Source organism: Xyrauchen texanus, chromosome 18, assembly GCF_025860055.1.
Source record: "Xyrauchen texanus isolate HMW12.3.18 chromosome 18, RBS_HiC_50CHRs, whole genome shotgun sequence".
In the NCBI taxonomy this organism is placed as follows: domain Eukaryota; kingdom Metazoa; phylum Chordata; class Actinopteri; order Cypriniformes; family Catostomidae; genus Xyrauchen; species Xyrauchen texanus.
In genome coordinates, this window is record NC_068293.1 from 30,244,444 (window position 1) to 30,316,532 (window position 72,089).

The 72,089-nt window shown below is 38.9% G+C and overlaps 3 protein-coding genes across 4 annotated transcripts in view; all 3 read right to left on the reverse strand.

Annotated features, from left to right (window-relative positions):
• Positions 1 to 583: 583 nt before the first annotated feature.
• LOC127659170 (DNA excision repair protein ERCC-1-like) lies at positions 584 to 18,680 on the reverse strand. Its single transcript, XM_052148842.1, has 5 exons — positions 18,590 to 18,680; positions 13,356 to 13,973; positions 12,717 to 12,820; positions 7,992 to 8,091; positions 584 to 901 (listed from the first exon to the last, which is right to left on the reverse strand). Exons 2-5 carry the CDS (start codon positions 13,437 to 13,439, stop codon positions 875 to 877), a joined length of 315 nt encoding a protein of 104 aa, XP_052004802.1. The 5' UTR covers positions 13,440 to 13,973; positions 18,590 to 18,680; the 3' UTR covers positions 584 to 874.
• Positions 18,681 to 44,633: 25,953 nt separating this feature from the next.
• On the reverse strand, positions 44,634 to 46,313 carry olig1 (oligodendrocyte transcription factor 1). Its single transcript, XM_052149058.1, has 2 exons — positions 46,099 to 46,313; positions 44,634 to 45,961 (listed from the first exon to the last, which is right to left on the reverse strand). Exon 2 carries the CDS (start codon positions 45,958 to 45,960, stop codon positions 45,244 to 45,246), a length of 717 nt encoding a protein of 238 aa, XP_052005018.1. The 5' UTR covers position 45,961; positions 46,099 to 46,313; the 3' UTR covers positions 44,634 to 45,243.
• Positions 46,314 to 57,469: 11,156 nt separating this feature from the next.
• Positions 57,470 to 72,089, reverse strand: part of LOC127659070 (oligodendrocyte transcription factor 2-like) — a 22,789-nt gene continuing 8,169 nt past the window's right edge. The window contains exons 3-6 of one of the 2 annotated variants that reach the window (XM_052148702.1): positions 64,761 to 64,905; positions 63,250 to 63,366; positions 59,551 to 59,753; positions 57,470 to 59,128 (exon numbers count right to left, since the gene is read on the reverse strand). In XM_052148702.1, coding sequence (XP_052004662.1) covers positions 58,266 to 59,087 — 822 coding nt within the window. In that variant the 5' untranslated portion in view covers positions 59,088 to 59,128; positions 59,551 to 59,753; positions 63,250 to 63,366; positions 64,761 to 64,905 and the 3' untranslated portion in view covers positions 57,470 to 58,265. Of the gene's footprint in view, positions 59,129 to 59,550; positions 63,367 to 64,760; positions 64,906 to 72,089 lie in introns of both variants that reach the window. The other variant, XM_052148701.1, reaches the window with a different exon arrangement.

Below are 72,089 nucleotides of genomic sequence, written 5' to 3' on the forward strand. Positions count from 1 at the left end.
GAGGAAAGAAATAATAAGAGAAAATTTACACTTCTACTTATTCAAGTGCTATCACATAGGATTTTAAATCATATAATTAGTCATGGACAGGTAAAAATCAACCACAGAATACATCTGGAACATATGTTTAACATTCTCCCTGCCCCCTCTCATCACAGCTAAGCTTATCCCCAAAGGACCTTCAGACTACGGGCAGGACAGAGAGAGAGAGACTCTCTGGAATGTTCCTTAAAAGACACTAGTTAACATTCCAACACACATAAGATTCAAAGTATATTTCAGTTATGCATAAGAAAATAGAATTGATTATGTGATCATGCATATAGTTAATTCATCATTTTATTACGTTTAAGCAACAGAATATAGATAGATATTGATATGAAAGGATATATATATATATGTATTGATATATCTGAAGAGACAAGGGATTTCGACCCTCACCCTTCATTAAACAAATGACAATTTTACAAACATTAAAAACATGTGTGTGTGTGTGTTAGAGAGAGAGAGAGAGAGAGAAAGAGAGACAGACAGACATCTTAATTGTAAAGGAATTTTGCCCTTCTGTCCTTCTGAGTGGCAAACTTCTCATTGACCCTATTATTGAAGTCAGGAATGCTTTTGATATTTTTTTTCCATGGAGAGCATAGCCATTGCATTCAGCATTTCACACAGTCAATTATATTTGATAAAATATGCCTATTCTTATCCACCTTGTCATTGTGCTTTCTTACCCAGATTCTGTGGCCTTCGTCCAGTTGCGTAGCTATGATGACTCTGCCAAGGATTGCTAGCTTGACACTATTGTCCATATGTGCTCTTGTATACTCATGTTTCTTTATCCTTTCTGATTAATGTTTTAGGTCCCTTAATCCTAAAACAGCCCATGTTCCATCTGTCCCTGTCATTTTAAAAAGTAAACATAGAAAGCAAAATAAGGCATTTGCATGACTACATCCAGCTAGCCAAGCTTTACTGATGTACCAAGTATGGCTCTTTTCACTAGACTGTTGTTTGAGTTTGAAGTCAGGTTGATCTAGGCGTAGCTCTTATACGCATAGTTTCTCCACCAAAGTTCTCCTCTCAGACAATTACTTTAAAAAATTTTATTTAAAAAAACACACAGACACAGTCACACACACACACACACACACACACTTTCCACCAGGTGGGGAGGTGCCCCAGTGCAACCTATGGACCAGCCGCCACTGATTCGAATGAAACCATTATTCGTTTTAAAATCATTATTCGTGGCTTTCCTAATTAGGTATTCGGCTTCGGGCACATCCCTAACACATAGTTAAAATAAAAACACAGTTAACAGCAGTTTAGGAACAAAACAACAGCTCAAAACAAGTGGAGGAGTTGCGCAATAAGAGATAATACAGCTATATGTTTTCATGCTTGTTTTATTTTCAGTAAGAAACCAATTTGACATCCCAGTCAGCACATACTTTATGCAGTGGGCTAAAATCATTACAAAACTATCTTTAAATCAGCATTTCTCCACAGTGAGTGCATCTATGTTACACTGTGTGGTTGCAAGGGTCTGGAGTAAAGGCCTTTTCACGCCAAATGCGAACCTTCGAAGCAATTTCTCGGCGCAATTACATTTTTTGCAGAAACAATGGATTCCTAATGGGCTCTTCACACCAGGACTGAACGTTCACACCAAATCACCTTGCCTTGCAAGGTGATTTAAAAAGCTCTCTGATTTTACATGGATTGTCTTCATATATAGCTGTATTTTTTTCCCTTTACAATTAATCTTACGTGTGTTCTCTTATATCTCAACAACTGTATGAATATTAAGGGTTTTTATTCACCAAATATTAATAACATTAATGCTGTGACTTGCAGTGCACTGTATGTAAGGCTTGAATCATTAAATACGATTTTTTTATATAAAATGTATATACCCAGTCCTCACACGTATACAAAATGTGCTCAAACTCCACACATGCAATCCATATGTATCCTTCAAAAATGATCCACAAACACTCAATTTTAACATACATTCTGAACACATATTAAATGCAATTTATAAGCATTTTGTGTCAAATTTGATGTACAAAAGCGAGAGTTCTCTTGTGGGGAACAATTTGGTTTCTTCTTTATTGGTTTTAACACTGATGAATAGAATAAGAAGATACAAACAAATTTTCTGTTGACTATTTAATTTTCTATTTAAAAATGAATAGAGAAAGGGGAAAATGGCTTAGTTTTCGTTTTATTTCATTGTTTAAAACATTTATTTACAGCTTGAAAATGTTATATGCACATGTAAGTTGCCCTGAAACGTCCCTTTTATCTGATTGGTCAACATGCCCCGTCTTCAGTACTGCCTTAATCCTATCAATCAGAATTAGAGTTGGTATTGCTCTGCAAATTTGTCTAAAATGTCATTTAATATTGTCCCGACCCAAACCACCACTAACTGTAACCTATGCATGCGAAATGTATTGGAATCTTGCTGCTTGGCACATCATGGTGTTGTTGCCTCTTAATGGACAATGTGTGAGAGATCACAAGCCACATCACTTGACCACTGGAAGTTTGCTGACTGGAAGTTGGTCTATTATATATTATTTTTATTTTTAATAACATTGTATGATTTAGTAGTACCTGTGTATTACTGTACCATTGACAAATGTAATTAAAAAAGAATTCTGTTGCTTTGGATAAGAGCGTATGCTAAATTAATGTTCAGGCATCATGAACATGGATTGGAGTGGACATACAATTCTAATAGTTAAGATTCAGACACAAGGCATCCCAACTGGTCTGTCAGGACATGGGACACGGCTTGTAAAATCAGGACTGTGCTTGTTATCAGGATTCCAATGTGGTATGATGAAGCCGAAAGTCTGAGAAAGTGTTTTGGTGCCTTTTTGTGTTGGTACAACAAGGCAATGCTCCTTAGCCGACCGCAGGCTTCTAGTGGGCGCTCTGCAGAAATTATTGTAATGGTATGCTGGAGCAGACCCAGTGACTGTTCTGTATGCCAGCATCAGAGCCTTGAACTTGATGCGTGCATCAACCGGCAGTCAGTGAAGAGAGACAAGGAGTGGTGTAACATGCGCTCTCTTTGGTTGATTAAAGACCAGACATGCTGCTGCATTCTGGATCATTTGCAGGGGTCTAATTGTACATGCAGGGAGACCTGCATTGAGAGCATTACAGTTGTCCAGTCTAACTATGACAAGTGACTGAACAAGCAGTTGTGTAGAATGTTAAGAGAGGAAGGGTCTTATCTTCCTGATATTGTAGTGTGTAAATCTACATGATCTTGCGGTCTTTGAGATGTGGTCTGTGAAATTTAGTTTGTTATCGATGGTTGCCCTGAGATTTCTGACTGTTTTGTGCACCCAGCTGCACGGTGATGTTGTGTTCAAAAGCAGGGTTGGCTGGAAAGACAAGGAGTTCGGTCTTGTCTGGGTTAAGCTGCAGGTGGTGTTTCTTCATCCTGACCGATATGTATTCCAGGCAGGCAGAGCTTCGAGCAGTCACTATGGTATCATTGGGCTGGAAAGACAAGTAGAGTTGAGTCATCAGCATAGAGTGGTAAGAGAAACCATCTGCCTGAATGATGGTTCCCAGTGATGGTGTGTATATAGAGAAGACAAGTGGCCCAAGCACTGAACCCTGAGGTACCCCAGTAAGTTGCTGATGTGGCTTGGACACCTCACCTCTCCAGGCTACCTTGAAGGACCTTCCTGAGAGATAGTAATTCAACCAGTCAAGTGATGCCCAGCGAAGAGAGTGTGGAGAGTAAAATCTAATGGTTGACTGTGTTGAAGGCTGCAGAAAGGTCCAGCAGAATCAGGACGGATGATCTGGATTCAGCTTTTGCCTGTCTCAGCGACTCGGTGACAGACAGCACTTTTGAAGCCTGACTTGATTGTCATCCAGCAGCTTGTTCTGTGAGATTTGATTGTAAACTGCTTGTTCAAGTTTTTTTTGCCATGAATGGGATGAGAGAGACTGGTCTGTAGTGTTCTATTTATGTGGGGTTAAGTGCTGGTTTCCTCAGCAGCAGGGTTACTCAAGCCTGCTTAAATGTAGTGGGAAATGTGCCTGTAAGTAGAGATGTGTTTATTATGTGTGTGGGTGCAGGATGGGCTGAGAGATGGCCTGGAGAAGGTGAGAAGTAATGGGGTCAAGGGAACAGGTGGTGGAGTGGTTGGAGAGGAGGATTTTAGAGACCTCAGTGTCAGTCAGAGGAGAGAACATAGAGACAGAGGAGTTGCATACAGGAGATGGCTTTTTGACAGGGTGAGGTGCTGAGAATGTATTGCTGATGGTTGTAACAATATTAGTAAAAAATGTGGCAAAGACATCTGCTGTCAGTGATGTATCAGGTGGTGGAGGGGGAGGGCAAAGAAGTGTGTTGAATGTTCTAAACAAGCTGCGAGTGTCTGTGGTGCTGTTGATCTTGTTGTGGTAGTAGGACGTTTTTGCAGATTTATCATTATCTGAAAAAGTTGCAAGCAGAGACTGATACTTAACTAGATCTGCTGGATCTTTAGATTTCCCCCATCTCCTCTCAGCTGCCCTGAGGTCAGTCCAATGTTCACGAAGGACGTCAGAGAGTCAAGGGCTGGGTGGTGTAGTATGTGCTGGCCTATACAGGTTGTTAAAGTAGAGCTTAGTGTGTCTGTGGCAGTGTGTACATCAAGGGTGGAAAATACATTTTGTGTGGGAAGAGAGGTAGAGACAGCAGTGGAAAGGTGAGAGGGTGAAAGAGAACGGAGGTTACGGTGAACGGAAACCAAATGTGAAGACAGTTTTAATGTAGATGGGAGAGTCATGTTGAATTGAACAAAGTAGTGATCAGTGACATGTAAAGGAGTAAAAAGAATATTTGAGTTGTGTATAGTTACGTGTATAAATGAGGTCCAGCTGGTTGCCCGATCTGTGGGTTACTGTGGGGCTTAGTCTTTCCAAGTCAAATGAGGCCAGAAGAGCATTCAGTTCAGTGGTCTGGGGCTTGTCTTGGTGTATGTTGAAATCACCAAGAACCACAAGTGGCTTACCTTCCTCCGGGAAGGAGGACAGCAGGACATCCAACTCCTCGAGAAAGTTTGTCAGCTGAGCTGGAGGGCTATAAATGACAATAACATGTATTTTTGTGGGTTGCATTGTAGCAATAGCATGGAATTCAAAAGTATTGTTACATAAGAGTGTGGTGATAAAGGCCAGTTATGAATGAGCAAACCTGTTCCCCCACCCCCAATAGTGTTTTGAGGGGTGTAAGAGAAGCTGTTGGAAAGAGCAGCAGACTGTGTGGCAAAGGTGTTACGACTGGTGTGGAAGCAGGACAAGACAGACGAGAGGTGCGGATCCAAACGCGGTTTTATTGTTAAGCACAAAATAATCAGACTCTGGAACAAAGAAAAGTCCACGATGGGAGAAACTAAACTAATACACAGGTGAACATGGGTTGGGAAACATCCACGAAGGGCAACAAACATGAATGACACAGCAGACAAAGGCCAGGGAAGCAACGACATGAAACGTGAACATTAAACGATCGACAAGGAAAGGAAAACAAACAGGGTTTAAATACACAAGGTGATGGAACTAAACGATAAGCAGGTGAAAACAATGAGTGAGTGCTGGCAGGTGGTGAGGGCAAGGAAAGATGGGAAGTGTAGTTTTCTTAGACAAGGACTGGTGAATACACGGGCCGGACCACAAGGAACGTGACATGGAGTGTGACGTGCTGAGTGAAACAGAAAACACGGGGCAGACAACAAGAGATCGTGACAAAAGGCTGGAATGAAGTCAGCTTTGTTCACAGCTGTCTGGCAGTTCCAGAGTCCAACTAAGAAGCTGAGCGGAGCAGGTGCTGAAGTGCAAAGTGGCTGTAGATTGTGCGGGTTGCGTGTTGTCTTGCATTTATATCGTGTAAACGGTCTTTAACAGATTACAGGGATGTGATTGAAGGCATATGCTATTCGTGAAGTAGAAAATAATTTAGGCTGTTATATTGGCTGCCACATCATCAAGCAATGTCGAAGGCTGTCCCAATCATGAGGACACTTGGAAGGCAGCCTAGTTTCACAGACTTCGTTCGCCTAATTTTGGAGGATGCATCAAGATGGGCATTGGTGGAATTGTAAAGTGCATTTGGCCATTTAGATGCGTAACCAAATTAGCACTCAAACATAATTTCATCTAGATCAATCAACCAGTGGTGTTCTTGCTATCGTGATCGTTATAATGCACACCCTGTTCTAGATTTATAACATAGGCTAAATATATATTTAAAAAAATACTCAAAATTTTGATCGAGGACATCTCTCTTTTTTCCGATAAACATCTAGATCATTTTATGGATAGTTAAATTACAGGCTACGTTATAGACAAACAGAATAAACAGAAATATGAAATGTAATTATACTATTACTTAATGTTTATTATCACTATACATATTAAACTAATATTATATATATATATATTTCTTTGTCTCTATTTTTCTCCCTTCTTATTCACTATAGGGTGATTCAGGAAGTCCTCTTTTCTGCAATAACAAACCACAAATAACAATAACAAATACACATGAGAGTCCAATTCTCTCTTTCTCTCCCTCTCTCTCTCTCTCTTCATGATGTTTCCTCTCATAGTGGCCTGGCTGCTATGTTGAGATCACATGACTGAATTTTATTCACTTTATCTCAGTATCCCCCTATCTTACATTTTAAATTAATCTGTGAACAGGGTATTTCTGCAATGTCATCTTTACTTAAACAGCTTCTGTCAATTTAAACATTCACTTTTACTTGCTTTAAATGTCAGAACCTCTGTATATGTGGTTAGCCATAATAAGATTATTAATAAACTGGTGGTGATGTTGTGAAGTATTAATGCGTTGCCTTAAAAAGACAAATATTTTGATTAAAATTAATTAATTGCAGTTGATTTACTTTTTTTTGGCAGTTTATGTTGGTGTTGTTAATAGCTTTAAAATGCTTTTAAATTTGCCAAACTGAACAAAATATACTGCTTTCACAGACAGTTTATTATAACTATTATTCTTCATGAATGTTCAGTGAAGTTGCCCAATGTGCCCAATGTGTTTCCACACCTCTTTGCTCCATGAGTAACATTGTGAAAAGTCACCCTATGAAGCCCCTGTGTTTGCAACTTTGCATGCAACTGTGTGGTGAGAGGTATGAAAACAGCTGAAGGCAGGAGGTGTGTTTGAGCCAACGTTTTTTCTCTCTGGTAGAGATGACAAGAATTCATTGGTGTTTGTACAAAGTAAAATTGGCAAAGCAGAACTTCTTTGGGGGTAATGTCCTTTAAATATTATGATTTTAATATGCACAAACAGCATCTCATCTAATAGCATCTTGTCTGATTTAAAAAATAAGCAACATATAGTATGAATATCATTTAAAACAGCAGAGCAACTGATTTAAATTCCCAAGCCTCACTCCAGACCCTACATTGCTACAGTGTGTGGACGAATGCTGATTTCAATATAATTATGTACTGATTTAAGCCAATTGTATGGACTATGTGCTAATTGGGATGTCAAAATAATTTTTGTACATTAAAACAAGCATGAATAATAAAAAACATATCTCTGTGATCATTCTTATTGTGGGACTCAGCTTGTTTTGAGTGTTTGTTAGTTCTAAAACTCAAACATTAGATCATAAAGAAATAATTACAGTTTAGATTTTGTGGCTGCTAGAATATATAGTATAAAGAATATAAGCGTACAGAGAAAAAGGAATGAAAACTCAATAAAAGCTTACCATGTTTCAAGTATGTATGTACATGCATAATATACTGTAGCTTGCCAATATATCAAAGCAACAGCAAGATCATGAGTTTGATTACCAGGAAATACACAAACTAATTAAAATGTATACCTTGAAAACACAAAGTCACTTTGGATAAAATAGTATGCCAAATTGATAAATGTAAATCTATGAGTCACCCTTCATAGTACAAAGAACACAGTGAGACAAACTCACCACGTCAACTTGGATGAGCAACACTCGGAGAGCAAAACTCTGTCCCAGCTCTTTCAGGCGCTCATGGATGTAGTTTGGGTTCAGATTATGGTTGCTCACACTGAGGTCATGGAGAGACCGAGAGCGAGAAACAAACAAAAAAATATTTACAGATTCAATATTCAGACCCTAAAACAAAACTATCATTTTACGTACAAAACCAACACATAAAACGTGTTCAATAGGTAGGAGATTTCTTATGCACAAAGCTCATAGCTGTTTTTTTTTTGTTTTTTTTGGACACTTTATGAAGTTCATTGCATTAAATAATAAAATATTAAACTAAGCAGCATCTGCAAACAAATGATGATATGCTTTTTCTCAGAACTAACTTTTGTTAGCCACTTTTGAAAATACTTCAGCCAACTGGTCCCAAAGTGATTTTAGTCCATGTGCTGTATAAAGTCAGTTACCCTCAAGTTCACACAGGTGCCCTACTAGAGTAACCACAGAGTTCATCACATTGAGCACATTTACAGTCACAAACAGATTATGCTTAATAACCTGACAATGTATAAGGCCATGTAAATGCCTTTAACCCTGTTGTTTTATTGGGGAAAGGTCACAAACTGTTCAAGCAAAAGCGATCGGCACACATAGACTTTTGCACTTCACCCCAATTTCAATCTGCATTTAAACACCTTTATTTGTGTTCTGGTGGTTTATCTAATGTGCATATGTGTTGTGAAAAAAAGTACTTTTGACATAATAACAGTATATTTATTTACACTGCAAACAAAACATGAGTATGAGTGCGAGTGCGAATGTGTGTGTGAATGGGTGAATGGGACACAGTGTAAAGCGCTTTGGTAACCTCTAAGGTTAAAAAAAGCGCTACATATGTTACGAATGGGCAGCGAAGGCAGACGAGGAGATGCGGATCCAAGTGCAGTTCAACTTTATTTAGGAACAAACAAGGCAGGTACACGGAAAACACGGGAACAAAGGAAAACCCTCAATGGGGAAATAAACACAAGACTGACAAAACGGGCAGGGAACACATACCAGGCTAACAACATTCAATGATAGACACCGATTGAACAAACAGACAGGGTTTAAATACACTGACAAGGGAAGACAGGAACCAATGAACAACAGAACTCAAAACAAGATAACAAGGTGAATAAACAGAAACCAATGATAGACTAATGAGGACAGGTGAAAACAATGAGAGAGAACACGAACGCTAACAGGGAGACTGTGGAACTAAACAAGGGACAAAAGTGAAAACTACGGAATACAAAAGTGACAAAAATGATAACCAAAGGGTAACAGTGAGAACAAGACGAGGTAACCCTAACAGAGCTCCCCCTCAAGGAGCGGATTCCAGACGCTCAAAAGTGACATAACAAAAAACAGGAAGAACAAATGTCCATTGACTGGGGGGGGAGCTTGTGGTGGGCAGACAGACCAAGGGGAGCAACGAAGGGCAGACAGGCAGTCCAGGGGGCAACGAGGGGCAGACAGACAGTCCAGGGGGCAACGAGGGGCAGACAGGCAGTCCAGGGGGCAACAAGGGGCAGACAAGGAAAAGGGACCGGTTCGGTGGGCCTGGAAGGTGGTCACAGGACAGGGACAGGTCGAGGAGGCCTGGGAGACGGCCACAAGACGGGGACAGGTCGAGGAGGCCTGGGAGGCGGCCTTCGGACAGGGACAGGTCTAGGTGGTCTGGGAGATGGCCGCAGAGCAGGGGCCGGCCCAGGGGACCTGGGAGGAGGCCATCGGACAGGGACAGGTCCCGGAGGCGGAGCCGTAGGAGGCTCGGGAGGCGGAGCCATAGGAGGCTCGGGAGGCGGAGCCTCAGGAGGCGGAGCCGTTGGAAGCTCGGGAGGCAGAGCCCTAGAAGGCTCGGGAGGCTCTGGGAGCAGAGCCGTAGGAGGCTCTGGGGGAGGCTCTGGAGGTGGAGCCGTAGGAGGCTCTGGAGGTGGAGCCGTAGGAGGCTCGGGGAGAAGGGCCGTGGAAGACTCAAGAGGCTTGAGAGGCGGAGCCCTGGGAGGCTCGAGAGGCGGAGCCGTAGGAGGCTGAGCCATAGGAGGCGGAGCTCTGGAAAGCTCGAGAGGAGCCCTGGAAGACTCGGTAGGCGAAGCTCTGGGAAGCTCGGAAGGCGGAGCTCTGGGAAGCTCGGGAGGCGGAGCTCTGGAAAGCTCGGAAGGCGGAGCTCTGGAAAGCTCAAGAGAAGAACCTGGAAGACTCAGTAGGCGAAGCTCTGGGAAGCTCGGAAGGCGGAGCTCTGGAAAGCTCGGAAGGCGGAGCTCTGGAAAGCTCGGAAGGTGGAGCTCTGGAAAGCTCGGGTGACGTTGGTTCTGGGACGGTCATGGCTAATGGCGCTGGCTCTTGGACGGTCATGGCTACTGGCTCTGGCTCTTGGACGGTCATGGCTACTGGTGCTGGCTCTTGGACGGTCATGGCTACTGGCTCTGGCTCTTGGACAGTCATGGCTACAGGCGCTGGCTTAGGGATGGTCGAGGCTACAGGCGCTGGCTCAGGGACAGTCGAGGCTACAGGCGCTGGCTCGGGGACGGTCGAGGCTACAGGCGCTGGCTCGGGGACGGTCGAGGCTACAGGCGCTGGCTCGGGGACGGTCGAGGCTACAGGCGCTGGCTCGGGGACGGTCGAGGCTACAGGCGCTGGCTCGGGGACGGTCGAGGCTACAGGCGCTGGCTCGGGGACGGTCGAGGCTACAGGCACTGGCTCACTGACTTCTGAGGCGACAGGCTCGCTCACAGTGACATGCGTAGGCGCAGGCTCGCTCACAGTGACATGCGTAGGCGCAGGCTCGCTCGCTCACAGTGACATGCGTAGGCGCTGGCTCGCTCACCGTGGAAGGCGTGGGCACAGGCTCGCTGACCGTGGAAGGCGTGGGCACAGGCTCGCTGACCGTGGAAGGCGTGGGCACAGGCTCGAAGACCGGGGCAGGCGTGGGCCGGGAGGCGGAAGCCCGTCTTCTCTCCCTCCTCCGGGCAGACGAAGAGGTCCGAGTTGGCTCGTGGAAGGCAACTGACGTGAGGGTGTCCTCGTTGACAGGTGGAGTTGATGTTACAGGGGGTGGCCGGGGGTGGCCGGGGGTGGCTGAAGAGACTCCACTGTGGACGGTGAGGTGAGTCGCACACCCGTAGGGTCGCCACCAGGAAGTCGCGGAGGGTCCAGTCAGGCGTCGCCGGTGGTAGCCGCTCCTTCAGTGCGGGGTGCAGATTGCTCCTGAAGAAGACCACTAGAGAGGAGTCCGGGAAATCTGAAATACTCGCCAGCTTAAGGAAGTCGCGGATGTGGTCCTCTACAGGGCGGTCTTCTTGTTTCAGGCAGAGCAGGTGGAAGTTTGCCCGCTGAACCGCTGGATCCATAGTTGGTCTATCGTTCTGTTACGAATGGGCAGCGAAGGCAGACGAGGAGATGTGGATCCAAGTGCAGTTCAACTTTATTGAGGAAAAAACAAGGCAGGTACACGGAAAACACAGGAACAAAGGAAAACCCTCAATGGGGAAATAAACACAAGACTGAGAAAACGGGCAGGGAACACATACCAGGCTAAAAACATTCAATGATAGACACCGACTGAACAAACAGACAGGGTTTAAATACACTGACAAGGGAAGACAGGAACCAATGAACAACAGAACTCAAAACAAGATAACAAGGTGAATAAACAGAAACCAATTGTAGACTAATGAGGACAGGTGAAAACAATGACAGAACACTAACGCTAACATGGAGACTGTGGAACTAATCAAGGGACAAAAGTGAAAACTACGGAATACAAAAGTGACAAAAATGACAACCAAAGGGTAACAGTGAGAACAAGACGAGGTAACCCTAACAATATAAGTGCAGACCATTTACCATTTTACCATTTACCAAAACAAATTTATTTTTGAAAAAAGTGTGATTGAGCTAACTTTCTTTAAAATAAATGCCCCATATTTATTTTGATCATATATTTGGTATATGTATATATAATATTTAATATATTTGATCATATATTGATAATATATTTTATGTATGCACTCCTTCCTAGTACATTCTGGGACCACACAATATGCTTAAAATTTAGGTATTAAAATGTAAATTATTAATTACAGTATTTCTCAAATAAAATATATTTTGACATCCATCGCTTGGGTAAATAAAAACAAGTACATTTCATTGTCTAAGGGTCCAGCGAATTCTGCAAAAAACCATATATTGAAAACAAAGCAACATCTTTCCATATAAGTATATTCAAGTTTTTTTTTTGTTTGCTGCATTGCATTCTGACTCACTTTCTTAGCAAAGACTAGTAGAGGATGATGTGGTTTCACACTTAAAATGAGAAAATTCCATTCCTAAGTAAACCACACAGACACGCACACATGCAAACACACTTACGAAATCTGTTAAAAGTGCACAGAGCTACACTCAACACTTCTTATTTTATTAAATAATACACATCATAGAAAATGATAACAAGAGAATGTCAGACAACACTGATGTGGGCAACAATTTAACATCACATATTTATAGGCACATTTCCAGCCTCTAGAGGTGTATCGTGGAAGATGAGCTCTATGCAGACATCCTGTCATTGAAAGTTCGATGAATTGAAAATCTAACCCTGCACTAGCTGAGCACTGCCACTGAGATGAACAGGATGCTGATACATAGCTCTCTCCAGGTATTTTAGAGCTCATTGGTGCATACCCACAAACCAACCTGAGAAAGAAAGCACATGTTGTCCACCCCAATACATAGTCTGGCACCACTTCTCCAAAATCCCAAGGAACATTTCTCACAAACTTCAGGATGGGGTTGCCTCTCTGCAGAGATATGAAAACACAATTTACCAAACATGTATTGCAACACCTACACAAACACAGAAATGTCAAATTACTTTTTTACTTTATACATTTGCATTCAAATTAAAGATGCACACAGTACACTTTATAAGTATCTATGTATGCAAGTATGTTTAGCTGTCTCTATGGTGGTTTTGAACTTATTTTACATGACACATCTGTTAAATGATGACCGTTTTATCTTTTGTTACATTATTATCTATTGTTTTAAAGGTATGTCTTTAGTCTCATACTTCATACACCAATAAAATGGACATTGCACCAGTCTGCTGCAGGCTCTCTCCCTGTCTGCAGTGTGCATGCGGCTGCAAGCTGATCTTGTGATCTCAACTCAAAGACATTTAAATAGCTTTTTTAAAGGTGACTGTCTTTATTTAATTTGCATTAGATATTTGTCAAAAGTACTAATCATGTCTTTATGCTTAAATAAATATTAATGAGGAAAATATTACGGAGTGCACCTTTAATGATAAATATAAACATAGACTATACAGACCTGTCGAGGACTGACTATAATACTGTTTCCTAATCCTATAAGGTGAGGAGAAATGACACAACTCTTCGAACGAACACTACCCATCCTCGTTTGACTGATCCATTGTTGGTACCTCAAATGGTTCCTGCTGCTTGTTGTTAGGTATTCCAGAGTCTTAGGATGACTTACTTACTGACCCGGTTCCAACAGTGTTTCCACTACTTTGCACTGCAGCACAATTCCTGCTTTCAGCAGCAGATGTTTGTTTTACTGGTCCATGTTGCAACCTGTTGCCCCGTTTTTTGGTCTGAACGATGAACTCGGCATAGGACAGTGGTTGGCCTGGAGCTGGCGGAGCACTCTGAGCAGATGACCAGAGGCCTCTATCTGGCCATCTTTGTCCTTGAACAATGTCATGTCAGGATGAGCCTGCAGGAAGCTTACCACATGAGGGAGGAGGATGTCTTCCCTGTAACGCACAGCATTGAGATCGCATGCGATGACAACAAGCTCAGTTCAATGGTGCTGTCACACATCGACCGTGATGGCCCTCCACCTCCAAATCAATCCCACTCCAGAGTACAGGCCTCTGTGTAATGCTCATTCCTTTGATGATAAACGAGAGTCTGACCATCACCCCTGGTGAGACAAAACCATGACTCGTCAATGAAGAGCACATTTTGCCAGTCCGTCTGTAAGCTGTTAGTGTCTTAACGACCGTTCCACGGGTGCATGTTCATTAATTGTTTATGGTTCATTGAACAATTATGGAAAACATTGTTTAAACCCTTTATCCTTTATAAAGATCTGTAAAGTTATTTGGATTTTTACAAAATTATCTTTAAAATACAGTGTCCTGAAAAAGGGATTAGCTAATCTCTTATGTGAAGTTCATGAGGCATACTTCAGGGAAGCAAAGTTGTTATATGTCATATGTCATATGATCACTTTTGTCGGCACTCTTAACCCTGTGGACATTTAGAAATGAAATATTTTTAGTCGTAAAAAAATATGTGAAAATGTATTTAAACTAGGGCTGTCAATTTAACGCGTTAATTCAGTGCGATTAATTTTTCAAAAAACAACGTGTTAAAAAAAATGATGCAATTAATCGCATGCCCACGGACCATAATAAGGAAGATTCCTGAGAAATGCAAGCTTGTAGTACCACCTGTTTACTCCAGAGGGCAGTAAGTGAAATTTCAGCTGTATGAGCAACGCACAGTTTAAACAGTGAAGAAAACACTTTAGTAGGCAGAACAACACAAACATGCGTTACATTCTTGCATTCAAAACATTTGAAGGAGCGCAAATGCGATCCAAGGGATCTCAAGATGTGTTTAAAGATTGAGTATTAAACTATATTTAACTTGACACAGTAACCTAAACATTTTATGTTTATGACGCAACACACCCGTCTCGTCTCGTCTGACATAGGTGTAAATTGACGGGTCCTTAAACAAGCCCTCATAATAAATCTCATAAAAAACTGATTGACAAATTCACTTGTGAAATGGATTGCTGTGAACTGTGTGTCAATGACTGGATTATGATTAATAATATGGTAGTAAACAATACATTGTATTCTAAAGCTGCTTTTTGTATGGCCTTATCAATGATTAACTCTACTAATTAAGCATTTTTATTATCTGAATATTTTATTTATATATATATATATATATATATATATATATATATATATATATATATATATATATATATATATATATATATATATATATATATATATATATATATATATATATATATATATATATAATTTGTAAATATTTAAAGATAACTATGTATAATTATATATTGATATAAATATTTATAATCATTATATATTGAATTATTGTTATATGAGGGGGCTTTCTTAGCCAATATTTGTATATGCGATTAATCGCAATTAATTAATCGGGACACCATGTAATTCGATTAAAAAATGTCATCGATTGACAGCCCTAATTTAAACATTTTCACACAAAACATATTGAAACGGTTTATGATTTTACTCTTTGTTTGGATATCATAGCTTTTAAAATGTAATGATGCTTTATATATTTATGATGTGGTTTCATACAGTATACTTGCTCTGAGACAAGGGTTAAAACATGTATTAATTAATCTATACACAAAAGGCATTTCATAAGTAAAACGAACTAATATATACATATAGATGATGAAGGTATGGTTAAAAAAAAAAAAACTTTGACCTTTAATTTGACCTCAGTATAACAAAACAATAAAAATCTAGTTTTTATTCCTTGTGATTATTGAATTATATTAGATTTAGCTTTAATATAAATCAACCCTGGCACATTAAAGTGCCTGTAGTTGAAGAAACATGACTGTGTAAATAATGCTTTCGACATCATACTGTACGACGATGCTAGTCAGTATTTGAGAGAGGTGGAAGGCAGCTTTGCGTGTTAAAAACTGCGGCCAAGCCAGCCGCAGTTCAGAATTGTACGGTCAAGGCAGCCGCGATTTATAACCGAGTGCGCGCATATTGCAGTAATTACGGTACTTTGCGAAATAACAGAAAGACGTGCTCTTGACTCCTGTTGTGTGCAGAAGATAGTGAGTCTTACTATATTGATGAAAAAGCGTTTATTAAGTGTTTGTGACGTGCTGGTGTTTATTAATATGTTTGATTTAGAATATGTGAAAGGTGACTGGATTAGATGACTCTTGGAATGGGCAGGTAAATAATTAATAACCAAAGTGTACTAAATCTACATAACATGACATTTACATATTGCATATAATAAATGTTACCTTTCTGCCAAGGATCTCTCATTGTCCTTCATACCTTGTAATAAACTTTGAATTGTAAATCCTGTAGGTTAATTAAAACTGTTTAATTTTTTGAGAAAATTAAAGGCAAAATCACCCCAAAATTCAAAGTGCATCCTTGCACTTGGATAATTTCCTCATATTCAAACGTCAATAAAAAGATTTCCTTTAGAGGTTTGCTCACTATTTCAAAGGATTATAGATTAGAGTGACCCTGACTGTTACTCTATCAATTTTCAAGTCATTTTACTTTATAGTTTATGAGTACAACAGCATGCCAAAAGTGCTGTTGTTCATTAAGATGCACTTAGCTGTTATCTGAAATAAGAAAAGAAAAGAATTGTGATAATTTTAAAACAAGGACATGACACGGCATCGTTTTGATTATTCTTTGTTACCAACTTGCTTTCCTTATCTCTCTGATCTGTCACTTGTTGTATCTGGGTTTTCATTTAGATGGCTAACTTTAAGTTTAATTTTATCTCAATATCATATAAAATGTAAGACATTCTGTGTATGACGTCAGGAGTATTTCCCAGTAATTTTGTCCAATACTACATTAAATGAGTTTAAATTTCATATGTTAATAAACATGGCGTGATTGAACAAGAAACCCTTCAAAAATGAAAACTTTTCATGAGTGTTTGAATATGATAATCTGATCCACGTGCCTGGACAAAATTAGATTTTTGGGGTGATTTTGCCTTTAATTATATTAATAATATATATTAATATATTAAAGGAATGCTTTTTATGATTGAGGAAGTGATGCAAGTGCTAGGATGGATTTTAGGGGTGATTTTGCCTTTAATTTGTTCAAACACTGTACAGTAAAATGACTTGAAAATTGAAGAAATTAGGATCTAAACGAAGCTTTTAATGAAAACAAAAGATGAACAAGGTAACACAAATAAAATGAACACAAAATGCAGGGAACCAGGCACAGAACATGACAACACATGTGAAGACTGACAAAGAAACCAGGAGAAACAAGGGCTTAAATACACAAGAGAAAACAGGGGAACAATGAACACATGTGAAACAATCAGGGGGAAACCAATCATAAAAAAAGGAAACAGGAACTAAACAAGAAATACAAAGTCAAGACAAAAACAGGGAATACATAACAGAGCCCTCCATTTAAGGAGCTGATTTCAGATGCTCAAAAAACAAAACAAAAAAAGTCCATGGGATGTGAGGGAAATTGGAAACCGGCAGTACTGGGGGCACAGGGAGCAGAGGAACCAGGTAAAGTCATGGAGGCCTGAGACCAAGGCAGAGCCAGGAGGCAGACCACCAGGAGACTAGAGCAAATCAGGCGGACGGCCAGGAGACTAGAGCAAATCAGGCGGACGGCCAGGAGACCAGAGCAGATCAGGCGAGTGGTCAGGAGGCCAGACCAGAGCAGATCAGGCAGGCAGCCTGATTTATCGATTTTATCACTTTATTATTTATTTGCTTTTTTGTTTCGTTTGGAGTGCAATTTGAATTTAGAAATATATTTGATTTAAGTTTTTCGTTTTTTAAATAAATTATTTAATTTTCAATGCAAAATCAATAAATTCACTAATCCCTCAGCCCCGAAGTAATTGTATATATATATCGTGAAGGAGGGAACTAAACAAATGTATTCACACACATGATATATTTTCCTGTATAACGAAGAGAATGCACGGATGAAGCTTCTTTGTCAGAGAGATGTTCACAACTGTTGTAAAGCCATCTTTCAAAAAGTTGAAAAACACATTGTTAATGCACTTGACCGCAGTTTGTAACTGGGTATGTCTGCACAATCCTTTCTAAAGAACAAGTTAATGAAATCACGTTTTCCATGATACGTCGCCTTTAAGTAAAAGTCTTAAACGAGACCATCTTAATAACATAGGGAATCGATGATGGAAGAATCACGTATCTTACTAGAGGCTCAAGTTTCCCCATTTTCCATTAACCTGCCGAATGAATGGCAGCCAAAACGGTATGGTTTATGAACATAGCTTGCAATTACTTTATTTTAAAAAAGGTTTAGGTGTTGTCAATCTTCCCAATAATGTTGCAATTATTGATAGTGGTTGCTTTTGTGGTGGGTAAAGTGGTGTTTTCCCCCCGAGCATCTCAGTCTGTTTTGAATCATCAACACCTTATTGCGGTTACACTGGCAAAACAAAGAGAAAGTCGACAGTCAGGTTGGCACTTGGCAGATCCTGTTTGTGATTTCAATTACTGTTTGAATTACTTCTTGTAAGACGGGGGAGAGAAACCCCACATTACATGATAAAGTATTAGAATATGACCACATGAACAGAGCTGGTGAATCCTGTTAAGTATCTTGACCTAGAGGCACAGTGGCGCTCTGGCGATATTGTATGTACATTTTTGCAGTTCAAATCTCCAACCTTACAGTAAACAGCTCAGACCGTATACATGTACATTAAGAAAGAGCTATAGTTAAACAATACCCATCGGACTTCCTTCGTTGGTGAATGCTGAATAGTCCAAATTAATACTGAATATATTTTTTTCCATTTAATAATGATCAGTAAATGTGCATGATGGTCCAACTACCGCCATCGCAGCTAAAAAAAACAAACAGTGTCAGACATATGTGTCGAAAACAGAAACTTCGATCGACTCTGAGGAACGGGTTTTTACTAACCGATAGATGGCGCCAAAGTTACTAAAGTGAATACATTTTCTCACACCAATCGAAAGATGGCGCCAAAGCAAGAGTTTTATAAATTTCATACAGATTGCAGGGTTTTCCTGAAATATTTAGTGGGAGTGGAAACGTGTTGATGTTTTCTGTCACGCACTAATATTTTTTTTCTGTTCTAAAACTTATTTCATAACTAATATAGCACTAAAATTAGTAACAGTAGGCCTACTATATGTAGCTACCGTGTGTGGTATTGTTTTGACCCTTGGAGTACCATACTACATGAATATGGCAATGTGAAACATCACATTATTCCTATCAATGTTTAATGTACTTGGTTAGGTTATGAACTTGTTCTAAATTCAAAACTTGTTTGGCAGAAACTGAACAAGTGCTTATGAAACATGCTCTGATATCATGCAGTTTCATTAGCATCATGGACAAATATGGTTTTGTGAATTTCTCTTTTATCTGTTCTTTTTCTTGATATGTCACAATTAATTTTCTTTAGTGGTCACGGATTAACTTCAGGCTGCATTTACAGAAATTATATCACACAAAACCAAACAGCAGGTACTTTTGCCTTTTATTGCTCTCCTCTACTCTCCTCTCCTCTGCTCTCCTCTCCTCTACTCTACTCTACTCTACTCTCATCTCGTCTCCTCTAATCTACTCTCCTCTAATCTACTCTACTGTACTCTCTGTGTTCGCATTATTTTTGAGGTTGTCCAATTAAGAAGCCCAGAGTCTGAAAGACAGCTGTGTATTGTACATTTTACCCAGTTTGTGTGTATGCATATGGAGGGCGTTTCGGGACATCCTGCCACCATGCCCTGGCATAGTGGGTCCCACAGCCAGATGGTGCCAGCTTCATTTTCAATATAATGTTCATGTCCTCCAAAAGAAGCTATGCATATACGTATACAACACACACACAAACGTCTGGCAACATACCAATGTATGTCAGTCACTGGTTGAGACAGAACAGACATTATAATATTCTGAAAGGCAGAATGTAAGCACACACACACACACACGTGTGTGTGGATGCTAGCTTTCATCATCACTTTAAACTATGTGTCCGGTTAAATGTTACAAAGGTTTGACAATGACACACAGCTAGAGTTTCAAGGTAAGGCTGTTTCTACAGCCTGTGGAGCAAAAGACTTTGGATAAAGAAGTTAAGCCAATTAGTTGTTCCTCCGCATATTCAAATTATAATAATATTCTAAAGTTCAAATTTTTTTCCTCATGTTTTCAGGAGGATTCCACAATTGCTTTATTCTTTTTTAATTTTTAAATACTTTTCCACTGTAGACAAACTGAGAACAACAAATTAGAGACATTGGGGCAAACCTTAGTGATCTTCTCCAAATTAATTTTTTCTTTACTTTTAAAAAAAATCTTCCTTTGTAAGGGCAAACATTCCTTCTAAATGATCTGTCTGTTCTGTTGACGTTGTGCAGTGTTATGAATTAATTTATTTTGTAAGGGGCAATTCCCCCTGGAATGGATTTTCAGGGGTAGTGTACATTTATGAGGGCATATCAAACCATTTAAAAAGTCAAATAGTCCAATTAAACCAACTTAAATAAATTCTCAATCTAAGTAATTATGGCTGTTACATATAAAAGCCATCAATCAATGCCTATACAGTAAATATCAAATTCGAACAAATAAAGCACACCATATCATAAATCAATAAATGCTCTGCAATGATGCATTTTAAATAATTGTCTGGTATTTATGTTTATCTGTTTATTGTTTCTCTACTGTCTACCTTCACAATATTTATTTGATGGAAGTTTTGGGTTAGATGTGAGTGGGTTCTTTTTTTCAGTGTTTTCAGACCAGATTTTATTTATTTATTTCTCATCAAAATACTGTTTCATTTTTAGCATCACATTCAACAGAACCACAGATCATATTAAATAAAGATGACAGCCAGTCATATCTCAAATCTCTGTAGACCTAAATTAATTGTTTTCAGAGGTCACTGTAGAGTTCATGATGTTAGGTAACAGAAGCACAGGATCTATCCAGCAACTTTTTTTTCACTCTTTCATTCATTTTTCTTTTCCAAAACGAGTGAGTAGAGATGCAACAGGAAAGGGACAGATTCATTTGAGGGCCGTTTAGTGGCTTTTTAACACTTGGCGGATGTATCTGCACAGTTTCTTTTTTTTTTTTTTGTCACTCTTTCTAGCGTGTTCTATGTTGGCAGTGAGCCTGGCTTTGGCTGCAATAACGGCCACCTCCAGACCTCTAGCCCCTCCCTTAGGTCTTTCCTCCCCTCCCTTCGTAAACCCCATGCTGGGCCGGCTGTGTCGAGCTGTCAGCCCCCGGCTGCGGGCTGCTCCTGGGCTCCTGGTATGGGTGTGTGCGCGTGTGTTGGGGCAGAGGGGTAACGGTCGTGTCCGTGGTGGCCGCTTATCTGCCCTGCCATCGCTGGGCAAGCGAAAGGACAGATTGGCCCTCCAGCTGTCCAACTGAAGGACTCGCAAGACCCCTTACTGAGGAAACCAAATGCCCTGAAACACAACACGCACATACGCACACCTATCTTATTGAAATAACCACATTCTCTGATACGTACACACAGAGTCACCCCCAACTTGAACATATGCATTTCAGCGGCACACTGACTGTACCATCCTGGCCAAATGTGCCAAAGTACCCTCTTAGCCATGAGGTTCAGACAGGAAAAAAAAAGCTTTTTTTCTGAATGCAGACACACAACATAAACACACTTGATCAGCACAGCACTGGTCTCATATAACCACACTGAGAGTACAGTAGAGAGTAAGAGTGATCAAAGATTAACTTTGCATTATGCTGAAATTTGTAATGCTGTTAACAGTGTCACAGTTATTTGAAGAAAAAAAATTGCTCTAATTTAGGGCAGAACTATCTCTTTGTTCGATTAACGGCAGAGGGGGGACGTTTTCAGGAAAGCTTTCAGAAAAAAATAGATATTTTTGCAATTCCGTTTGGAGTACAGAAGTTTCACACTTCAACTTTAATACATGCATTTAATGATATGATGAAAATAATAGCGAGAGGGAGCATAGCATCACCAGCTATACACATTATGGAGCGCAGTAAACTTGAAGGGTGCAGGGCATTACAGTCTTTATGTGTGTGTTTGGTGCACCCAAAATAAAAATCCTATACAAAATGCATCACTGCTACTTCATTTTGAATAAGATTGTTGCCTTTATTATGTAGCAACAAAATTCATTTTTATAGCATGTGAGCATGAGTGTTGTGGCCATTGTACATTTTGCAAAAGGCCTTGTGGAAGTGCTCCCTGTGATCTGATTATGATTCTCACTTCCATTCGAACAAGCATATGTAGATTTATTTAGATAGGTAGATAATTTATTGCCCACAAAGAGGAAATTGGTTTCCACCGTCGGTGCGAAGAAAAACATAAACAAACCAACACCATACATATTAACCATCAAAACAATCACAAACATAGAGGGACAAAAAAAAAAAAAAACACAAGATCACACAACAAACGCCGGAGCATATGATGGCATCATAATGGCTGATTACCTATGTGTTTAAACCTCGTATAGCAACAAACTTCATACCATAACTGGCCTTTCTGCATATGGGTAGTCTATTCCTGTGGCCAGAAGGAAGGAGGATGAAATACTGAAAAAGTGGATGGTCCAGATCATTTAAAATTTTATGTGCCTTCCGAAGCGTATATTAAGTAACACAGTCCGATAAATTCGGGGTAGGAATACCAATAATTTTTCTTGCTAGATTAGTTATCTTTAAGAGTTTAATCTTATTGGTAGCTGTTAGCATATGGAAAAAAACAAATGGCACCATACATTTCACCTTCTTAGGTCATTGTGAGTGAATTGTTTGTGTTTCGATTTGAGTATATCTGTAATTACAATTCTACTTGGCTAAACAAATTCACTTTTGCAAACTGTATCCTGGCTTCATGCAGAATAGAAAATACTCTGCATTTTCTTGTTATCTTACAGTGCTGACTGTCACCATGTACTGTGGCATTTGTCTCAAATTGCAGCAGGTACACTAGTTAAGAGACCTATTGTTTTCTAGAACATTAATAACCTCTTCTCTTAGCACATAGACACATAATGAAGTGTGTTTTCTCAGTCAGGTTACAATACATTGGTCCCCATGTCCCAATGCCACATATTATGAGAATTCCCAGTCAGTCTTCGTTACTCTATCTCACCACCCCCAACCTCTAATCCTGGGTCCAGCTATTCCCAAAACTGCCTGTTAGCTACAATATCAATGCACAGTGTTTTATTGCCCCTGGTGGCTCTGTCTTGTGTACGTGTATGTCTTCACATTGAGAGGAGCAAGCAAGAGAAAGGTAAAAATGTACAACATTTGTGTTATTATAATGTTTTTATAAGTTATTAGATAGGTAAGTTTGTAGGGTTAAATGAGGAAAAGATACGTTCCTATGTGTGCACCTGTGTTTGTGTGTGTGTGGCTCTGGGGACTGGCAGGCCGTCTTGAGGGCCTCCAGGGGCCGATTGTAGCATGCTGTATGCTGTCTGTCTACGGTCTGTTCTCCAGTTGTGACAGGGAGCAAATCCTTATGAGCACAATTAACCATAGAAAGGTGTGTCCAAGACCACAAAGTCAAATATCTGCCATCAGAAAGTAAAAGACAGACAAAGAGGGAAAAATAAGGTATTGTAAGAAGATAGGAACTTTGTTAGATGAAGAAAAACAAATTAATGCAAGAAGTTGAGCATTATAGGACTTTGGGGAAGACTAGATGGTAAGAGTGGATGAGGTAGGTAGGTGGAGCCAGGTGTGGAGAGAACCAGGACACAATTAACAAAGAACACTGAAAATGTCCACTAATGAGAATGCAATCAAATCTCAAGAGATGCAGAGAGAGAGAAGACTGCCCACTGGATTTAAGAAGTCATCAATGTGAACATCTAGGGAACCCTTACTCACCAGCCACCAAGCCTCAAATATACATGATATTCCATAACCTTCAGAAAACTCCACAGACTAAATTATCTCCACGACCACAATGCTTCTCCGTCCAGATACAGGGCCTCTTCCCATGACCTACTTCCCCCCTCGTGTAGTGCATTGTTGTGTTTTCGGCTGCTGAATGCACCCCTCTTTTGTGGCTATTTGTGAGACCAGGGGGTTAAGACCCTTTGGTTCTCCCCAGACTCCAAAACAGGCCTCTAAACAACCGCAGCAACAATAACAACAAAAACAAGCAAACGTTGATGGCAGCCGAACTAGGAAGCAGGCCGTGACGGCATTGGGCCAACACAGTGCCGCCTTTGTCATCGCTCACATGCCGTATTGTGTGGCACGACATCATCGCCTCCCAGCAGCTGTTGCCGATGGAAACAAGCATGAATGTCAGCCGTGTTGGATTGTGTAATGTTTGTGGATCAGGCACCATGACTCAATGTGTGTGTATGAGAATGTGTGAGTTTAGACTGGTTAACTATTTGCAGGGTTTCATCTGATTTTCAAATTTTATGCCAATGGTTTTACTCTACGCAAGTATGTGAAAGCAGTGGCATCTAGCTACGCAAGCTCAACTTTGTTGGTTGTTGCACTCTAAAATACATTATTGTGCTATTTATAAAGAAAAACAAGTATATGTTGCATTTTCAGCCTTGCCACATGGGTGCTCTTGTGGGCATTAACGTAAACTGTTTTAATAGTCACTTTTCTCTTTCAGGAGAACTATGCACTGTCATTGAGAAGCATCTGTTTGAACAGAATTTTGCAAGTCAGTTAAAGTAAGTCAAACTGTCAACATGTTTATTGCTAACAAAGACTTCTAGTTTAATGGTACAGTCCTTTGAAGGGAACTCTGCTGGCCCCTTGAGTAGCATCTGTATGTTACATAGCATAGGTTTGTTTCTATACAGTAATGCAATAACACAAGTTATGCTTGTACAACAGACCCACTTGAAAGTGTTGGCCAAGCATTTTTGTATTTACGAACTTGTGTACTGGCATATAGTATGTTTCTGGCCTTGGTGCAATCTAAAGTTCATATATCATGAGTTGGGGCATGTTCAATTAGTTCATTAGTGCAGTTTCACAGTATTCAACATGTCAAGTCAATTTTAATTCTATAGTGCTTTTCACAGTACACATTTATTTAAAGCAGTTTTACAGAAAGTTATGCCTTAAAGTTTTGAAACCCTTATAGAAACCATGCCATAATCTTTAAACATCACAGTTCATCAGAATCAATATAAAGGCATTTGACAACACTGATCTACTGAGGACCTCCATTCCCAATGTGACAAAATTGGAAGATTTTTTAATTATATGGCATGCTTGTAAAACAAATTGTAATGAGTAGGCCCACCTTGGATGCAAACTACTACACACATATAAAATGCACCTTACACTTTTCTTTCCCTATTCAATGAATACACTACTGGTCAAAAGTTTGGAAACACTTATTCTTTATTTTATATATATATATATATATATATATATATATATATATATATATATATATATATATATATATTCTTTTTTTTTTTTTACTTTTTAGAATGATAGTAAAGTCATCAAAACTATGAAATAACATAAATGGAGCTATGGGAATTATGCTGTGACTAAACAAAATCCAAAATAAATCAAAACTGTGTTATATATTAGCATCTTCAAAGTAGTCACCCTTTGCCTAGAATTTGCAAACATGTACTCTTGACATTTTCTTCACCAACTTTTCACCCTGAGATGCTTTTTAAACAGTATTGAAGGACTTCACATCTATGTTGGGCACTTATTGTCTGCTCTTATTTATTATTTGGTCCAAGTCATCAATTTCAAAATCTTTTTTTGTTTAATTAAATTTGTTTTATAATGAAATAAATTTATATGGCGGCACATTTATATTTTTGTCTACAAATCTAATTTCAAATATTTAACCACATGCCTTCAGATCAAAAGATTTTTAAAATCATGTTAAATATTTCAGTCAAATATTTCAAAACCTTTGGCCGGTTTTGTGTGTGTGTGTGTGTGTGTGTGTGTGTGTGTGTGTGTATATATATATATATATATATATATATATCACATTTTTACCACATTCTGATGGTTGATGAGAACATTAACTGAAGCTCCCGACCAGTATCTGCATGATTTTATACACTGTTGCCACACGATTGGCTGATTTGATAATCGCATATTTGACTGCTGGTGCCAGATGGGCTGGTTTGAGTATTTCTGTAACTGCTTATCTCCTGGGATTATCACAAACAACAGTCTCTAGGATTTCCTCAGAATGGTGTCAAAAACAAAAAACATCCAGCGAGTGGCAGTTCTGTGGATGGAAATGCCTTGTTGATGAGAGAGGTCATCAGAGCATGTCCAGACTGTTTCAGACTGACAAAGTCTACAGTAACTCAAGTAACTGCTCTGTACAATTATGGTGTAAAGAATAGTGTCTCAGAATACTATTCTGAGATGCGGTTTGGTGCTGTTTACATATATATATATATATATACACATACACACACACTGTATATGAAATATTTTTTTATCATCCTCCTTGCTATACTGTATCTTTATTTATCCATAAATGTCAGAGTCACTATGTCTCCAATGTTCTTCTACTAAATTAACCCGTGTTCCCCACAAATTCATACACACACAATTAGCCCTCTTGCGCTGACTCATAGTTGTTCATTAGTGCAAATAAACAGCTGGAATTAGAGTTAAAGAAGAAAACACACCTGACAACATTTATTCCTGCAGGTCATCCTCCTCTTGTCTCACGCTGTGTGTGTGTGTGTGTGTGTGTGTGTGTGTGTGTGTGTGTGTGTGTGTGTGTGTGCGTGTATGTGCGTTTGTGAGGTGAAAGAGAGTCACTTGGGAAATTAACCCCAATGCATTCACTGCCTCACCTTGTTATTGTTGCTACTGCTTGCATGCATGGTGGCAACCCTGACTGATTATCTGAATTTTTTTTAAATATTGCCCCTTTTACCATTCTATGGCCTCCTATGTTGCATGTACATCACTATTTCCAAGCGAAAAAATAATACATTATGAACAAGAAACATTGTTGGGGTAGTTGACATACAGTAAAACATGTTCATAAAATTTGTATTAAACCGATTTTAAGTAAAAATATATATATTATTTACAGTATATGTACAGTATAAGAGAACGTTAATATTTTAGGTGATGTAACTGCTCACCATTTATAATATAAAAGTTATCGACATTTTGCCTTCACTAGTTTGTTGTAAATGCTCCTGCGGTGTGATAAATGTACTTTAAACGTATAAATATGTATATTAATAATGATTTAAAATGAGGTCATTAATGTATAATAATTGTTCAAGAATGAGAAAAATATGGTTATAATAGTTTTAGTTTCTACACTGCATCTGACTCAAAAAAAATAAGAAAGCTTGTAATAGTCAACAAAGCTGTTAGAGTGAAATTTTAATTCTCTTCCCCATATGCAAGCATTAAACTTGTTAACAGAAACTTTTGTGGTGGAGATAAAGTGTATAAGAAAGAAAGAAAGAAAGAAAAAAAGAAAGAAAGAAAGAAAGAAAGAAAGAAAGAAAGAAAGAAAGAAAGAAAGAAAAAAGAATGATGCAGGTGGTATCTTGTTGCCTAGGTGATGATTGGTGCAGCCTGAGGGTTTCTGTCCCTTTACACCCTGTTCACAGCTGTGTGTGTGTGAGAGAGAACCTGCTGGAAAAGACACACACACAAACACTAATAATGAGCATCTTAGTGAAAGATGGCTCCATAAGCTGTAAGGACTGACAAACACACTCTCTCTTCTTCTCTCTCATGCTGTCTCTTCTCTGTCCTCTGTCACACAGTAGCGTCTTTCTTCTCCAATAGCATTTCAATACTCTACTGTCATGCCTGCTGTATGGGGACCAGATCTTATTGTGTCGGCTTAAGATGCACACATTGAGAAAGAGGGTTTGTGACAGAGGGAGATACAGGGTGAGCTAGAGCAAGAGAGAAAGAGTTAGAAGGAGAAAAGAGCGCAGCAGGTTCTCTATGATATCATTGCACAGGCAAGAGATGAGTTCCATTGTGATAAACACTTGGCAGGAATACAATCTGAGATGTAATGCTTTGGGCCAGTCAGGTGTGCGTGTGCCGGCGTGTGTGTGCGAGTCAGTCCGTGCTATAAACACAGTGTTTGTACTGTGGGGGTTTGTTGACAGATGGTCAGGCTACTCGTGGCTGCTGTGGGACAGACCAGTCTTTGTATCAAAAGAAAGAGAACGATTGTTACTCTTTAACACTTTCCTATCCATTAATCTATCTCTCCAGATATCAACACTCAAGTTCTCTTTTCAAAGTTTAATTTCAATTTGGGATTTCAATGTGAATTAGAAATACTGGTTCAGAAAGACCAATGGACATTAGTCATGGTAGGCCCATATCATTTTTTTCACAACAGAAAATTAGAATTTAAGGGATAGAGGTACAATTCATTCAATGAGTACTGTTTTATAATCTTCAAGTCAGTCGTTCAGCTGAAGAAACATTCTACTTAGATTTTTCTCCTGAAAAAAAGGACACCAACAGTCTCCAACTCGGTCTTATGACAAGTTGCAATAATAGTACGAGATGGCAAAATCGTAAGAAATTGTGCGAATTGGCTTGCACAAAAACCTCCATTTATTTAACAATAAGCAAACCAACTAACAATGTTATCAAAAGTTTATTCTAGCTTAACCCCTAACCTAAACCCAGCCATACAGACTAACCCCTGTCATAGAGGGGGGGACAAGACTAGGGGAAGCTATTATTATTGACATACATCAGTCATTTGTTTTGAATATATAAATATGGAATGAGTAACCAAATTTGTTGACAGACATTTCTTTTTTTACATTTAAGTGTTGGATAGGAGTCTAGCTAAAATTTGATGTCTGTATTTAATACATTTGAAATTATTTTATTGATAAATTTGTTTCTATAGGAATAAAAGTCTTACCTTTTCGTACGAGCCAAGTTGTACGTAATCTTACAATTTCGCCATCTCATACAAATTATTATGGGTTATCATGAGACTATGTTGGTAATCTCACATTTGTCTCCTTTAAACTTTCAGAAGACTTTCAGAAGAGATCTCACCAATACCAATAAACTGTGACGTACACTCACATAACATGAAGACTCCATTTAAGTCAGTCTAGCCTAAAAATGTATTCCACTTGGAGTGGGTCAGTTCATGGGGGCCAGCATACCGTATTAGATCATATGACCTGCCAATTTTCACTTACTGCATCTCATTAACACCATTTATTGGAAGTCTTCGCTTGCAGAATAAATAATTAATAATAGCTGAATACAAATATGGTATTAATGATAACTATTAACTGAAATTAATAGTAGCTGAAAGCTTTTGCATGATGCTGCATCTACATCATATCGGTCTGCACAATATAGACAAAAAAATGCTGAAAGCACCTTAAAAGCAACCTTCAGTAACCATACAGTCTCTCATTCATCATCTTTACTCTGTTATGCAACATTTCACTGTGATTTCCAAGAATCTTCATCAAATCAAACCCCTCATTGCACAGAGGCAAATCTTCCCTCACTTTGTAATATTTAGTGTTTTGCGTGTGTTTCACACCTGTGTGAGACCCATGCTGTGCTACAAGCCTCCCTGTCCAGAGACACCGGGGCAGTAAACAAGCATCAGTGTCCCTCAGCAGGAGAGGACAAACAGAGAGAGAGAGAGAGAGAGAGAGAGAGGTGAGAGATTAATTTAAGGCAAGCATTTGTTAAATTAGTTTATTTTGATTAATGGAGGGAAGATTAAACAGATCTGCTTGGAAACTTGTCTTACGTATGTTGCCCCAATCCCTTGCTCAAGTGGTAAAGTAGAGTTTGTAGGCTTTTTTTTATAATTAATTACATTTTTTCAGTAGTAAAAACCAAAAAGAAAACAAATGCCAGAGCAGTATTTACATGAAAAAAAAAATAATAAAAGAAAAAAAAAATATATATATATATATGTATATATATATATATATATATATATATATATATATATATATATATATATGATAATTAATTTAACTAGATGCTAATGCTTACTTGAAAGCACATGGGCAATATGCTTCAAATGCTGTCCATCACCATAAAGTTGTAAATATCTTAAGTAATTAACCTATTAAATATTTTAAAGAGGTATACACCTGAGAGACAAAAGAGAGGAGGATAGGAGGGAGTGAAAACAGGATATGTTCTCTTCTCTTCATTCCCCTCTTTTTCCTATTCATTTTGATTTCAAACTGGCAGCATTTCTCTCTCTCTCTCTCTCTCTCTCTCTCTCTCTCTCTCTCCCTCCCTCTCCCTCTCTCTCTGGTTTTGGGTTAACTCCAACTCTCTGACGCTGTCTGACAGTATGCAAATATATGCAAACGAGGCTCCAGTCAAGCCAAGCAGCACCTGCGGACCTGACCAGTCGAGACCAGTAGTGACCTGTGTATGTGTGCGTGTTTATGTGTGTGTGTGTATGTGACCGTGCCCTTCTAACAGAGTTCTTTTTATACGCCGCCCACTTTTCTTGCCCTCTGTAAGCATAAGGACATTAGTACACAGACTGAATGAAATTACTTTGTAATCAGCTTCTGAGAAATGTGCAATATAATAAAAGCATCTGGAATTTAACTCCACTGAGCTGGGACAACCTGAAGTGCATTATTACAGGTGAAACTCGAAAAATTAGAATATCGTGCAAAAGTTCATTAATTTCAGTAATTCAACTTAAAAGGTGAAACTAATATATAATATAGACTCATTACAAGCAAAGTAAGATATTTCAAGCCTTTATTTGATATAATTTTTATGATTATGGCTTACAGCTTATGAAAACCCCAAATTCAGAATCTCAGAATATTAGAATATTACATGAAATCAATAAAAAAAAGGATTTTAAATACAGAAATGTCGGCCCTCTGAAAAGTATAATCATGCATATGTACTCAGTACTTGGTTTGGGCCCCTTTTGCATTAATTACTGCCTCAATGCGGCGTGGCATGGATGCTATCAGCCTGTGGTACTGCTGAGGTGTTATGGAAGACCAAGATGCTTCAATAGCGGCCTTCAGCTCTTCTGCATTGTTTGGTCTCATGACTCTCATCTTTCTCTTGGTTCAGGTCAGGCGAGTTTGCTGGCCAATCAAGCACAGTAATAACATGGTCATTGAACCAGGTTTTGGTACTTTTGGCAGTGTGGGCAGGTGCCAAGTCCTGCAGGAAAATGAAGTCAGCATCTCCATCTCCATTGTCTGCTGAAGGAAGCATGAAGTGCTCTAAAATGTCCCGGTAGACGGCTGCGTTGACTCTGGACTTAATAAAGCACAGTGGACCAACACCAGCCGATGACATGGCTCCCCAAACCAACACAGACTGTGGAAACTTCACACTGGACTTCAAGCATCTTGGATTGTGTGCCTCTCCATTCTTCCTCCAGACTCTGGGACCTTGGTTTCCAAATGAGATGCAAAATTTGCTCTCATCAGAAAAGAGGACTTTGGACCACTGAGCAACAGACCAGTTCTTTTTTTCTTTAGCCCAGGTAAGACGTTTGACATTTGAAGCCCATGTCCAGGACCCGTCTGTGTGTGGTGGCTCTTGATGCAGTAACTCCAGCCTCAGTCCACTCCTTGTGAAGCTCCCCCACACATTTGAATGGCCTTTTCCTGACAATCCTCTCCAGGCTACGGTCATCCCTGCTGCTTGTGCACCTTTTTCTTCCACACTTTTCCCTTCCACTTAACTTTCTATTAATGTGCTTTGATACAGCACTTTGAGAACATCCAACTTCTTTTGCAATTACCTTTTGAGGCTTTCCCTCCTTGTGGAGGGTGTCAATGACGGTTTTCTGCACAACTGTCAGGTCAGCAGTCTTCCCCATGATTGTGAATTCAACTGAACCAGACTGAGAGACCATTTAAAGGCTCAGGAACCCTTTCCAGGTGTTTAGCTGATTAGAGTGTGAGACTTTGAGCCTACAATACTGAACCTTTTCACAATATTCTAATTTTCTGAGATTCTGAATTTGGGGTTTTCATAAGCTGTAAGCCATAATCATCAAAATTATATCAAATAAAGGCTTGAAATATCTTACTTTGCTTGTAATGAGTCTATATAATATATTAGTTTCACCTTTTAAGTTGAATTACTGAAATTAATGAACTTTTGCATGATATTCTAATTTTTCGAGTTTCACCTGTATATTATCACAGATTATCACATATTTCTCATCTTAAATGAGTAATGGGCAATTTAAATACAGTTTATGAAAATTCACAACAGTCAATAACTGCCAAAATAATCCTCCCTAACATGTGTATGTTTGTGTGCCAATTTATAACATTGCTCATACAGAAATCTTAATCTCGAAATGTAGTGTATTAATCATTATTATTCAATAATTTCAAGATATCAAGACAAAATCAAAATGACCTCCAAATTACAACACTAAACAGTAAAAAGGTTAGTAATTGTAATGGCAAAAGAATAGGAAAAAATGCTACTGTAAAATCATGTCTATTAAGTTACCATAGCTAAGGCAGGGAGAAGGTTTAGATTTAATAAGACAATTAATGTAATTTTACTTTAAAAATACTGAAAAAATTAAGAATGCTCTTTTAATTTATTATGAAAATGTATATTGATGTTTAACAGGACAATTCATGTTCTTTTACAATAAAATGTTCTTAGAATTATTTTTGTAAATAAGTAAGTCCCTGCATGAGATGTCTCATTTGATCATATTTATATTTAAGTAGTTACATTCATTGGGTCATCCCGTAAATGCTTAAAACGTTGTCACCACATATTTAATAGTGAATATGTGGATACTACAATTGCAACTTTTTTATTTTTTGTATTGTATATTTAACAGGATTCATTTTACAATTTTGCAGAATATTGATGGATGGAATTTACGTGCAGTTTTAGTTATGTCGGTAAAGCACAATTTGATTAACAATTAGTAATTTACAGACCACATTTTGGAGCATTTAAGAACAGAGTGTTGCGCTTTGATCTTGCCTGCTGGTTTTGCCATTCCAGCAAGCTGGGGAGGAGAGGATCTGACCCTTCTCTCTCCACCCTCTCTCCCTCTTTCCCCTCATCTTTCTTTCCTTGCCTCCACTGCCCTTGTGCCGATGTGTCTTTAGGTTTGTGCTGGTCAGCACAACGTCTGTCCGCCGTCTGGCTGAGTTCTGCTGTCAGTACAGTTCCAGAGGGGGTGCGTGTGTTGAGCCTTGGAATGGATGTCAGTGTGCCCCAAATGAGAAGGTGTGTATATTTGGTAAGGTGGCTCAAGTCCAGACCTTGTCAATAAATGACACAAACACTTGTGTCTCTTTTTCACACATACACACATGTTTGCCCTTCCCTGTCTCTGATCAGTGGCAGAGTGCACAGGGGAGAAGGAAGAGGGCATGACAGCATCACTCACACTGTGCAAAACACACACACACACACACACACACACACACACAAAGAGAGTAGTGTGGTGGGTTTTTCTGGCTTAATCTAAAAATCATCTGTTTTTATAAGCATTTTATTGTGGGTCAATTACAAATTTGTTTACAAAAACTTTAAACATCACAAGATATAGTAGGGTCTGCACCATGATATAATCCACAAAAGAAAGATAGCACAAGCACACCTTAATAGCAAAATATTTAATAAATGTTTGTATGGTTTTAAATGAAAAACATAATGTTGGTTATTGACTATTAAGACGTCAAATTTAGTCAAACATGCACATACATTAACTTTTCTATGTGAACTTGAGGGAACTGACCTCATACATCCACTAAAATAACCATGGGACCAGTTTGTTAAAAGTAATTGCAAAATGGCTAGGAAAATGTAAGTTAGTTCATATAAAATATATTTTTTTGCAGGAGCAACTTTGTTTGATATTTTGTTATGTAATGCAATGACATTCATACATTTGTAAATGTGGCTTAAATGTCCATGTACTTTTTGGGGCCAAATATGCATACTGTATATGGATAAGTGTTTGAAAAAACATATGGCAAGTCTGTTAGATGCCATGAGAATACTAAAACATTTTCAACTTAGATTTATGTTTAAAATATACTTGCGCAATAAAAAGATTAAATTATTTATAGTTTGAATAAAGTATGAATGTACCTAAAATACTGAATTAAACCATCTGTATCTTCTAAAGGCACTATGCATATGTGATTCAAGGATGCACACACACAATGCTTGCTGAGCCTTTTATTTTGTCCTGTGTTTCTCCACAGATATGTATGGTGGACGTAAAGTGCAAAACAAAACACCAAATCTAAAAACACAACTGCAAATCCGAAAACAAAAGATCAAATCAGAAAACACAACACCAATTCCATAAACAAAACAACAATTCAGAAAAAACAACAGCAATTCAGTGGAATCGGAAAGGGTAGGTACCATAGCTATCAAAATCCATGCCAAAAGGGCACTGACTAAAAAACTAAATCATTTGGAGTGTTTTTTTTCTCTCTGGGAAACAGTAACAGGAATCTTTATAATACAGAGAGTGAAAACAGCGAGCGGGAAAAGTTAGTTTTAGGTACAATGTTCATCTATGTTCTCATGGTCATCTTGTGTGTAAGGGACCATCTCAAAGTCCACAAACTGCGATAAAACATTGGTGGCATCCAAGCGTTCATTAAATTTGCATGTTCTAACTTGCATGTTTTATTTTTTAATTATAAATGTTCCGGTTGCTGTCAATGGAGGTTAGCTGTGTTAGCTCACTGAAACAGCAACGGCTTACATGTGATTGGCTTGGAGTTACCTAGCTAAAGGTACGATGATGTACAGCTGCTAGTCTTCCTGCTAGAACTGTGCTGCGCTTACATATCTTGGTAAAATATAAGTAATTTTTTTCCCAAAGTATTCAACACTGTATGAATAATTGGACATGCTGGCTTTAAATGTAGAAAGTGAGCCATCATGCTGGCAGTCTAATGCAACCTTTAGAGTGAGAAAAAGCTTTTTTAATAACAGTGTTTGTTATGTTAGAATATGTAAGTCAATTGAATGAACGCTTGGACACTGGCATTTTAGCGCAGTTTGTGGAAGTTTTAGATGGTCCCTTTCACACCAGATGAACATCCTACCTTAAACTTTTCCTGCTTGCTGATTGTTGCTCTCTGTGTTATAAAGTGTTCCATTATTGTTTTACTGAAGTGACAAGCCTCTCACAATTTTCAGTAATTGAGCATTTGGAATGAATTTTGAAATAATTGCGCAAGTGGGCATAGAACCGCTCCTGAGGAAAGGACTAGGCCTCATCCACACAGCCAATCAGGTGAGAATCTATGGTACCTACCCTTTCCTTCTTGCCGCTGTGTTTTCTGAACTGCTGTTGTGCATGCACAACTCACCATGCACCCCATTGAGAACGAGAACTAATCACGAACACAAGGAGGTTACCCCATGTGACTCTAACCTCCCTGGCAACCGGTCCAATTCGGTTGCTTAGGAGACCTGGCTGGAGTCACTCAGCACACCCTGGATTCGAACTTGTGACTCCAGCGGTTTTAGTCAGAGTCAATACTCGCTGAGCTACCCACACTCCCTGCTGTTGTGTTTTCTAAATTGTTGTTTTGTTTCTGGATTTGGTGTTGTGTTTTCTGATTTGTTAATGTGTTTCTAAATTTATATTTTGTCTTTAGATTTGCCGTTGTGTTTTTAGATTTGTTGTTTTGTTTTGCTCTTCACAGCCACCATAGATATGCCTGCAAGACTCTCATAGTAAAGTATACTGCACATAGAAATATCTGTAAGGACCTTCACCTCAAGTGAGATATATTTATGGTGTTTGCTTGACTCTTAGGGCCGAGTGCTCTTTTTCTTTTTTACAGCTCCTTTTAGAGCAGAGAAAGGAAACAATACACTTTAGAAGACAAAAATACAAGCAGAATCTCACATTCTCTTTCTGACACTAGAGCATTTTTCATTCTTCTTAAGCTTATGTATTTAACACCTACATTTTGTACTATTATTAAAGTTGCAAGGAGTGCCATTTTATTTTATTTTAATTTCAGGCTTTCAGTGAGATCTGTTGAGACAAGCAGTTTTTACCAAGTTTATCATGTTTTAACCTTAATGGGCAGTGACGTGCGGTGATGTCTTAAAGAGGCTAGGCACTGAGTTATGAAAGCCAGATTACCTGATTTATTGTTTAAGCTAATAATATGTAATAACAGTGAATGTTACACACAAGCGCGGCATATCAAGAAATGTACAAATCAGGATGTATATCGTGTACTCACACTCTCTCTCTCTCTCTCTCTCTCTCTCTCTCTCTCTCTCTCTCACACTCACACACACACACACACACACACACACACACACACACACACACACACACACACACACAAGTGCGTAAACAGTGAACGTTATGCATTTATCAGATCCTTCAAAACCTCTCGGATTTCCTTTACCTTTTCATTGTGGTAGGTTATATTCAGCTTCCTTTGCTCGTCAAGTGCAAGGTCGATCCGAGATTTTCCAAAGGTTTTCAGTGTAATTTGACACTGGATGTGAGCTGACGACTTTTCATGCTTGGTTAAAGCTGCGGGCAGGTTGTTCAAATCACAATATCCCGCTGAAGTCCAAACAGTCTGACTGGTTGTAAGAAGTAGGCAGGGATAGCAGTACAGCCGCTGATTGTTAGCGCAGCCACATAGCCAATCTTTTCTTACATACCAATCAGTTTGAAATGATCGGATAATTTTTGGGCCCCATCTAAGGCTGGCGTAGACCTCCCTCTTGCAATTAACTCCTATTTGGAATTAAAATCGAGCTTGGAAAAATTTCTTAATTCCGTGATTACGGCTGGTGCTGTCATTTTGAATTTTGCGGGGATTAGGCATGTACACTAGCTGTGGTGTAATGACGTTAGCTACGCAAATGTCCAGGAATATCTCGATTTTAATTGGTCCATGTCTGATACGTAACGGAGATGATTACGGGCATAACATATTTACGTCAAAAGGCACAGCAGATTTGTGCTTTTTGCCGTACATGTTAAAGAATACAGGATCGAAGTGCGCATGCGCAACATGGGTTTTCCGCTTGTCGTCTGCAGTGAATGGACCGTAAAAGCGCTGCTTATTCTACCATTTGTTTTTAGTTGATTATGCCTAACTGCTACATTTGTCATCATAACGTCTAAACAATTGGAATAACACACATATTGCATGTATAAATCACAAGAATAAAAAGTAAAAATCCAAATACAAATTTATTATTTAATAAACATTTTATTTTTGAATTTTGGCAGGGTAGGCAGTGCCTAGTTTGCCTACCCAGACCGCACGTCAGTGTTAATGGGACAAGTAATGTTTCTGATAACACATATTACTATGGAAATCATAGTTGTTATCAAAGTACCATAGTTGCTGCTTCAATTGTTGTTACTACAATTAAAATGTGGTAAATCATTGCCACTGTTTTAATAAATAATAAATTGACAGATTATTATTATTTAGATTTCATATACATTTTGATGTACATTTTTACGACAATAACAACTGTAACTACATTATGGAATTAAATAGGTTATGGAATTATGGCATGCTATGTGACCATGGTAAATGTACTAAGCACAGGAAACAAACACACACACATGCACACACACACACACACACACACACATATACACATATATATGTTGGTCTACCTATCATTATGAGGACTTTCCATAGACAATGATTTTTATACTGTACAAACTATAGATTATATCCCCTAAAAATAACTCTAACCTAACTAACCCTCACAAAAAACTTTCTGCATTTCTACATTTTCAATAAAACATAGTTTAATATGTTTTTAAGCTATTTAAATTATGGGGACACTAGAAATGTCCTCATAAACCACATTTATAATATAATACCCTTGTAATTACCAGTTTTTAACCTAAAAAATTGTCCTCAGTAAACCACATAAACATGCTCACACACATACATAATATATATATATATATATATATATATATATATGAATTAGGACAAATATTGTAAATCTACAATATTAATACTGCTGGTATTTGATAAAAAGGCATCACAGTCTTTACCCCTCATTCTTACTCTTTCTCTCACTTTGGAATATCTAGCCAAGCAGCACTAACAGTGAAAAACTAACCCGTCTAGTGGAGCACAAAGACTATCTCACACTCACTGTGTGTGTCTATACACACACACAGACTCCCCACGCTGTGGCGGCGGGTTGACAAGCCTGTCTGCCAAACAACTCAATTAAGCAGAAAAGAGGAGGAAAACGAAAGAGAAGGAACAGAGGAGAAAGGGAAAGGGAGAGAAAGAGATAAGCCTGTTCCCTGTCAGCTGCACAGCCGCCTCTGTGGGGCAAAGAAGGGCAGGAACACATCAGAAATAAAGAAGAGAAGAAAAAAGGGAGGGAGACAAAAAAAGATAGCTCTGTGATGTGTTAACTTGCATTCCGGACCCCAGGGCAGTGACGGGGCACAGGTCAAACTAAGAGCCATTGGGTCATTGCCACGCCGACAGGGACACCCGGCTCAAACAGTGTGTCTCTCTGTGTGCGTGAGTGATTGTGAGTATATGTTTGCTCTTCTCTTCAAACTGGAGAGAACGCTCTTTGGCCCAAGAGTGCAAGTGAGTGTGTATTTATATTGCACTTCACAAACACTCTTAAAACTGATGCATGGCTACTGACGACATTCTTCCTCGAAATGCAAATTCCCCTATTGAAAATTACATTGACAAATATGAATCTGTTTTTGTTTAGACTACACATTAATTTAAACACATTAAAGGTCATTGGACATTTAAGAATTACAATAGAGTATAGAATACATTTCAGTGCATTACATAAGAAAATATCAATTTATTTTAAAGAAAGAAACAAATTTCAAGTGATTTTACAAAAAAAGGTGATGTTTTCTGGTTGTTAAATACTGAAACATATTCATTTTTAACATTTCTAACTACTCCCATGGTTAATCTGCTTCAGTGGTTCTCAAACCTTGCGTTTCTTGAATTCAAGCAGATGCAGGGCTATATCTCTGACCTATAAAATGAAAATGCGAAGACACAAACTAATAATAAAAGTGAAATTGTTAATATATTTTACATTTGCCATTTATAAAATTTCAATTTAGTAATTATTATTTTTTTTTTTATAGTTTTAACAGTGGTATTTGAAACAAGACCTTAGTGGAAGCATGGATCTTCTTCACTACCATGGTTAGATGTAACATGATTTCTATAAAACAAACTATGGTGTTTTTTTTTTAATTATAAACAGTAGACCTACTCTTAACACTACTCTAAAGCCTTATCCATCTACAGAGGCATACAGGTGCATTAGCCGAGGTTGTGCCTCCACCTGTGTATTTGACGCTGCTAAACCAGATACTTCAAATAAGTCGCTAGACTTCAAAATCAGATGAACCACAGTACAAATGAATACCAACCCAATTGTGAACCAACTGATATACTCCAAGTCTAGATAAATGTTTTAATGCAAAGACGAACTTGAGGATAGATTTGATTATTATGACTGATAAACGCCCCCTGTTTATAACCTAATGCCGCCCTCTCTATTCATTTGTTATCATCGCCCCCTGGCATCCTTTGAAGACCCCCTGGGGTGGCGGTACCATCCTCATTCAGAACCCCCTGCTCTACTAGTACTAAGACACCTGTGTGAACTTGAGGGTAACTGACTTCATACAACCTCTTATAATAACTACATAGTTAGAGAAAAATATGTATTTATTTATTTTGCAGGTATTTTATCTAATGCAATGACATTTATACATTTTAAATGTACTTAAATTGTCTAAATACTTTATGGGGCCAATGTATATAATGGGACTGTTTTTCTAGCAGGTCCAGGAAGCAAGAATAGGCATAAATTGAAAGAAAACACTTGACTGGTTGGTACTGTTTCGGCTTTCTTTGGAAAGACATTGAACTCTCCTTTTGATGAGTTTATGAGTGTGTTTGACTGCTGAGTTCTGGTTTGTTCCCATGCCACACCACCCTGAAGCACTCCCAATCTACAGGGGCATAATGGTAATGAGACACTGTTATGGAAGCCAATAAAACTGTGTGTGTGTGTGTGTGTGTGTGTGTGTGTGTGTGTGTGTGTGTGTGTGTGTGTGTGTGTGTGTGTGTGTGTGTGTGTGTGTGTGTGTGTGTGTGTGTGAGGAGAGAGGGTGTGAGAGGATCGGAGGGTTAATGGCACAGGTCATTACTGGGCCCAGTAAAGTGTGTGTACTGGGCTGAGCTGGGCTGGAGAACAGTAGGCAGGAATTTGGGATGAGGAGGGATGTATGAGGGATAAAGGAGGTTTAATGCTTGAGGAGATAAATAAGAGGGGTGGGAAGAGAAGAGGGGTCCCCTGTTACACCCCTCCCTCTCACTCTCTCTTTCATTCAGATGTTCCAATTTATGGCTCAGCATTTCCTATCCCCAAGACTCCCCACGTTGAGTTGAACAAATGAGAGAGAATGAGAGAGAGAGAGAGAGAGAGAGAGAGAGAGAGAGAGAGAGAGAGAGGCTGAATATCATTTTCATAATTTTCAAGCTATAGAAAGTAGAGAATAAGAAAATGCTGTGAAAAAAACAACGATTTATTAGATTAAATAGATTATTACATTTTCTGTTGAAAATGTTAGCGGTGCTTTCTTGTGTAAAACTTGCCATCACTGTGTCTAGGGTGTTGTGGGTGGTTGCTAGGGCATTGCTTTGCCGTTACTAGGGTGTTCTGGGTGGTTGCTAGGAGGCTGCTAGGGCTTTTTTGTATGTTTTCTGGATGGTTTCTTACTCGCCCAGTGAAATTAGCCCATCCCCAAGATTTTTTATGTTTTCATCCCTACTGTAACAAATGTCTGTAGTTTTCCCAGCATTATTACTGTATAATGAACAAATGCTTACTGTAGAACCTGTATGCTGCATATTACTGTAGATCTGCAAAGCATCATGCTGAAATTTCTTTGGTGGGTGAAGTATATAGTAAATATATTTTTCCTGTGAATCACACATTTTCTAGTTTTTGTTCAGCAAGGTAACTTTGCTCATTATTTTGCAATGTTACTTTATTTTATTTTACAGTTTCCTCATTTAAAGATACCTTTGTGTTTAATTTTAAGGGTGCACTGGGAGAGAGAAGTAGAGAGAGGCACCCTCCTTAGCTAGTAAGTTAGTGTGCATAATATTAACAAAATAAACTATTTGCACATAACATTTTGATAGATTTTGTTATCTGGTGACATTTAGTTGATAACATCATCAGTTTGGTGTAGGAGTAACATTATTGGATAAAAGTTAAGTTGGAATCGTGTGTATGTGCCCACGTGTATGTTGGTGTTAGCTCCGTTTGGAGAAGCTTGTCGCTCGTGTTTTCACTTGCTATCTACCGTGAGGAATGGGTTATCGAGTACTGAAGCGGGCAGAGGCGAAAAAAAATGCAGCAAAGGGTAAGAATTTTAAACAGCACAACATTTTTTACAATATTGGAACTTGGTGGATGTATTACACTCCCATATAGCAACAAATACCACTTTATGGTTAAGACAAACAGACAGTCAAAACAGACAAACAGTCCACGATGAGTTATGCCCCCAAGTTTAATATGTTGGCAAGGGGTTGGTTTAAAGTATGAGCAATTGTAATAGTGATACTTGCCTTAGCAAGGATATTGTAATAATAATGCAATATGATATTTAATATCACATACCTGCATCACATGGCTTAACTCCTTATAGAAATGCATACATTTACCTCTTCCATAGTCTTCTTCAGCCTCATCTCATGTGTGTGTGTGTGTGTGTGTGATATATCGATGACTCTCTAACCCTTCATAAGTCACAAAGAGGTTGGTGTTTTTGGCTGGGTTGCAGGAATAAAGAACCCCGAAAGGAGAGAGATAAATCCTGGGGCATGTGCGGAGGCACTGAAAGGAGGAGTGGAGATCTTCTCACACTCATCTTTTCACCCAGAGCAAAGGATGGATGGCCCTCAATCAGTCTTAATCTTCCTCTGACTCAGAGAAGCGCAGTGAAGTCTGTACACACACACATATTTATCTAGCAAGTTAACTATTTTTATTAAATAAAGAAAATGATTGCAAAATAATTAATAAAGCAAACATTAAGCTAAATATTAGAACAAAGTAAATGAACTGCTAAAAATAACCCAACCCCTGAGAAAAGTGTTTTTACCCTTTAAGAATATCTATAAAATTATGTTTGGTCTGGTTTTCCTAACTTCAGGAAAATTTTCAGCAAATATGTCACCAAATCACACTTAAAGTATATTAAAAACACAAATGCACACACAAATAACTCTCACACACATTCTTATACATACACTGAATCTGCTTAGCTAAGCTTTACAAATATTTCCCCTCATTTCCTGTTGATATGCAATCGCCCGCAAGCGGTAGTGACATCACTCTGCTTACATTTAATAAATCATTTACCGTCTATAAATGTAATTAAAGTTAACAATTTTTACTTCTTTTCAAAGGTCTGACGGTTCAACATTGATATCCGATCTCTGTTTCACAATAGCAATGCTCCAGAAACAGCAATTTAGTTATTTGTGCCAGGAGTACAAATGAAAACATGCAATATCAAAACGGGACTTCATACCTTTTTTATGAAAACGTGATCACCAGATGAATCCAGTTCACCACACTTGGGTACATTCTCCATGACAAGCATTCATTGAAAAACATCCAATAGCACTTTTTGACCATAAAAGTGATAAATCTGAGAGATATTGATTTATACTTCATCGTTTACATGAGATCTCGCCTGAAAGAATTAACCTTCATCATCGTTCTTCAACAAACTATGCAATCTGAGCAGCATTCATGTTGTAAAACTTTATATTATCTTATATATTAGAGTCCCGTAAGCAAAATGAGCCTGTCTCCAAAGTCTATTTAAAAAAATACCAAGCAGTGCAGTCAGATTTTGTGTCGTTTTACTCTGAAAAAAGCTTACAGGAACCTCATTTTTTGTTAGATCATCTTCAACTTTGAAACGTAACTTCTTTAGACTTGTGGCTTTGAGAAAATTGTATTTCTGGGTTGTCTTGGTACTTTTGTTTTTATTTTTATTTTTTTAGATTATAAAAACATGTTCAGCACAAAATATTTCCATTACTATAAACTTCAGTTTCTCTAACTTTACAAAATAACAACACATATTAATTCTGAAGCCCAAAGTGTCTTCTTAAAAAGATACTCCAAAGGGTCCAGTAAATACAACCATTTAAGTGGTTACCATCAAGTATGCCATTTTCATGGTTTGTGCTCAAAAAGGGGGTGCATGCGTATCAACAGGTTAAATAGTTAATATAACAAATGGACGATTTGCCTGATAATTGGAGAATTAACAGTACATAGGTCACTTATTCTCTCTATGTCCCCAACACACACTCACACGGTGGCTGATCTGGCCATATATCAGTGAAGTATACCAGGACACACTGGCATTTAGTGGAGAACAATAGGGCACCCTGTACTATTTTCTCTCCTTTTGTCTCATATTGTTTTGGCTGGATTTAGCTGCACTGATGAGTTGAAGAATGAACACAAAGGGAGAGCAGACCCCTACATCCTTCTCACAATACGTCCACCATCATCAGAGAGAAAGTTATCACCTCAGGAGAGAGCGACAGAAGAAGATGGCTTTAAGAAAAGAACTGAAGTGAGGTAAAATTAGTGAGGTAATCTCCTCGAGTTGTCAGCGGACATAAGGCAGCTATATGTAAATGTGAGAGGTGGCAAGTTAAAGTGTGTGTGTACGTGCATGTGTGGTAAGGGTTTTAAGTCGGTGCGTCTTACTTTGATATTTCCCACTTTTCCATCCCACCTCTCCCCCCTCTGTACTTCTTTTTCTTTTTTTACCTCCTTGTAGAAAATCAAGGCCTATTAACCCTAATCTCACTTAATGGCATCTACCTCTTCCTTTGTCCCAGGCGATGGGCAACAGACTCCTTCCATTCAGCCTCTCGCCCTCTTTCACGCGCTTGGCCGGACTAATCCCCTATTGCCGCAGGGCCGATTATTCCTAGTTTTTATCATTATTCTTATGATTATAATCTGCATTCTCATTCACGCACCCATATCCACAAGATGGAATTGCTTTTCCCCCTCTTTCATGGCTCCCTCTTTTTCATCATGCCTCAAGATTGAAAGAATTGCTTCTTTTTTCACTTTTTACTGCCGGGCGTTCAGAGGGGTGGATGTCCGAGCTTGGGTGCTGGAGAGGGTGTTGTTTGTAATTTAGGTAAGGGAACTCCTTTGGTGGAAACACATTTTCCGGGCATTTGAATATGTTGTTCACAGAGTGTAATGAATGGCTCCACACGGCTCGTGTAAATGGCAGTTACCTCGACAAGCAGGGAATGAGGGAGTAGATTAAAGAGAAACAGTGATATTGGAGATAGAGTGAGGGGTAATTATTGTGGGCTGTCGGTTTTGATGTGAGGTTTGTTTGAGGAGCTGAATGGGGGTCTAGGATGCGGGTTAAAGGAAGGCAGGGGTGAAAGAAAGGCTTGGTCTTTAAACTCCAAAAAGGTGCACAATTAATAATTATTTCAATCTGTTTGGAAACAGCCGAGCACACACACATGCACACACGTATTTTGAAGAAGAAAGAAAAAATGGGATTGTGCTGAGAGGTGAACATTTTCACTAGTTTCAAACAACAGACACACACACAAACCGCTTCAGTAATTACTTCTTTAATTCTTAGCTAACTAAAGGAGAATTATATAGAGTCTGTTAAAGGAATAGTTCATCCAAAAATGAAAATTCTGTCATCATTCAATCACCTTTATGTTGTTCCAAACACATATTACTTTCTATCTTCTGTGGAATACAAAAGATGTTATGTCAAATAATTTTTTGTTAACATGCACATTCATTGCATACTTTTCCATCCAATGAAAGTGAAAGGTTACTGAGGCTTAAATTGTGCTAAACATTTTCTTTTGTACTCCAGGAAAAAGAGAAAGCCATATTCTTTGGAACAGCATGAGGGTAAGTGATGACACAAAGTTCATTTTTGGGTGAACTATTCCTTTATGAGGAAAAAAACATAGGATGGGAGAAAATTTTGATTTTAAACACAATGTCTAAAAACAGGATTTAAATCTCTCATCTTGCTGAGTGATATACAATGCAGAAAATGTTCAACACCATGGGAAATTAGCTGGACAATCTGCCAATCTCTTTACAGTAATTACATCAAAATAATGTATGGGAACATTTTGCTGTTGGAAAACTTAACAACCAGATATCTCACCTTCCACAGATGGAGATTTTTTAAAAAGTGCATTTTGGAGCTGAAGATTATGTTCTTTTTCTGCCTTCTGAGGCCTTTCTCCAATTCTGCCAGATTCACTTTGTAAAACGTGTGGCAGGATTTACATGCAACACCCGTGGGGTCCTACACACCCCACACTGGCACACTGGGCTCTCCAACATGCTGCCTGACCCCCACACCGTGGGCTCCTCCTGGGCTGTAGAGGTGTTCTGAGGCAGGAGAGGGCACTTTGCTGGACCCAGATGCTGCTCAGGGGGAGAGAGCAGAAGCTGTCCCGGTCCGGTAAGAAACGGCCACCCCCCAGTCAGCAGCAGCCGTGGTACACTCCCGCTGACGCCCATCCCGATGCTGACATCGCCCAGCAGACGCCTCATCTCCTGCAAGGAGGAGCCAAGGAGCAGGATGTAGTTACGGGCCAGCACTAGCGTGGAGATCTTGGACAGGCGGCGTCCAGTTGGTGGGGCTCCAGGAGGTAGGTAAGGGTGCTGAAGTGCTCCACCGACACTGGTAGGAGAAGAAGAATAGGGCACCATCACCTCCCGTAAAGCATCCATGGCCACATTGAGGTCCTGCATTCTCTTCCTCTCACGGCTGTTGATCTTTCTCCGCAGCTCTTGTTGCTCCTCCACACTAAGCTCACGTGGGGGTTTTGAAGCTCTGAGTGGCCCCTGGAGACACCCAGCACTGGAGCCTGGTTCTTCTTCGCCTGTTACCCGTATCATTCTTGGCATAAGCTGCTGCAAAGAGCCCTCTCCCTGCTCTCTGCACCTAAATCCAGGCATAGACTGCATTCTGAAAAAGATATTGTGTGAGAGAGACAGAAAGGAAAAGGGAGGTAAAGAGTGAGATAAAAGACATTTGTAGAAATAATCAGCAGATCAAGTCCAGTTGCTGCATTGCTCAGTACTGCTAGTAGGCAAAGACTTTACCTTCAAGCTCTCGGTCCACACACTCCAGTTCTTCGTCCAGTGACTTTGTTGAGTAGTAATGAAGCAGTTCACTTCAAGTCCATATTCATCTACTCATGAGTAAACCTTTCTAAAACAGTGATGTTTAAATATAAAATACTCAATTAGATGGCCCACTGTCCTGTCCACGAAGTTGTACTTCATTGATAACGTTACAGTGTGGCTAACTTACACACACTCTCTAACCATTGGAAGAGACAAGCACTTCTGTAATGAGCTAATGAGTTACTCGTTCACTCTCTCTCTCACTCTTTTTCATTTCATGACGCCCCCTCATCTGCCCACCATGCTAATGATTTCATCATCATTTCCAAAGAAGGTGGAAAATCTTGATAGCAATCACATCCCACAATTTTACTGAATAGCCAAGCTATTAGAAGATTATTGTTCAATTGAAGACGTCTTCATTGCTGCGTATCTCTTAATGCAATACCCTAATCATTTTTTGCATACATAGGAAATATTGGGGTGAACAATTTTAAGCTATTGGTTGAGGAAGCAAAAATTACAAACAAACAAACATACAAGCAAACACACACACAGAAGGCTTAAAGGGATAGATCACCCCAAAAGAAAATTCTTTCGCTATACATTTAATTTCATATTTCCATACCATTAAGGTGAATGGTGACTAAGGCGAACCCAAACACCTCCTTTTGTGGAAGAAAGAACAGCTCCATGGAAGAAAGAAAGTGTTGCAGGTTTGGAACAACATAAAGGTTGAATAAATGATGACAGAATTTACATTTTTGACTGAAATATCCCTTTAATGATTCTTTATCACAGGTGGCACAACGGAAAAGCATACGCAGGAAAAGACTGATTGTAAAACACACACAGTGTAATATCCCTTTGCCCCAACTATTTTTCACACACTTTCATTTAACCTCCCTCTAAATGTAAGAGGAAGGAAGAGAATTTAACAGAAAGCAATTTGTTCACATTGAGAGCAGGAGGTAAAGGAGGATAGAATCTCCTATTTGTCTCATGTTGATGAGAGGAGGGTAAGAAGGTTGCAGCACCCGGTGTGGTCGTGCTGGTAAATGGTATCATGGCATCCATGCACACATACTCAAGAGCTTAGACAGGAAAGAGAATTAAAAGAGCAATCGCAACGCCAGGCACCTGCAGGGCAACAGAACACAACCTGCCAGTGTGTTGGGGTGTGTGGAAGCGTGTGTGTGCCTCTAGCTGAACCTATAAAAGACAAGCCTGTGATGGATTAGAGCTGGGATGTTTGTCAGCTGTATGTTTGTGAACGTGTGTGTGAAAAGAAATGGCACCAGAAAGGAGGGAGGGCGAGAAGAGAGGGCAGAAAGCGACACCTGCTCTGACACAGAGACAGAGAGAAGAGATGAAAAAGGAGAGGGAAAGAAAGAACCTGGTGTCCACCCACAACACTGCCCCCCTCCCGCTTTCTCCGTCCTTCCTTTCAGCTTGTGGGGGTTGAATGGGGTGGCGTGGTGCCGGGGGGCTCACATCCGTATCCCCTGCCCCCAGCACCCATGGACTCCGTGGGTTTTATGGCAAGGCTGGAGTGGGTCAGGGACCGGTGGAGTCAGGCAGGGGAGATGAGGGGCGTCTTTGTGGGGGTCAGAGTGTGCTCCGTCTGGGCCAAGCCGGCGAGCTTGGGCTGGGTCTCTGGAGCTGCACCTGGGGGGTTCAATCAGCTCATTCACACCAAGCCTGTTTCCTGTAGTTACCAGTAAAATTCCTGGCTGAGTGGTGCTCACTTGGCATCGTTGGGTTTCCCATCTCTGAGTCAGACAAGTGCGCACACACACACACACACATGAACGTGGCTGCTTAATGCAATAATGCAAACATGTGATTCAAAAATGGCCCTCATGGCCCTTTAATGGGACCATATTTAATGGGTCCCATATCTTAAAGGGACAGTTCACCCCTAATGACCTCATGTTGTTCCAAATCTGTAGGGCTTTCCTTTGTGAAATGCAGAAGGAGATATCAAGCTGATTGTTAGCCTCAGTCACCATTCACTTTCATTCCATCTTATTATGAAAGGTAATGGTGACTTAGGCTTCCATTCTATATCTTGTTTTGCAGTTATGGAGGAAAGCAAGCCATATGGGTTTGGACTAACATGATGGTAAGTAGATGATGTAAGTTCATTTTTGGGTGAACAGTCTCTTTAAAAGTATAAAATTCCAGGTTATTTTCATATGTGTGACTTGCTGTAGATTACCATGTTGTAAACTATAAATTTATACACAATAAGGGATGAATCAAAACCATTATTTATGGTAACTGACATCAAATTTAGTGCATCTTGATTTTAGAGCTATGAGTGGAAGGTTTTCAGGGAGTAATCAATTCAAATTTTGTTTTGATCATCAACAAGGTATCAAATGTATTCAAAAGACATGCTATTCAGCACATATTTAGTTCTTATCTACAAAGCCGCAAGGAAAGGATCAACCGGAACAAAGGCGAGGCAGGCAGTTTTCTGCAGATTGTACAGAAAGCAAATTTGTGCACATGTACACATATATAACTCCCACTGACTCTTTCTATGTATAACTCTACATAAAAATAAGAAAGCATTGGGCATATGAAGTTGAGCTTCCTGTGCAAACTTTGACAGCTTGTACTGCTAACTGTTTTTTATGATGCGGAAGGTCAAAACGCAAGCTGATGCAAAAATCAGCAATGCTGAAACAGAGAAGGTCTGCTTCCATATTCATTACCAGACCATGGATACCAAGAAACGTCTGCTAAATGCCGAGCGTGATATTTCAACCGCCGGCTGGCCAGCCCTTCGCCAGCTTGTGTCCGTACTGCACGTACTGCAAAGCTGTCTTGCACACCAAAAACCTGCATAAAGAAAAGTTCTAATGAGAAATTAACAGATGTCACAACTTTATTCTCTGTTTCTCTCCCCTGGAGGGAAGCAGGTGTGGAGGGCATGATTGGAGGGCCTCAAACTCCATCAAATGATTCACATTCTCCACAACACAGCTTCTAAAATTCAGGGAGGAAGGGTGTGTATGAGGTGGAGATGCTGCAAAAAAAAGTTGACGTGGGGGAGGTGAGCTGTCTAGAGCTTCAGAGCAGAGAATACCCTGTTTGACGTGTTGCTCTGGGCCAGCGTCCATGGATATGAGAAGATTACAAGCTGTTAATAGGGCGGAACCAATGAACTGAAGGCTGGGTATTATGACTCTCAGCATGCTCTGGGAAAGGTTGGCTTGGACAAAAATGTTGGCTGCTCAGATGGATGAGGCGAGGCGAAGAGTCACCCCATGGGTCTTTTGTCAAGTTGCCTGAAGAACAGTTGACACAACAGACTCAAAATCATACACAGTCATTGATGTCCAGTCAGCGTAGGGGATCACTCTTTAAACATACGTACTGAGGCAGTCCTGCTGAGGACACACTGATTATAGCTGTCATGGGCTACTCAGTGCCAGCTGCCGTGTGTGTCACATTTCACTAATAAGAGCACTCACTATGACACGTCACACAGAACATTTGCATTGCAGAATGCTATGCCAAGAGACTTTGTGTAAAAAAAGAAAGAAAAAGTAAACCTTTTGTGAGGTAGAATTCCATTTCATGGTTTTTAAAGTTTTGTTCACATTTTGTCCTCTTTAGAGAAATGTTTTAGGAATAAATGCAAAGTCCGTTGAGTGTTGTCAGTTATAAATTAACATACATTTCTTTATTTATTTTGACATGCTAATTGTGCTCCCACCCCAAGTCTTTTTGAACTTTCTAACTCTGGTGAATCTCCTATTAGATATTTACTTCCCCATCATTGCTCAATGTGTTTCTTTCCAGGGCATCTGGTAGATATAAATATACTGCCCTGCAAAGCCAAACACGATAACTAGACATGATGTCTCACTTGAGTTTTGACATGAATTGGGTGTCTTTGACTACAATCTGTCCTGTGACAGATAGGTTTGGTTCAACTATGCTCAGATTCAGAGATAATGGAGTGCATCTATTTTATAATAAATTTGGCTGGACAATTTAAAAACTTTGAAGCTATTTAAATCAGTTTCTGCATGTCAATATTATAATAAAATAATTATAATAAAATATTTAAAATAAATTATTGCACAAATTCACTGTGATTAATTTGTGGTTCCAGAAGTTTCAAGAGCTGTATGTTCTTTAAGGGAGTTATTAAATTAAAATAGGAAATATGTTATCAGTTTACATGTTATCAAAATAGATTTTAGCATTTTTTAAAATCTATTGATCGCATGTAAGAATATCACAGTATAGCTTATTATTGAGCCATATTAAGGGTGTCTCAATCAGTTCCCTAGTTCAGTAATCAGGGCACTGATCAGTGAGTCATTTCGCAAAATCGTTCCAGGTCACTGAAACATTCGCTCCCTAAAAAAATCCCACAATGCCCCGTAAAAATCAGGGAGAACCCTTGCTCACTATGTTCTCTTAACGGAAACGTTGTCACATCTTCTGAAGTCTCTCAAGTCATTAGAAGACGAGCACAAGTGTAAATATACGATATCAAAGCCTTATTTTTGCTTTAAAAGAGATGTTGTTTGTCTGTCATCCACAATGAAATCTGTTGTTACAATTAGGTTTAAAATACACTCCTTTATATTTTTTTTATTTATTTATGTTCATTTATATGTTATAATAACACTGTATGTTTGAACATCTTCAACGAAAATAAACAATACTGTCCATTTATACAGCGATAGTGCTGTTTATTACCAGCTGCGCTTGAATGTGCTCGATCGTTATCATGTCACTGGTAATTGAGTCAAAGGTGTCCCAATGTTCAGTGGATGACCACCCTTTCCAGTACCCAAATTCGTGTTCATGATATACTAATTCATGACATAGGGAGCTAGAGAGCTGATTAAAACACACAAACAGTCATCTTGAGGCCCCCTTTTAAGTTTGCAGAGTCCCCTCTTAGTGGGCCCCAGACCCCTGGTTGAGAACCACTGCTCTAATCTAGTCTCTTTCATACTCAGGCAGTTTGAGTTCCTATGTGTGCTTGCAGTAAGTTGTGTTAAATAAAAAAAAATTTACTGGAGAAATCATAATGCTCCAGAGGGCTGTAAAACATGAACTTTATAAGAGCCAATTGCCGTACAAGTACAGGCATTAACCAGTTTTTAGCTGGACCAATTTATTTGAGATAAGGATAAAACACGATTTAGATAAAGAAGCCAAATTTATGGTACCATTTTTGTCCGATTTTTTTTTTGTTGATTTGACATATACTGGTAGACCAAATTTTGTAAATAAATTGGTACCTGATCACAATGTATAGTCACTTAAACTACTTCAAAGTATTTTCATCAAAAAATCCTCCACGTGCAGAATCGACAGCTTTGCAGATCCTTGACATTCTAGCCATCAGTTTGTCCAGATACTCAGGTGACATTTCAACCCACACTTCCTGTAGCACTTACCATATATGTGGCTGTCTTGTCAGGCACTTCTCAAGCACCTTACGGTCTAGCTGATCCAACAAAAGCTCAATAGGTTTAAGATCCATAACACTTTTCCAATTATCTGTTGTCCAAAGTCTGTGTTTTTTTTTTTTTTTTTTTTTTTGGCCACTATAATTTTTTCTTGGTTTTTCTGTTTCAAAAGTGTCTTTTTCTTTGCAATTCTTCCCATAAGGCCTGCACCCCAGAGTCTTCTCTTTACAGTTGTACATGAAACTGGTGTTGAGCGAGTAGAATTCAATGAAGCTGTCAGCTGAGGACATGTGAGGTGTCTATTTCTCAAACTAGAGACTCTGATGTACATATCCTCTTGTTATTTGTATCTGGGCCTTCCACATTTATTTCTGTACTTGTAAGAGCCAGTTGTCCTTTGTCTTTGAAGACTGTAGTGTACACCTTTGTATGAAATCTTCAGTTTTTTTTGGCAATTTCAAGCATTGCGTGGTCTTCATTCCTCAAAACAATAATTGACTGAGTTTATATAGAAAACTGCTTCTTTTTTTGCCATTGTGACCTAATATTGACCTTAAGACATGCCAGTCTATTACATACTGTGCAACTCAAAAACAAACACAAAGACAATATTAAGATTAATTTAACAAACCAAATATCTTTCAGCAGTGTTTGATATAATGGTAAGTGATTTTCTAGTACCAAATTACCAAATTAGCATGAATACTCAAGGATAAGGTGTTGGAGTGATGGCTGCTGGAAATGGGGCCTGTCTAGATTTGAACAAAAATGACTTTTTTCAAATAGTGATGGAGCTGTTTTTTACATCAGTAATGTCCTGACTATACTTTGTGATCAGTTGAATGCCACTTTGGTGAATTAAAAGACCAATTTACTTCCAAAACAGCTAAATCTGTTCATTGTTCCAAACTTGTGTCCACCACTGTTTTTGCAGCATGAAGATTTTAGATGATGTAAGTCTTTCCCCATTTAAGTCAATAGGAGCTGTACTCATATGACTACAAATAGCTACCCAGGGATGTTACCAAGATGTCCGCGATGTCGACTGATTTGCTTTAGAATGGACTTTGGAGTGAACTTCCCTTTCATAAGGGAAAGTGAAGGCTCTTGGGATATGATAGATGACATCACATTCAGGTCTGAAAAGAAGACAAGCAATACGCAGTGACCAGCTGAACAGAGGGCAGACTGGCTGAGACAGGCGACATGAAAAGGAACAAGCCAGAGGGACAAAAAATCGGAAACACACAATGCCCACCATCAAGATCATAGGCTAAAGGGCAGAAAGTCACCAAATATAAAAAAATAAATAAAACAAATTTAAAAAAAAGTTTACACCAAAGAAAAAAATTAAACAGTAAAAATTGTCCTAATCTGAATCAAAAGCTGCAGATACACCCCAGAATCCACAACACAAGCACTGTATGGAGGTACAGTCTTTGTGATCTTCCATTGTTTAATACTGAATACAGCATGCACACAGAGTAATTTTCGGAGCTAATTTAGGCTTCTGGTGTTGAATGTTCACTATAGCCCTGGTCCCTCCATTGAGCCACCACCTGATGAAGGATGTATTCTTAGATGCTTGCCAAGGCGGCTGAAAATGAGTGAAGACAAATGAGAGAAAAGAAGAGTCAGGCGACCCATGCAAACTGAGATTGGAACACCTCTATCACCCAACCATCCATCAACTGCCCTGACACATGCACACACAGCTCACACAATCTATCTGCAGCAATCCCAGATGTGAAAGTGTTTGAGGACCAAAGTGGGCTGAGAAAGTTTTTTCTCACTCTTTAAAGTTTATCACTTGATTTTGTGTTGCAGAAGGTGAGAGAAAATGTGTGTTCCCAAGTGAGACAGATGCCGGAACAGCATCAATTGCTGGACAAAGTAATTTACAGTTTTATCAGGTGCGCGTGCGTGTGCGCACACGCACACACACACATACACAGAGTGAAACACAGCTCATAAGACTATTTCTCTGAAAGGGTTCAGCTGGACAGGAACAAAGCCACAAACAAAGGTCTTGCAGCACAGAGACCCTCATTGGCCTGTGGAGCTCCCATGATGCTCTTTGATGTTATAGTTGTCCAGGCCCGTCTTCTTTTCATAGTGTGTCCACACTCGGCCAGTCATGAATATCCAAGAGTTCACCCCATACAGGATTATCCCCTCTTTCTTTAACCACTCAAACATGCCTAATGCACATCTTTCCCTATCTTACACTCCTTTGACTCGCTCTGTTTCTCTGCTCCATCTGTCTTAGTCTCTTTCAGTTCACACATTGACTCTTTCTATAAACACATTGATCCACCCTGTATGGGAGTGCATTGTCTTTACATCATAGACTTCAAGGTGTACACAGCACCCCAGCTCATGACCTGCAAACAAACTCATTGAAGTACATATATGCTCTCTTTCACTCTCTTTTCCACTCTCTCTCTCTCTGTGGGTGTCTCTCTCTCTCACTCACTCCCAAAGGAGCAACAGTTGCAGAAAACAGAGAGAATTAGTTTAACAAAAAAGGTTACTGGGATTCTGAAAAATAAGAACTTCAATGTAAGTCAAATCAATGTATTGATATTGATGTTCATTAACTTTTGCAGAAATTATGAATGATTTGTGATTGCGGTTTCTCGTTTGTTGGCCAATAATGTCTGGCTTAGACCAGAAAAGGATAATTATTTTGTCATCAAGGTGAACGCTAAATTTGCTGATATAGAATGCTCTACAGCAGACTTTACCACCTAAATTCATGCCAATCTGGTTCCAGTTTGAACTACTTCCTAAAGAATAATAATCAATTTCATTTTCACTTTCCTCTAAAAGTAGACAAGCAATTTGATTATTCATTTAACTGACACATTCTTAATGAATCCCAAGAAACTAAACAGATTGTATATGTATTGTCAAAAAAAAACAATGTTTAAAGTTGAGATGCCCTCTTTTCCATGGGGTGTGTTGCAGAAGGGTGAACAGATGATTGAGGGTGAGATAAACACTTGTCCCAAGAGAGGTGTGGTCTCATATGGCCACTGTATGAGTTCCTCAATGCAGCCGTCTGCTCCTCCTCTAAAATGCAATTCTTGAAATGATTATGAGATGAATAACTGACTCTCGCTATAACAATGATGGATCAATGAAACTGAGAGGGTGTAAAATTAGAATTGGTGGAGACAGAGTGGGAGAAGGAGACTGTATTTCTCCCTCCCTCTCGCTTTGTGCTACTGAGACTTTGTTTTTCTAGTGTTCCATCCTCTTTTAATGCTACAGATGCACATTTTTTTCACCACCTTTGATGCATCTCTCCAATTCTCCCGGTCTAATCTTTTGGACTAACAAGGCCCAGTGTTTGTGTCTGAATGGGCCAACATCTGGGCTGAATCAGAGGAATTAAGAATGGTTTAAAGAATTCAGTTTAAAACCTAACAACCTAATCTGAAATGGCTATGCATGAGACTGTTTTAGGCTATTGGCATAGCTAAATATTACTTGACTTTTCCATATTCATGTTTTATTTAGCCTATGATAACTTTCTTTAACAACAGTGGCCAACATAGGCCTTGTTATACAATGCTGCAAAATTAATGTAAATTCAAGTATCATGAAACTTTGATACATATGTTTTCATGTTTGAATTTTCATGAACTGACCTGTCAATTATTCACAATAAATGACATGTTAATGAAAGTTAATATTAAGCATTTTAAGAGAAATTTAAGATCGATCACATTGGTGATATCACTTCATCTGTTCACTTTATGCAGTAGTTTGTCCTTGAGCTGGATAATTAGTGAGGCCTGTTAGTATCTGTAAATATGTGTCAGTAAGTCAATGAGTGAGAGAAGGGCCTCGTTAAGGTGGGGCTGTGTTTAGTGGCTCTGCGGGGGAGGTGCTGCTCTGATTAATTTGGAAATGTGATATCGTGTAATTCTCATTACCTTTCAGAGTAATTGCATTTTATGCGGTGCAAATGGGCGAGGCGACTGAATATTACTAACAAGCAGATGTTAGGAAAGGAAGACAAGACATCAGCAGCCTGTTTGATTTCATAGTGTTCAATCTGGGGTAGAAATTACTATTACACTTACTGCTGCTGCTTGGGGGTCAAGCTTAGAAAAATATTTTTAAACTAACAGGCCATATGTATAGATTGGTTGGTAGTTTATTAGTAGTAGTAGTAGTAGTAGTAGTAGTAGTAGTAGTAGTAGTATTTTGGCTATCCCTGTCTTTAATTATTGCCAAGCCCTATAGGGTAAATTGCAAATGATTGTAATCTGTCTTGTCCTGTTATCTTCAAACAAACAGATAACTTTCTTCATATAAAGTACAAAATATCCTCTTTATTTTTCAAGCAACTGAATGGACTTTAATTCATTTAAAAACAGATAGACAAATAAACAAGTGACTAATGTTAATATTCAGAGGCCAGCTTCCTTCCATATCGTTCCAGCTCAAAACATTTTAACAGAAAGAGCAATCTGCTATCCAGCTGCTGGAGTTTCGTTATGTATTCCACCCTTTATTTATTCCCTTCATCTTGCTGCTCTTTCTTATTCTGCATATTTTGTGCAGGCTATAGCAAGGATTCAAATGCGTTCCCTGCATTCTAAATAAAAGATCCCCTCCTTAAGTCTTAAAAAACATTATCGCAAACACCTTGTTTTCCAGAATGCAGTGGATATGCTTTATAAAAGTTAATAAACTAATCTGCATGGTCTCGTTTGAACACCTGCCCAAACCAGCAGGATCATTGGCTTTGACAGGGAAGGGTGTTCACATGTGACACAGAGAGGTGAAGAAATTAAGGCGAGTTCCACAATTCGATGTCGATGTGAAAACTATTCTAACAAACCCCAATAGTTTGTTCTCTCTGCCCATATCGGCAGGAATTAAACCGTTGACTCGGTCTGCGTCTGAACTAAAATTACTTTCAATGTCCGTCATTGGACATTTTATATAACATTTGTACTCATAAAAACGAAATTTGACAGTGAGACTGAGACTATTTAAGTGTGGAAAAGGTTAAGTGTAAGTGTTTCATTTACGCTAGTATAAGAACAATCAAATCACTTCAATGTCTTCCATTGCAATTTATAATTTGACTGTGTAAAATACATTCTGAATAGCATTCTGGTTCACGATAATCATCAGACCGTAAGGCTAAATCATTATCGTTGTTCAGTTTTGAGTGTATTGAGGAACATTGGGCTATTTTATGCATTTGAAACAACAAAAAGTATTTTTTCTTTAGTTCCTTTATTTAATTTATAAAGCACTAGTCATATGTTTTTTTGGTTTTTCCCAAATTAAGCTTAACGGTCTGTGTAAGCTCGGGAAAAGTTGTTGAACATTCTCTCCCTGTTTAAACCATGTCACAGTGTTGCGAATAAATAAGAGGTGTCGGACTGAGCAATATGTTTGTTTTCGCCACAAATGAATACATTATTAGCCTATTTGTTTTTTTTTTTGTTTGTTTTTTTTTTTGGGGGGGGGAAATGGCCAATCACTATTTTGAAAATATATAGTTGAGAAGTTATACTACGTTTATTTTTTACTTTATTAATATCGCTTTTAAGTTTTTTTTTTTAGATTTTATTTTTTGTCGAACTTTATTTATTAATTTTTATTCTTCAAAATAATTTTAAATCACGTTAGTCTGAAGGTCAATCAATTGAAATAGGAAAACTCAAGGCACAAATGAACATAAAAAAAAGATGATGCCTTATTCGATTTAATTAATGTCCGATTTAGATCGTTTATTTATTTATTTATTGTATTCATTCCATGAACCACCTTATTTTTGTTTGTTTTAACTTTTTGCTATCTCCTTTCGTCTGGGGAAAATATTTTGGTAAAATAAGCACAAGCAATTCACGTATCAGTTAAAACATTTATTTTACAGTTAGGACTCAAACATTCACCGCACATTAATTTGAAAATACAATCAAAATAAGTAAATAAATATCATTTTGCACTTTATCAAAAATAAAAATTGATCATTCTTCGCATCGGTGATGACGGGTAAGCTTGTATAGAAAGAATAAAAATAACGAAATTTCAAAGCCAGAAAACTGAAGGGAGAGAGCGAAAGAGAGAACGATAGTGAGTACAGGAATGAACAGGTGCATTTTGATTTCTGTTACAGACAGCTCTTGGTAAATGAATTCTGATCCCAAACATAAGCTAGGGAAGATAATATAAAATCTCTCAAACTGTACAAACTATATCTACATATTTACACAGTAAAACATTGTGTTACCAAATTTACATAATCTTTTCAAACATATGATTTCCTTTAATAGCAATTGCCCATTAAATTATGTAGCCCTCTTATCTGTAGGAATTGGACAGATATATTTAGACATAATTGTTAAAAGTACTGTCCTAGATGTATGCTATATCCCCTTATTTATATCACATTACACTTGTACCTTAGTAAAGTCCCAAGTTTTGAAAGGCTAAAAAAGATGACCATTTTCATATACTTCAAATGCACATGGAAAGTTAACCCTAATTCCTCTAATGTGTTAGAAAATCCTATGTTAGTGGCTTTGACCCATTCACATCTCTCTTTCTCTCTTTTTTTCAGTTGTTCAGTCATAAACGGATAAACATGGGATGAAACAGCACAAGTCTATGGTGTCCTTCAAAGTTTTTTTTTTTTGCTCTCTTTTAGAATTCAGTGCTTCATTTTGCGTCACTGCTCAATCGTGGCATGCTGACGGTGCTCATACCAGACATGTGAGGTGGAGGCACCTGACACATGCTGCACGGGCACGGGATCCCCGCACCCCAATGTTGAAAACCGGTACCGAGTGGCCCAGCACCGACTGACGGTGCCTTGAGGAGGCCGTGATGCGGCCTGACAGCTGAGAGACCAGGAGCAGAGAGAGAAGCGGCAGTGGAGACTGCTGGCGGAAGGAGAGGATGATGTACCGGATGAGAAGAATGTGAGACAGCAGAGGGGTGGCCTGGTAACGGAGCAACTGCCGCGTGCGAAAGGGCGGCACAACTGGAAGGGTGGAAAGCGGCGTGATGAGTCCCGCCCCCGCCGCCGTAGATCTCGCTCACGAGCCGTTTCATCTCCTCTAGTGAGTTGCTAAGCATGAGGATGTAGTTGCGCGCAAGCAACAGGGTCGCTATTTTGGAGAGTTTGCGCACGGATGGCCCATGGGCATAGGGCATGACCTCCCGGAGCCCGTCCATGGCGATGTTCAGGTCGTGCATGCGCTTCCTCTCGCGGCTGTTGATCTTGAGGCGCATGCTCTGTAGTTCGTTTTCCGAGAGAAGTTTGCGGTCCTTTTTGCTGAGCATCTTCAGAGTCAATGCATCCTCATCAGCGCTGGAGATGCTCCGTAGATCTGCGCCTCTTAACTCAGGAGGAGAGTCGCTCTGAGTGGAAGAGACGGCACCAGAGAAACCCACGGATTTCTTCACGGCGGACAGGAAGAGGTCATCGCCTTCAGGAGAGGAAGGTCTACTGGACATTCGGCTCGTGTCTGAGTCCATGGTGTTCAATGAGCTCTCAGTTTCCCACAGATGTAATATTCCTTTAAAAATGTAAAAGATAAAGAAATAAAAAATAAAACATATTTTAAACACTTTCACATTGCAAACAAAGCAGATATGGATATAAAATTGAATTAAATGTAGCCTATTACATCACTTTTAGAGTAATGTAGAGATCCTTATAAAATTACCAACTCCAAAAGTTTCGAATTGAGTAAAAACAGGATTACAACAGTTTACAAGTGTAAAGGCAAAAACTATTTATGCCCAAACCTTAACCAATAACACATTATCCCAAATGAATGCATGAAATGAGGAAATTGTTAAAGTATTGTGCGGATTGGTTTATAATGATAAATTATATACATTGTTGCAATCAAAAACATTTTCTCAAGTCAGTGCATTAGGATTACATATTTTTCATCATTTCATCATCATTATGCTTTTATGTTTTCAAACTTACCGGCAGCAGGTGCAGAATTCACTCCTTATTCCTGTTCAATCGTGCACTGTCTGTGTTTGGCACGCCCGAGAGTGACTAGGGGGAATTTTATAGTGGATCCCTCCCCCTGCACCACCCGGGGGCAAGTCACCGGGACAATGTCACCGCTTTTTCCGACAGCCCGTCAAGAACCAATGAGCTCCAGTGGGTGGGGGTCCTAAAACCTGATGTCGTTCCAAAAAACACTGAGGCTTCATTAAATGTATTAAAAACACTTCGCATATGGTGCATCCTCACAGACCATCGTTTGGTTTAGATTACAGCGAGTAGGTTGGACAAGCTTTGCAATTGAAGTTAAGTGATGAATGGGTCCCGTAAATGATGGTAAAAAAAGACAAATTACATGTTTTGACAAATAAAAGAGTCTGAATGTCAATAACTTTTTGCAATTTCGTAATTAATTTTATCTTAATCTGAATGTTTTCACCCAATCTCACTGATTATTTAATGACTACATTTTCTTTACGTTAATTTACAAAAAAATATAAAATATTAAAATTAATTTTCTTTACAGTTATCCTATATTTATTTGTATATGGCCTATAGGTGTAATTATAATTAGTCTATAGGCCTACTGTATATGATCTTAATAATCTCCATAGCTAATCGTTATTATTTTTTATTGTATTTTTTTTGCTTTTTAATGCGGTATTATGACATGATAATGAATCAGCTTTGCGAATTGCAGCTCAATAACTGAATCCAACACTAATCTGTTCTTTAGTCTTATATTGCAGTGATTTGAGGAGCGGGATGGATGCCAATGCAAGATTTTCATGTGCTTATTTCCCGCAGGATTCAGCGCGGTCAGTTGAAAACACTGATTTGCGGTTTTGAATGCACTCATATTGTTTTAACCCGGTGACCCCATGCGGGCGCCTGACAGCTGACTGATTTCCAGCCGTTAAACGCATTTAAAACGTTAATAAACGAGGCATGGAAAATGGGTTTTAACGGTTATGATCTGAAACATTTAAATTAGACAAATATGGACAAACAGAAGTCCTTATTTTGGAGGGAGGAGGGTGGCATGTAGCTGGCCACTAAAATTTATGAGCCATTTAAGTTTTACTCATACTTTGGAAATGAATTTGAACAAGCACAAATAGCTTAACATATCCTTATATGACTGAAGAAAGAAAGAAAGAAAGAAAGAAAGAAAGAAAGAAAGAAAGAAAGAAAGAAAGAAAGAAAGAAAGAAAGAAAGTCTCGCTTCAGATTTATTGATGATCTGTTATAGTTCTGTTCGACTTAACAGGTGTAGATTAAACAGCTACATCAGTGAGTTAGGAGAGACCTCACCAGATCAAGGTCTTTAACATATTTTCATTGAAGCATCTATACGCTTTGTTGTGCGGACGGTCCCGTCTGTCTGTTTGCTTGTTTACTCTCGTTAAATACGCTTATGCAAATGAGATGGTTTAAACCGGCGGTGTCGGAATGAAGTTGTAGTTCAGTTCCTTCATTATGAATTCCGGTAATCTCACTTGTTAAGTGTACCAAAATGGTAATATATGCCGGGACTGTCTGGATTAGAAACTAGGGAACAGAAAGAGCCCTATTGTCAGAGATACAGTTTATTCCTTGCGCATATAATTATCTGAAATGTCACCGGAGGAAGAATGCACACAAATCCACACGCGTGCGCACGCGCGCATGCACGCACACACACACTGACAACTGTCTTGGGAGCAATTACACACACAGAGAGAGAGAGAGAGAGAGAGAGAGAGAGAGAGAGAGAGAGAGAGAGAGAGAGAGAGAGAGAGAGAGAGCAGGGGTTAGGCTGATTCATCACAACTTTGGTTACTAGTTCACAGAGAACGAAACCTATTAAGTCAAACTAAGAGCGCACATGACTGACGTCATTACCTCTTGATTTAGATCAAATTGAGCTAATGATCTATACATTCATTTTTACATAATTGCTTAAACACAAGCTTTAATGCATAAAAACAGGCTGAATTTGTTTACTTTTATTTATTTATTTTTAATTGTAGATTTTTTATTTATATTTCATTACATACAGTTTAGTAATTGTTAGTATGTAATTATTTTTGCAATTTTAATTACTTAAAAAACATGCAATATGCATAATAATGACATATTTCGTGCTTGTCTGTTTGTTTGTTTGTTTGTTTGTTATTGGTGTTGCTACCTTTTTGTATTTATAAAGTAAATATTCTCAGTCATTTACAGAGCTTTGATTTTGACATGTTTGCCAAAGCAATAAAGGGGTTTCCAGACTGCATTTCACAGCTTATTCAAACTTCACAGTTCAGGTGCAGAGAATTAAATAAAATGACAAAAATATAGAACTGGCTACATTTTATGTCACTCAATCTTTTAATTAAAATCTATTTGTTTAGCAAGGACCTGCCTCAGAAAAAGATGGAGAGAGAGAGGAAGGTTAGATATACTGTAAGAGCTTTTGCCACCTCTGGGTGAATGAATGTTAGCCTGTTGGTTGTGTGGAGGAAGATTGAGTGCTAATTTTGCATGTTGGCAAAGCCAGACTCTTCTTTCCTCATTACCTTTATGAGATAATGATGTGTGTGCTCTCCAATAATGATGTGGGAAGAGGTGTGTATTTGTGTTAAAACTGTTAACCCTAAGAGCTAAATTAGTCAGTACTGTAACTGCAGTCGTACCTAAATTAATTAATCCATCTAGAGTTACATTTCAGCATTTTTGCAGAGTTAATTTAAGAGAAAACTAGCACAGTGATTTGCAGATGGAATAGCAACTCGATTTCTGTATATGTAGGTTCTTGTTTCATCCCTATTTTACGTGTATGTGAATTCATTTCCCAGGATGCTTCTCCATTCAACTCTATTTATGTACTTTGTCCATTTTATACCGATGTTCTTTTGTATCTAATTTCTGATTAGGTTTGTGGGGCATATTGATGAATGTTTGTGGTAACACTTTATAATAAGGTTGAATAATTTAACATTGATACTTTAACATTTGTGAACTTGCAATGAACACTACTTTTCAGAATGTGTTAACATAATTAACATTTATTAAATTGTTAACATAAAACTAGATGGATAAATGCCATAAAAAACAGCATCTTCATTTTTTAGGTGAATACTTCAAAATTATAATTCTCTCATCAGGATTTTAAGCTTTATTCAACTTTGGTCTGTATCTCACCCAAAACTGATTGTATCGCCTTAGAGGACATTAATTAAATGTTGCATGGATTACCAACATGCTGCCTTTATATCCTTTTTGGAGCTTGAAAGACCCCATTGACTTGCATTGTATGGACAAAAACAGCTAATTTCTCCATTAGAATATCTTCGTTTGTGTTCTGCAGAAGATAGAAAGTAATTTGAGTTTGAGACACTATAAGGGTGAGAATGATGAGAGAATTATAATTTGTGGGTGAACCATTCCTTGAACTAATGCTAATGTATAGCACCTTATAATAAAGTGTTACCACAAGTTTATATATCGTGCAGTACTGTTGCATGTCTCTTTTGCTCTTGCCCCCAAACGCTTCTGCACCCTCAATGATCCTTATCTCCACCTCTAACAGTCCAACTGTTACATCTCTCCCTTTCTCACTAGACAGCTTTTTTCCCCCCAAAATGATTGTGAACAGTTTTAATTCTTTGTAGGTATGCTTTAACATCTGAGGAAAACTTTCACCTCTGCCTTTGTCTTTCTCTCCAGTCTGGGTGGCAGGTGGGCTTCTGTTGTGTTGAATGCCATTAGTGAAGAGCAGCATATGTGAGCCAGTCTTAATCCTGCTAATCTTCTCTGCAACTGAAAAAGAAAGAGAATAAGAAAAGAAAAAAGAAAGGGAAAAAGCAAGAAAACATTTTCTCAGGTTTCTGAGCCCAAATGCAACACAAAAGTAAATAAAGATTTTCTTTCTTCTTTCTTTCTCTCGTTTTTCTTGCACATCTTATTTAACCCAATAAAAAGAATACAAGTTGTGCTGATGTGGTTACAATACATATTTCACATATGAACATCACAAATTCTTGGTGACATCTCAGTTAACAGTTTTCCCCCACCCCTTCCTTTCCCTTCTTCTCCCTGCCTTTCTCCTCTATTACAGGAGTGTAAGTTGTTGGAGTCTACACAAGTCTTTTGTCCCCACAACAGCCATTAGTAGGTAATTAAGTCTTAACATAGCCTCTGCTCCCCTGGCTACTATTACACCCTGCTCAAATGGAACGGCTTACAAGCTCCTTTACACGGCTGGACAAATTGAATGGTGCTCATCAGGCTTGGCCTATTATTCCTACCACCCCATCTGGCTGCCAGCGGATAAAGGGGGATTTGCAAGCGATGGTGAGGGGTACACAGACCACTGAGCACTGGCTGAGAGCAGGAGAAAGACCTTCACTGGAAGAGAGCCCCCCTTTTAAAGGTGGCTGCTTCTTTTCAGGAGAAAGCTGTGGGATTTGCTGCAGCCAAATGCTACAAATGTTACCACAACCTGCTCTCCTGATCCTCCAAGAGGGAAAGATAAAAAAAAAGGGGTGTGTGACTGCCTGTGTGTGTGTGTTTGCCCCGAGATCCTTTGGATCCGAGAAAATTAGATGATTTCAATTTTGTTATGATTGGATGATTGGATTCTACAAAATGCCATTTAAGTCAGCTTGTGATTAATTTAATTTTGTTTGGGAATTTGATTGGACTGCTGAGAAAAAATATGAAATGTTAATAATAAATGCTCAGACAGACTATTGTGAAATCTTAGCCTGGGAATATGTGAATTTGCTAACTGTTAGTACATATTTTGATCATTTTTAATACTGTAATGATGCTAAAGTATCAAAATAATTTTTGGACCACTTTATTATACAGTATAAGATTAAGAGTGAAAGAGACACAAAAATAGGTTGGGAAAAGAAAAAAAAAGACCTGAATATAAAAAAAGAGACAATAACGAGCTCTCTCTCTCTCTCTCTCTCTCTCTCTCTCTCTCAAAAGTGAGCATTCCTGTACTGCTGTTGCTTTCTGGTGCCACTTAATCTCATGATGTCTAACGAGGGAGCTAGCAGCTTTATTACGAGCATCCCCTCCCACAGACAGCCTGAAGGAGTAACAGGTTGGGGTTTTGTTTTCAAAGGATGAGAGTTGTTGTGGGTGAGAGCTGCCCTCTGTGTCACCCTTCTGTTCCACAAGTGCCTTCTATTGTCTCTTACCGAATGCTTTAGGAGGGATGTATCTCTCCATCCTTCCTCTGCATCCTTCATTCTCCCAGCAACCAGAAGTCGAGATCACCTATGTCAGCATTACACTGAAAGTTCACTGATAACATGAGTTGACAGATGACACTTCCTGTATGTTCTGCAAGAAAGAGGAGACAAGAATAAAGAACTGCTGTAATTAAGACATGTAATGAGCCTCATTCAGTACAGTTTTGTTAAAATCGACTAACTACCTTTCTTTTTTTACTACCTTTCTTTCTTTTAGTATTTTAGAAGTATTGCCACAAGAAATTACATGTGTTAACATGATTTTAGTGTGGTAAAAATCACTTGCCTTTTCTGTCTAAAGTTAAATCCAATATCACAATTTAGTTGCCATGACGATGCAATGCTTTTAATCACTGTAAGCAATTTTATCTCTCACATATCTTGTGGTTATAATTTTGAAACACAAAAACGTCTTGAGTGAATCTCAATTTAAATGGGTTCATTTCGTCAACTTCCCCCAACCACACAGTCTCTCTCTTGTGTTATAATTCTCTGTTCAGTGTTTAGAAGCTTTTTAAAATAATCTGTGCCTTCTGCCATCCCTCCATATCTCCATCCTCTGCTTTTGTTATGGACTGGCCCCAATCTCTTCCATTGTAAGGGCCTGTCTTCAACTGCAATTTTTAAATAAACTCAAATGCTGTCGATTGAGCTTTCGTTGCATTGAACCTGGAATATTCCTTTCAATTAGTTCCTGTGATTGGTAGAGTATGGCAATAACAACAAGATCATGGGTTGACATACATATAAACTGTACACATGGAATATAAACTTTTTGGATAAAAGTACACATAAAAATGACTTTTGCAGGTTGTTTTGTTTAGAAAATTGAAATTTTTATTTCATTGCATTCTATTCAATAAAATTTGTAAAATGAATAAGTTTTCTTAATCAGTTTGAGTTGGGATTACATGAATACATTTGTAGCATTGATGAAACTGGGCAGGGGATTTCCATTTCCCAGCATGCTTTGCATGGGACTGGATGGGGTGAACAAATATTGAAATTAAAATGGTTATTTTATGCATTTTTGAGCAAGATGAGTACAGGAGGAGATTTGTTCATGTTTAATATTCTGTTATATTGATATTTAAAAAGAATGTCTGTTAGGCTGGGGTTTTGGGGGTTTCCATTGGGGAAGATTGGCACTTGTGATTAGGTTGAGGATGGACTCTTATGTTTGCTTAGCTTCGTAAGCAGTTGTTATGAAATTGTTCACCTGGCATTCAATAATGATTCATAAAATAAATTAAGTTGGATAACAAAAGAAAATTAAACATGATTATATTGAAGTTTAGTTAAAACTACTATAGTAAATTTATTTGACCTAATTTAACTAAATTATGTTGGCTCAGTGGAACTGATTTAAGCTGAATGAATGAAATTAAATTGCATGTAAAACTTTGGTAAGTAAGAGTAATTACCTAATTTTTTGAGTGTATCTGCTAAAATAAATATCAGTATTGTGATATGTGTGTTGGTGTTTGTTTGTATGTGTGTGTGTGTGTGTGTGTGTGTGCATGCAACTATGTACAGTATATCACTGCAAATGCAAAGAAATGCCGTTGGATTTTCTCTCCCCGCTAGCAATGTCACTCATTCAATTCTTTTGTCATTACATTGTCATCAAGACATTTGGCTGCTCTGGCCTTGTAAGAGCGGTACAAGAAAAGAGTGGTTTGATTCAATTAAAGCCACACCAATTCAACTCCACTGAGAGCAAGCCAAGAAGGTTCTTTCAGAGAAAAAAAAAGAGATAGAGAAAGATAGAGGAAAGCTTTTCATTTTCCCTGTCTTGCATTTGTGTGTGCATATTAATGTCACCTAGGTGCCTATGTGTCTCTAAAGTACAGCTTTTGTAATATACTCAATGTGTCTTCTATTGTGCATTAAGTAGTAGCAGTTTTTTTCCAGGACAGTTTAGCAAATTAATACTCTATATGGAGGGGAAAACTGTATTTATGCGTGTGATAGTCAAGGCCTGTCTGTGCATGTGTTTATCACAGGGGCCAGAAGTGGCTGTTTGTCACAGTGAATAGGCTCAGGGTGGTTCACATCACTGGGGCATTGAAGGTGTCTCCTTCCCTGTTGTAAAATAAGGGTGTGTGTCACAGGGGGACACAGGAGGCATTGTGCTCTCTGCAGGGGCTACCGTACCACCCAGAGTGTTCCCTAAATGTAATACCCCCTTCCCCAATTTCCCTAACACCTCCCCACGACCCTGTCCTGCCGCAGCCAAAAAGTCCAGCCAGACCACTAACCACAGAGCGCAAGATAGAGGGATAAAGTATGAAAGTATAAGTTAGAGTTGGACATTACATCTGTAATATGGGCCATATAGATACACTGATCAGCCACAACATTAAAACCACCTGTCTAATATTTTGCGCCAAAACAACGCTAACCCGCATCTCAGAATAGCATTCTGAGATGCTATTCTTTTCACCACAATTGAACAGAGCGTTACTTTTACAGTTACACAGAACTGCCGCTCACTGGATTTTTTTGTTTTGATTTTGGCGCCATTCTAAGTAAATTCTCCCAGGAGATCAGCAGTTACAGAAATACTCAAACCAGGCCATCAGGCACCAACAATCATGCCAAGGTCCAAATCATTGATATCACATTTTTCCCCATTCTGATGGTTGATGTGAACATTAACTGAAGCTCCTGACATGTATCTGCATGGTTTTATGCACTGCACTGCTGCCATATGATTGGCTGATTAGATAATCACATGGATAATTGTTGGTGCCATATGGGTTGGTTCGAGTATTTCTGTAACTGCTGATCTCCTGGGATTTTCACACACAACAGTTTCTAAAATGTACTCAGAATGCTGGAAACACCTTGTTGATGACAGAGGTCAACACACATGTCCAGACTGGTTCAAACTGACAAAATCTATGGTAACTCAGATAACCACTCTGTACAACAGTGGTGAGAAGAATAGCATCTCAGAATGCTATTATGAGATGCAGGTCGGCGTCGTTTTGGTGGCATGAGGGGGACATACACAATATTAGGCAGGTGGTTTTAATGCTTTGGCTGATCGATGTGTATGCCCATATATATTAGAAAATAGAGAGAAAGAATGAGAGAGAGCGTGGGATGAGACGTGGCTGGAAAAGAGGAGGGGGGCGTGTCTGTGAGTTTCCCCTAACACGATAGGTCAATGGGATGATTGATGGCTGCAGAAGTGGGGACAAAACAAGGGGAGGTGATAAAAATCAGAAAAGAAAGAGAGGAAAGAATGAAGAGGGAACGAGGGCCTTGTATCTGTGCTAAGGACATCTGTGACAGTGTGAGAGTGTGTGGGAATATTTACTGCCCTGCAGAAGTGGGAGGCTCTGACTTTCTGCTAATTAGCGGGGAGGCATCTGAGCTCGGTGGACATGGTGGGTGTGTGTGTGTGTGTGTGTGTGTGTGTGTGTGTGTGTGTGTGTGTGTGTGTGTGTGTATGTGATCTGTCTATAACTTATTGAAAATGTCCTCACAAATATATGGAAACATGAAGAAACATAACTAGTGTGAACATTAGGACATTTAAAGTGCTCTACACTTTAAAAGGCTCAGGGTGCAATTTAAAAGGCTCAATTATGTTTTGCTTTAAATCTACTTATGTCAACATGTTTCTGTGTGGGTTATGTGTGTTTAAGGGTTAGTAAACATCAGAATCTAAGTATGAAAACCATTGTGTGTTTTAGAGATCCTCTCTAACAGAGCTTGTAGGTCAGTGTGTTTGCGTGTGGAGACGAAGTCTATGTAGGGGAAGGAATACGACAGGATACTAGAGTGATAGAATGGCTATGCTGACCACCTAAGATGACCCCCATCCCACACACACACTAACACATGCATACACACATATACATACCTAAAGTCACACACCCCTCACTACTTTCCCCTGCCCTCTACAAATTGATGTAAATGACCTATGCTTTTAACCTAAAGGCAAATAATTTATGGGCAACTGTCAGTTTCCTGAGTTTGAAACACACAAACAGACAAACAGCAGGGCTCTTAAACGGAAGAGTTAAGGCTTGTGTTTTTTAAGAGGGGGTCCCTCGTCATCTGAAGTACTTTGAAGAGTATACAGCCGTGGCCAAATGTATTGGCAGTGACATAAATGTTGTGTTTTGCATAAGTTTTCTGCTTCAGTTGTTGTGGTGTTGATTCACATTGTTTCTAGATTATTGTGCAGAGTGATCAGATGCATTTTAAATAATTGCAAAAAGCTTCATTGTCCAAAAAAAATTTACTTTATCACAAAATTCCAAATTTCACTGTTTTTTTTGGCCCTAGCATAAAATGACCAGCTAACATAATTTCACAAATCAAATCAGCAGCACCTGGGAAAGTGTGAACGAGTACTATTCAGGTGAAATCACTATCATCCTGATTGGATTATAAGAGCAGATTGCTATAAAAGGAGGGAAGAAGTGCTTCCAATCATTGTGTTCTTGTTAACAATGGTTACCTTTAAAGAAAGACGTGCGGCCATCATCACTTTGCATCAAAATGGCCTCACATGCAAGGAAATTGCTGCAAAGAATATTGCACCTGAAATAACCATGTGCCGGATCATCAAGAACTTCAAGGAGAGAGGTTCAACTGCAGTGAAGAAGGCTTTAAGACGTCCCAGATTGTCCAGCAAGTGCCAGGACCGTCTCCTCCTGAGGAGTCAGCTACGGAATCGTGTCACCACCAGTGCAGAGCTTGCTCAATATTGGCAGCAGGTTGGTGTAAGTGCATCTGCATGCACAGTGAGGTGAAGACTTTTACAATGGCCTGATGTCAAGAAAAGTAGCAAAGAAGCCACTTCTCTCCAAGAAAAACATCAAGAACAGACTGAATTTCTGCAGAAAGTACAAGGATTGGACAGCAGAAGACTGGTGCAAAGATATGTTCTCTGATGAAGCCCCCTTCCGACTGTTTGGGACATCTGGAAACAGTGAAGTGAAGCATCCTGAGACCATCCATGTGTGGGGTTGCTTTTCATCCAAGGGAGTTGGTTCTCTCACAATTCTGCCCAAAAACACTGCCATGAATAAAGAATGGTATCAAAACGTCCTGCAAGAGCAACTTCTCCCAATGATCCAGGAGCAATTTGGTGATGATCTGTGCATTTTCCAACATGATGGAGCACAATGTCACAAGGCAAGAGTGATAACGAAGTGGCTCGGAGATCATTACATTGAAATTTTGGATCCGTGCAAGGCAACTCCCCGGATCTTAATGCCATTGAGAACCTGTGGTCAATCCTCAAAAGGCAAGTGGACAAGCAGAAGCCCACAAATTGTGATCAACTCCGAGGATTTGGCCCAGAAGCTGATATCCAGCATGCCAGAGCGAACTGCAGAGGGTATGAAGAACACGGGTCAACACTGTAAATATTGACTCTTTGCATATATTTAATATTTTTGCCAATTTTCAAACTTATGAAACGCTTATCATTGTTTACCAGTATACCATAGAAACATGTTAAAAAATAATCTACAAATACTGAAGCAGCAAACTTTGAGACAAACAGTTTGTTCACCAAAACAGTATTAAAAATACTGTTTTAAAAACAGGCTGTTCCTGTGTCAGTATTTGCTAAATTTTGCAGCTTTGATTCTTGGTGTAGTCAACTAGCAACTTTCGGACTTTAAGTTTATTTTCACTTTAAGTTTATTTTCTAAATCTGGCTTCAAGCTAACTCAGAAAACTGAGCATGATATGTCAAAACGAATGCTTTGCCTGTCTGGTCTTTTTGACTTTCTGTCTTTTAAATCCATTAATAAATATAAAAATCAACAATAAATTAAATTTTAATCAAGTTAGACATCACTAATAACCATTTATTTTATTTTCCTTCCTTACTTCCAAAAAAAAATCAATTACTAATGGTGACCACATGTGACTTTGCCACAGGTGATTCTAAGCGGATTGTCCTTAATATTAAGTTAATAATCATTACTTATGAGTGTACTTTTAAGTTAGCAAAAATGACAACTCACTTATTAACCCTAACCCTTAACCCAACACAAATCACTATTTTAATTGTTTCCTGAACAAACGTTTCCATAAGCTTTACACAAAGAAGGATATGACAATCCCGGCTTCATCCAAAATTATATACTTCTCAGGTCATCATTTTGTAGCAACTTTCTATTTCCTTCTTATTTTCCTCTTTCACCAACCCATCTGCTCTTTTTGGCACATTCATTTACTTTTCACCTTGAGAAAGAGAGTGAGAAATGCATTAAGCTCTTGCGAATTGCACCAATTTACGATAAACAAACCCCCCATTGCTGAAGGCTCTGCATAACGCCACTGTAGAGAATAACAGAAGCAGAGAATGAGATATGGAGGGATGGCAGAAGGCACAGGCAACAGTAAAAAGCTTCAGGACACTAAACAGAAAAGTACAAAACAAGTTGCCGAAAGAAAGAGAGAGACTGTGTGGTTGGGAGAAGTTGATGAAATTAACCCATTTAAATTGAGATTCACTCCACCAAAGAAAGAACATTTTAGAAGTTTGCCCAGTTAAGCACAAATATGAGTTTGGAACGACAAGAGCAAATGAAGAGTAAATGATGAAAGAATTGTTCTTTTTGGGTGAACTACTCCTTTAATGTCACCCGCTTATTCCATACTCCAGATATCAGAACAGTCATGTGTTTAACATCATATAAGGTGGCATGCTGCTCATGATGCCACCTCCAAATGTGTTCTCCGCTAGAGTCCATTTTCTTCATAGGTTATTCAAAGTCAGCCCTAATACAGCAATAGAGACATCCCACCCAAACAAACGCCTCCCGTTAGAGACTTCCCAGAACACACACTGACACATTAGGTCAGCAAACATAACTGTTTTCGACCATGAATTGGTATGGGGTTATAGAGCAACACCTCACACACTGTCATTGGCAAGTTAACACCAAACTCTCAGTGGTCACAATTGCCAGGTTGAGTGTTTAACTGACAAGTGGGAATGAGGGAATTGTATATGGGTGTGTGTTTAGCAAGCAAACTGTAATGAGGGGGCAGTGTGCATTTAGGCATGTAATGGGGTGTGAGAGAGAAGCGAATGCTTTAATAGGCAGCAATTGTGGAGTGTTCTGTCGCAGAGCGAGTCTGTTTGTGTGCCTCTCATTGTGTTGCAAAGGTTACTTTGACACCTACACTTTACCAATTCCAGTAAAGACCATTTGATTGATGCCATATCAAAAGATGCACATTCAGTTTCAAAACATAAAAACATCTTTGTATATATATTTTGTAAAAAAT

Excerpts from the sequence above, each read along its gene's own strand:
- LOC127659170 (XM_052148842.1), bottom strand. The coding sequence starts at position 13,439 with ATGGGTAGTGTTCGTTCGAAGAGTTGTGTCATTTCTCCTCACCTTATA. Across the intron at positions 8,092-12,716 it reads ACATGTGCTTTCTTTCTCAG|TGTGAGCAACCATAATCTGA; the intron begins GTTGGTTTGTGG and ends CCATGACCTCAG. Across the intron at positions 902-7,991 it reads TGCTCATCCAAGTTGACGTG|GGACAGATGGAACATGGGCT; the intron begins GTGAGTTTGTCT and ends TTAAAATGACAG.
- olig1 (XM_052149058.1), bottom strand. The coding sequence starts at position 45,960 with ATGCAGTCTATGCCTGGATTTAGGTGCAGAGAGCAGGGAGAGGGCTCT.